The following is a 72,089-nucleotide window of genomic DNA, read 5'->3' on the forward strand; positions in this document are numbered from 1 at the left end:
CTAGAAAAAAATTATCAAAAACCTAAACTTCAAAACTACTGAAAACTCGATATACCTAGAACGAACACATTGGTCAATTGACCGGCAGAAAGGCAAATAACACAACGTTGTTTGTAAATTTTGCAAAACAAATTATTTGCTTGGGATGGAAAACCAAGCTAATACCAGAGTTCTAGTCAAATAAATTTGATAATTCGATATCTACAAGAATAATCTTATTTAACATTTCCATTTACCGGTCAATTGACTGGTGTGGTAGTTTTAGGTATATTTACGATTTTGTCACTGGTTTTTGGGTGCAAAGCAATTATTATCTTCATAAAAAACGTAGTTCATACCTAACTCGAGAATTAGCCGTAATATCAGCCAAATACACTATATATGCATTTGCAGAAAATATCGCCAAAACAAACTCCTTACCGGCCAATTGATCGGCATGGTAGTTCTAGGGTTAAAACGAAAACTGTCAACGTCAACATACAATCCATGAAGAGAGCTTCAATGTGGTGGATACAAGTTGACGTACAATAACGTCACTTGCGTAAGGCAAAAAATAATTTTACCTATAAACTCTGCAACGCAAATGACGCTACGCGTTGGTATTTTACACAATTTATTTTAAAATCATACGTTTGTATGTAAAATTAGATGGTAATTGAGCAAAAATGAAAGACTTGATTAGCTGAGTGACCAGTGCAGAAGTACAGCGTTGCTTTATTGATACGGAGATGAGTAATTTTCGATTTTAATTAATCAACGAAATTTTTACACAGGTTGCTGGTCCTGTTGCTTCATTTATATATAATGAAAACTATTTCTAAATTCAAACAAACTTTTGAGTCAAAACAAATTGTTGCTGGACTATTGAAGTTAAACTTTTGATAATATATCAAAAATTTTAACGTTGTTTTGTTTGTAGAAAGTATCTTCGTTTTCTTGGACTTTTTAAATGACTCAACCTACATTTTTCATGTTTCACTTCAGCATCCATTTTTGTTGCATAAGAAAATATACTTAGAGCTGCCAACTTTTGTGTAAGCTGCGTACTTTTAATTCGAGATCCAGTGCAGTTTAAACCAACTCTCAAAACTAAATAATTTATTAAGCAAGCCTCGTAATATCACTTTACGCTTTTACAACAATGGGCTAGACTTGGTGAAAATTAAACTAATGGTGGATTTTATATCGTTCCATATTAATTAAGTTTGATTTAGAAATAACATCGAGTTTTCTACCATCATTAACTGACACGAAATTTGCTATTATTACTCGATATTTTATACTCTCGCTGTCGGAGGCAAGAAAAAACACATTGGTAACATTTTAAGTTTTTTGAAATGATTTTATCTAAAATAAAACCAAGGTCTAATTCTACCAGAAGCTATACATCGAATGCTATCAGAAGCAATACATTGAATGCAAACAGACGCAACAAAGCATGTATTTCATGGTATGTTATATTGTCTGGACACTATAAAAGCAGTGGTTCTTAACCTCGGAGGTGATTTTTTGCCCTTTATTTTGTTGAAGAACTGGAAATCGCAGAAAGATCTTGATGCAGACGAAGTTTTTTTTTACCGTGTTACAGCTTTTCGAAACCGCGGGAGGGGGGAGACGTAGAGCATGTAATCATTGTTAAAGAAGAGTAAGCAGTAAGCACATATATTTTCTTTAAACATTTCTGGTCGTAAGTAAAGTTTATTCATAAAAGTATTGAATATATTGAAAAATGTGTCAAAATTTACTCAAAAAAATTGACATTTACCTTTGAAATCGAGTCGAATGCAAAACTATTCGGTCACTGATTTGGTTCAAAAGAGTGTGATACAATTCATTTTAATGCAACAGATAAACCATGCGTTGTGACAAAATTTTAATTTCTTTTAAGTCTGTTACTTGGTCAAAACATAATAGTTTTAACCAGAGATATCTAAACACGGAGATACGCAGACTTTTATCACATCTGACAATAGAAGGACTTCTGTTTATCATAAATAATTTTATTTATCGTAACATGACAATTGGCATCGATAATAATTTAATAACGCTTGTTATGATAACCTGCATTGCGCCACTAGCATCAGGCATGGATATTCACTGCATGCTCATCACAGTTAGCCTACCATACTTGTTAATTCAACTACCCGTATACAATCATGCTTTATGCATGGCATGCTGTAAAGGTTTTGTTAAATACAATACTTTTCTGGTAACTTTTCAACTGCATTTTTTAAACAAGTATTCTTTAAATATGCTCTTCATAATATTTGTTAACTGCCTTCTGTAACTGAATGTATCAGCTGCACTACAAAACTTTCTGCAATTTTAAAAAGAACAGCATGTTTAACGCGGTACAAATACTACCTTCTCGTGTCGTGAGAATAAGGCAATGGCTGCAAGCTTTTGTAACTCCTTCTTTAAATTTTCCTGATTTTAACCTGGTGAACTGTCCTGGAAAATTGTTAATAACGTTTAGCTAACCTCAGAAAATATAGAATTGATCATAAATTTTAAACTGATTTGTCATGTCACGTCATTTCCGTATGGTTGGTCGGACTTGCTTGAACAGAAAGTTTCATCAAGTTTTATGGCAAACTTAGCTTACGATCAATGCTGACTCAATAATTCTGTTTCGGAAATCAAAGAATGGGGACGCATGCAATATCAAGTTTTATGGCTACATGTCAAGTACAAAAACGCTTGTCATGTTGTCATGTTTTTTTCTCAAGCAATCGTGCTAGAGTTACTTCGATTGCGATTGCTAATTAGGCATTCATATAATGCAATGCAGTGTTGCGTATACAATAGGATTCTTCATGACTCATACGGCTCACCCTCTCCCCAGCTCTGCTGTTATTTAAGTTTCTTGTTGATTAATGACATTTACACTCGTTTTTTTACTTTCAAAATTTGGGCCCGATAATTTTAGATTTGAAGTTGAATTTAATTTTGCATGTTTGGTTGGTTTACAGCAACATTGTCTTGTGTTTTACCATGCTAGACAGGTAGTCACTACTTGATCTAGCCACTTGAAGAAGCCAGTCATGTCTGATTGACGAAACGTTATAAAAAAGCAGATTATCACCTTATACATCTTGCGATAGTTCAGCTTACTTTGCACCACAAAAACGCAATCATGTTATGTAACTTAACGCCTGGTGAACAAACTCAATTAATTTTAAAATTATACCAAGTTACTCTCATTCTCTCTCTCTGTAGATATCATAGTTGACACATCTCTCGATGCACAGTGCTGTTCCAGCTTGATCGATCTCGTGCCGACTAAGCAAAAAGTCCCACTTATGACGTACGATTGAGCTTGCATAATGTGCCTTGGCTTTGATGAGAAGTGACTGCATTTTTATTTTTCCCATTTTTTTAAATTTTGTCTGCTATCAATGATGAGTGATGACATAACTGGTGCAGTTTTATCATAAACGTAACTTCATCTAATTTCTTGCAAGACTAGATTCTCTTGAACATTTTGCATTGTACACTAAATAATCAGCATGGGCGTAACTCATTGTATCGTTTCATTTTACCAGCGTCTGTGAAAATTGCAATAAGTTTATATGCAAAGAGTTTGATCAGAATGATTTTATAATTATCGTTGCCAATTCATTTAGTGTAGAACTGTAGATTGAACTAAGTTCAATTGTTGAGCACTGACTGGCAGAAGATCTTTGGCTGTTTCAACATAAACATGGCTATTTGCAAGACGAAGATTGATCAAATAGAATTCAAAATAGCCAACAGTAATTCCACGCTGACATTGGGGGTACCAGAATTATTGATAAGTTTCAAACTAAACAAACATACTTCGAAAATACATCAGATAATGTTGCAAAAAACTACTGTATAAATAAACATCCTTTAACAAACAGTGCTACGTGCGCTTTGCATTAGCAAACAAAAATAACACACAAAACAGTAGATAGAGATAATAGTAACTTCAAAATTATATAAAACATGACGTCATCAATAACATGATTGGAATTTTCAAAGTGCAGTTTAGTAAAAATGTTCGGATTGGAAATGGTCTAAAAAAGCACCGCAATAAATTAAGGACGATATAATTTATGTAAAAAAGTATAAAAAAACGTGATTCATACAAAATTAATAATAGCATTTTTTGACAGAAATATATTTACAAAAATTGGATCGTTTTGGTGTCAACAAGGTATAAATCAAACAATATGCGCGAATTGCAATAAGTGAAACATCAACATTTTCTACTTGCCTACATTAAATCAATATATAAAAAAATAAAAATCAACCATTATAAGATATAATTTATTTTAACGCTTTGTCACAAAAAAGTTTTTAAAATTTTCTCATAGACCACTTAAATTTTTAGATAACACGGGGAACCACGCAAGTGCATCCAACCGTAACCACTTCCTTATCCAACTTGAGCGGTCCTCCATTATAGGATCTCAAGACATTGATTTTCACATTCAAAGGAACTGATTCGTAAGAAGAGTCTTCTATACCAATTTCTGGTGAGATGCAACCGCTGCAGAGGCATCGAGACTGGAAGATGTACTCTGGGATTCTAGAACAAAAAACAAATCTCAAACCATTGCAATTGGTACAAATCCAATGCAACACATCAACCACATAAAATTCATTTGACACTAAGTTTACATTCAACTGCAAGTTAAACAAAAGATTAAAAAAAATTACTAAAATATATTGACTAAACATAGTGCATCGCTTACTCAACGAGCTGTTCGCAACTGTGATAAAGCACGTTGGAATATTTAGTTGGCTGCTTACCAATTAATCATCAAGCATCACATGTATACTTATTTACTAGATATTTCAGAATTGAAATGGGCACACTGTGTTCTTACCGGAATCTGTCATGCTGAAGTTCTTGCACATATGGGGACAGACTACGAGATCCCTCTTGTGTATGGGTACGAAGGTATTCTGCATTCATCTCAGGACACGAGGTAAGAGATCGTTTTCTTCTGTAACTTGAAAATCGACCAGCAAGTTTTGCTTGTTTTATGTCTCGGAGGAGTGCTTGTTGGAGTTTTTGATAGGAACTTTGGAGCACAGGGCTGGACATAATCATTTCACACTCAGTCCTGTGAAAAAATTCACATTAGTGATGATTCGTTTGAAACATAAAGAAGCAATCTGGGTCATGTTCAGAAAATCTGACTTCATGAATGTTAACACTTTGCTCCTCAAGGGGAGGCCAGATTTGGCCCCCCCCTCATATTTCCTTTGATTATTTGAAGCACAGTAACGCCATGCACTTGGTTTTTCTTGACTTTTCCTAAAATTGCCAGGCGGATCTGATGATATTAAATTTGATGCTAAAAGTTGTGTAGTTTTCTTGTAAATTCAAGATTTTGGTGAATTTTTGCTATTTCTAGCTCACTTCCAGCAAAGCGTGAAATGGATTACATTGCGATAACAAGCCATAAGCTCATAATTGCTTCGTGCATCGATATGCGCGAGCAGAGAGAAACATCCTCTTGTTTTCCTTTGTTTGGTTTGACCTCAATAATACAAAGCGCGTTATTTCTTATGCCACAAAAGAAAAGCCAGTGATCACAAAGCAGTTAATTAGAAACAATAATAGCAAACGTTTTTTGCGTTATCAGCTCTACAAAGAAGAATAGCAATCCACGATCAAAATAGTAGGCTATGTAGGCCACCAACTATTCAAAACAGTTGTTTCAAGCAGATAATATTCATTGACGAATAAAAAACGTTACAATAAGAAATCTTCTCTTGGGTAAATGCACGAAAACCTGGTTTCGAAATAAACGTTCTATGGAAATGCTCTCATTGACAAAACTTGCAATTGAGGAAATGTATCACCGCAAATGCTTTTGGGAGAGGCCGAAGAAATGGCGTTTTTGCAAACACCAAACAGTAATTGTGAGATACACTCAAAATTATGAGATAGGCTCCATTTAGGCTACACGTAGCAGCTAACTCGATGGCTACATGTCCCTTCCCTGCTTTATGTTGCCTACTTGTTGTTATGTCCTGCATTTTTGTTTCACAGCGCACTGTGTGTTGTTCCAAAGAGCGCAAAATAAAGATGATAATGCCTCATCTACATTACTAAATATTTTGTAATGTAGAAGAGGCATAAAGCTAGGCGTCACATCAGACAAACAACAAATCAGCTTTTTTCATCATTGATTCAACATCTGAATACGTTGCGCCAATGTATAAGAGGTCGGCTATTGTGAAGACCCGCCATTTATAAACGATCCGATTATACCAAAAGTGGGACAAACTAGTGGATCAAAGAATGAATAAACAATGCTGCTGAGAAAACTAAATCTAGGTGACGAACAATACCGATGTCTTCATTTATCTTGGAAAAATGCTGCCTAAACTTATCAACAAAAATACAGTAGATAACGGCAAGGACCCGAAAGCAGAATTTTCTCGACTTTGTCATGAATGTGGTCAGACATCTACAGTAATAATTCCACACATACAATAACGGGCACTCAACGGCTGTAAGATACATAATAATCAACCTGGTTCTGGGCCGTTTGTGTAACAGCTTAGGGGAAGACACTACTAAAAATGATGCACCACACAAATTATTTTCAATGAAAACTGAGTCTAAAAACCGATGTGGATTGTGCTGCACAATGACTTCAAGTTTCGGACAGAAAAGGCACAAAAATATCACGATGAAAATAAAGACCTTGTGGGAAATTTTCGAGAATCATAACACGATGCAAATACCATAAACGCGTAGTTTGCATGCTGCTCTAAGCTGGCCGGCAACCACAAAGGTAGACAATACAGGCAGTTTATAATTCGAACAACGCAATAAACATTATAAATACGTAAACCGACAATTTTCTTTTACAAACGTTTTACGTCTAATGGTAAATTTTCCCCCAACAATTTTTTGTGAAGAGCTTGCAAACCACGGTTTTGTAAAATAATTCATCATTATTATTTTTTACTTCTCAAATATTGTAAAACGTCATCAGCAAAATTACAAAAAAAAATTTTATTACTTCAATGTAGTAGGCCTAAGAATTTTTTATAGATTGTAGCCACGTTGTTTCAACAAAGAAGCCATTTTTTGGCAATACAAAGTTATAGAAAATAATTTGCAATCCTGCAAATGTTTGGAAAGAATCTAGGAAGTCTTCTCACAATCTGGCACAAAATGATTATGTTTATTGTATCTCTGCAATATTTTTTACGACAAACTTTGAAGCTTCGTCATAATCATTTTTATCTTTGAAGTCAAAAGTTAATTTTTTTTTGGCCAGAAACATAATCGCTGCCTTGCTGATGTTGTCGCCTTTACGCGTATTTTTTGTGTTTCAAACAATGACGACCCAGTCAGCAATCCAGTCCTTTTACATTGATTCAACATTTGTAAACGTTAAATTTATGTAGCTTTGCTGACTGTGGGTATTTCACATTTCCTTTGTTTACGCATGTTGATCAATTCGCTGTTGCATTGTTTCGACGCTGGCGGACTAAAAATGTATTTTCAAATTGATTGACACAATCTTCAATAAAAAGTTTAGCTTCGAACTTAGCTTTGTTGATGTAAATGCTGTATTGTTTGTGGATGTAATTTATGAGTCATGTTTATAAACACTCGTAAGCGAAATGACTTATGATGTGGCCTGCATGATATTTGTGATGCGACTTGACACAAATCCACAATTTCAAAAGCACCTAATTTGAACTTAGAAATTTCAGATAATTTCAACAACATGTTCAATTGTCTTCTCTCTACTAAAAATATTCATACTACGAACTCAATTGTAGACCTAAAATACACAAACGAAGATGTAAACAGCTATTCAAGCAGGCTAAGCTGTTACTTATGAGAAGTTTGGTTCCCTAAAACTAGAAGCTGGCCATGAGTTTGGGAATGCATTAGTTTAGGACAAAAATGTAAGACAACAAACGCAGTTTTGTTTTTTTTCAAATTCGTGTAACAATATTACTCTGATTGTAACTATTTTAGAATCAGTGAGTAGCTTACAATAAGATTTGCTTGCAAGTCGTAAGTAAATCTTTATCAATGCAATGATTCGGCACACCGCACACACACTTCGTGCGTTCGATCGAGCTCTTTGTTATTTAGAACTTTGCATGAAATCGGATTAGCACGGTAATTAAATAGCGGCAAGATAAATCAAAATTGTCGTTTTTGGGTACCTTTGCAAAAATTGAAATATCAAGTTTAACATTTAAAATTTTAAAATAATGACTTTTCAAACTTATAGACAAATGATTTTTTTTCACACCAGTGCAACTTCTGTTGAAATAGCACCAGCGGATAACACGTAACAGCTGATTGAATTTTATCCAAAAACGGCCCCCCCTTGAGCAGTTAACTTCCAAAAAAACGTTGAAAAGCAAAGGGTTAACATTTCACTGCATATAAAATAATAATAAGATATCATAAAATTAGATTTACGGAAAACACAAAATAATGATTTTCTTTTTCAAAATTTTTCTTTTGTAAATGTAAAGTGCAATCGCAAAACGAGACACAAGTTTACCAAAGGATCATGCCACAAAATGTAAATTACTCATCACATGTTATAGGCTAATTTAAATCACTTATTCATTTTTATCCAGTCTGGCTACGTATTTAAAGTTCAATATAAAACAACTTTACATACCTGTTTGTTATTTTCAAGTCAGTACATTCATATTGACGCTCGATGTCTCTTCTGTAAAGATGAACTCTGCCTTCTGTGCACGAGTAAGCCAAAATCAACATAAATACAGAGAAAAATAAAAGACAGTTTTTGGCAAATTCCATTTAAGCAGGTCTTTTTAGGTTTGGTATAATAAGTTGTGAGCAGAGTTAATATTAACAAGATATGTATCTTTGCTTGTTTTGTTACTGTGAACTTGAGATGCGTATTTCGAATTATGGCAATAGCTGAACAGCTTTGCTTATATATCCTCAATGCAGATCCTAGATTCAGTGCGAAATTCGTCAGACAGAAAAAATGGCGAGAAATTCCGTTCGATCTCGTCCCAGGGGAAATACCACTCGTTTATGCCTCTGCATTGATTTCGGTTTCGCATTTGTTCTTATGCGCCATCACTGGCTGCTTCTGCGTGCTATAAATTGTTTAGCAGATAAATGCTTAGGCTACTGAATTTGAATTTGTTTCAATGTTCACAAATATTGTTTGGATTTATTTGATTTGACATAATTCTTGTCAAAAGTTACTTTTTAAAAGATATCAAGGACACCATGTCATTGCAATTAAATGTGTTTCATATAATGACAATAAAGATCGTCCTGTTTTTAGAAAGTGTTTACAAAAGAGCCGAAAGTCGTGAATGAATTATCTTTTTATAAACTATTGGAATTTTACATTTTCCTTGCACCAAGCCATTTTTAGCAAGTTATTTTTTTGTGTACCAGTATGTCATTATCATTGTTATATTATTTTAACATTTGGTTATAACGTTTATCACACTTCAAACTATATGAACACTTCAAACTATGCAAAGAACGCAATAAATAAATGTAATAAGATTGTAATCTCAATTTTGATTAATAAATTTAATCTTTCCTTGTAGTTGGTATGTGACCACACCATGATGTTGCTATGTTTTGATTCCCGAAACAGAATTATTGAGTCAACGTTGGTCGTAAGCAGAGGACGAACTTCAGTTGCTTGCGTTCACAATTTATCAAAAATTATTACAAAACGTTTGTCATGTTTTGATTTGCTCATCCAATTGCGTTAGCCTAGCTTCGATTGCGATTGCTAATTACGTATGCATAAAAACGTCAAATCTATTGCTCAGTGTCACCTAAGAAAAAATCCCAGCCGTGACGTCATACTAAGCCAGCATATTGTGCCTTTGAGGAGTCGTTACCGCTCGCATATTTTCCTTATTTTTAAGTTAGATATTCTAATGCGTAATGAAATACTTGATGTAGTTTTATTACAAACGCAACTTCACCTAATTTCGTGAAAGATTAGAATCCCGTATAGGGCGTAAGCATTTTCCAATGAGACTTTTAAATCAGCATAGGCGCTACTATAGTGATGCAAAGGCAGTTGCATATCTCATTGTATTGTCTCATTTTACCGGTGTCGATTGAGTAGCTAACTGTTTAAAAGCAAATAGCTAATCGCGTTATGTTAATTGCTGTAGCTGATATCTCCAACGTATATTGATTGCAACAATGTTTTTTTCAATCAACAAAGCACCTCATCATTCCAAATATATCTCAGCAGTCCAAATATATTTCATCAGTTCACGACCAAAATATGTTTCTAGTTGGAATAGTATCAATTGTAGACATAGGCTTGTGCTGTGTGGCAAAAATCTCAAATACGTGTCTCGTGAAATGTTTATTTATTTTGCCATTGTAGAAAACTAAGTAATGATTCTTTCAAGCGCATAAATTTTCTCATAAACTTGTGAAGACAATATTTACATAATACTTTTATGCTAATCGATATAAACGTATTCTTAACCCTAGATCCACCCACAATCGGTATACATAGAGCAAACATGCCGGTCAATTGATAGACAAATAAAGATAGCACAATTCGCAAATATTCATGAGACAAATTATTACGTTTGTAATTAGTAATAGAACAAATTATAGAGCTGATGTCAAATGATTTTGGGCTATTCAATACAGTAGTAATAGAAAAAAATTAACAAAAACCTAAAATCCAAAACTGCTTCTTCTTCTCTCGTGCTGTCGCTGTATGTCAGGGCATCCGTTGGTTAGCCACTGCCTGGTGTCGTCATTGATGGAAACTAGGCCTTCCATACCATGAGGTGGTCTGTATAGCCGGCAATCCTTGATAATGTGGGCTGCCGTCTGCATTTCACCACACTCACAAGCAGCACTCTCTGCCAAGCCCCAGCGCAACATGTCTGCACCATAGCGTCCAACACCAGTGAGCAAACGGTTACGCCTTGATAAGGCAAGTCTAGAGAGGCCATGGCCCAGCTGGTTCTCAGGCGGGGATCTGAATACTTGGCGAAGTGGGGATGTGCTGCTTGACCATTGCTCACACCACGCCGCGTGTGGCACCACTGTTTGCTAGGGCTTCCACCAGAGGCTGCCAGAATTAAGGTCTTGTGCAGCGCGTACAAATGGCTTTCTTGATTTTAGCCGCTGCTTTGGTGAATATCTCAGCGTGGTTGCGTGTAGCAGATGGCCGGAGTTTAGAGCTTTACGGCTCAGAGAAAGAACAGCACGTTGGCGCCGTAGTGCAGCTGGCTCAATGTTTGCAAGGACAGGCAAGCAGTCAGTTGGAGTTGGACGGAGGCAACCTGTCACAGTTCGCAGACAGTTGTTGATTGGCACATCGTCAAGGTCAGTATGGGCGCTTCTGCACCAAGTAGCAGCACAGTATTCAGCAGGGGCGTAGACTAAGGCTAAACCACTTGTTCTCAGCACTAAGGGGCTAGCACCCCACCTTGTACCAGCAAGACGTTTCAAGAGAGCAGAGCGAGCTGTCACTTTTCCGCGTAAGTGTTCTAGGTGTTTGCGGTATCCAAAACTACTGAAAACTCGATATACCTAGAACGAACACATCGGTCAATTGATCAGCAGAAAGGCAAATAACACAACGTTGTTTGTAAATTTTCCAAAACAAATTATTTGCTTGGGATGGAAAACCAAGCTAATGCCAGAGCTTAATAATTTTGATTACTCGATATCTACAAAAATAATTTTGTTTAATATCTCCACTTACCGGTCGATTGACTGGTGTGGTAGTAGTTTTAGTTATATTTACGATTTTGTCTGTGGTTTTTGGGTGCAAAGCGATTATCTTCATAGAGAACGTAGTTTATACCTAACTCAAGAATTAGCCGTAATATCAGCCGAATACACTTGTGCATTTGCAGAAAATATTGCAAAAAACAACCGAGACAACAAAACCCGTCATTTTTACATTGATTCAACGTCTGCAAACGTTAAATCATTGTAAAAATGACAAATTTTGCTGTCTGGGAAATGCCCTACCGGTCAATTGATCGGTATGGTAGTTCTAGGCTTAAAACGAAAGCTGCCAACGTCAACGTATCACAATTAATGAAAAAAGCTTCAATGTGGTGGATACAAGTTGACGTACAATAACGTCACTTGCGTAAGGCTTAAAATGATTTTACGTATAAACCTTGCTACGCAAGTGACGCTACGCGTTGGTATTTTACTCAAGTTTATTTTAAAATCATACGTTTATATGTAAAATTAGATGGTAATTAAGCAAAAATGAAAGACTTGATTAGCTGAGTGTATCAGTGCGGAAGTACAACGTTGCCTTGTGGATACGGAGATGAGTAATTTTCGGTTTTAGTTAATCAACGAAATTTTTACACAGGTTGCTGGTCCTGTTGCTTCATTTATAAATAGTGAAAACTACTTCTTACTTCAAACAAACTTTTGGGTCAAAACAAATTGTTGCTGGACTTTTGAAGTTAAACTTTTGATTGTATATCAAAAATTTCAACATTGTTTTGTTTGTCGAAAGTACTTCGTTTTCTTGTACTTTTTAGATGACTCAACCTATTTTTCATGTTTCACTTCAGCATCTATTTCTTGTTGCGTAGAAAATATACTGAGAGTTGCCAACTTTTGTTTAAGCTGCCTGCTTTTAAGTCGAGATCCAGTGCAGTTTAGACCAACTCTTAAAACTAAATAATTTATTAAGCAAGCCTCGTAATATCACTTTACAACAATAGGCTAGACTTGGTGAAAATTAAACTAATGGTGTATTTTATATCGTTCCATGTTAACTAAGTTTGAATTAGAAATAACATCGAGTTTTCTACCATCATTGACTGATAATGTACGAAATTTGCTATTATTACTCGATATATACTCCCGCTGTTGGACGCAAGAAAAAATACATTGGTAACATTTTTAAATTTTATGAAATGATTTTATCTAAAATGAAACCAAGGTTTAATTCTACCAGAAGCAATACATCGAATGCTGACAAAAGCAAAACATTGAATGCCATCAGACGCAGCAAACCATGTATTTCATGGTATAGCGTATGTCAGTAGCGTAGCCAGGAATTTTGAAAGGGGGGGTTTTAACGACCCAGCGTCGGGGGGTCTGGGGGCCTCCCCAAGAAAATTTTGAAAAATTACTTTGAATTTGGTGCATTCTGAGAGCATTTTCAACAAAAATGTGGTTACGAATACTCCTGTAAAATGGTGCTGTCAGGTGGCATAGCAAAAGGATAAGATCATGTTTTCTTCGGCATTTTTCGGAAATAAAGCTAAGTTTCTATGTTTTCTTGTTGCTAATTCCTGGCTGAAATGTTTGGTATTGGCAAAACTTGCTTTTTTAATGCAATCTTGTTTAAAATTAAGAAATTTTTTTGGACTGAAAGCATCATTCTCAATATCGTGACGTCACACCCGTGCCAAAGGGGGGGTTGTAACCCCCAACCCCCCCCCCCCCCCCCCTTTGCTACGCCACTGGCGTATGTTATATTGCCTGGACACTCTAAAACAGTGGTTCTTTACCGGGAGGTGATTTTTTGCCTTTTATTTTGTTAAAGAACTGGAAATCGCAGAAAGGGCTCTATGCAGACGAACTTTTTGTTGCCGTTTTACAGGTTTTTGAAACCCGAGGGGTGGGGGGGGGGGAGACGTAGAGCATGTAATCATTGCTAGAGAGAAGCGTGCCAAAATAAAGTTTCAAACTACTGCTCTAAAGTAGGCTAAGCACACATTTTTTCTTTAAACATGTCTGGTCGTAAGTAAAACTTGTTCGTAAAAGTCTCCAATATCTTGAAAAATGTGTCAAAATTTACTAAAAAAAGATTGACATTTACATTTAAAATCAAGTCGAATGCGAAACCATTCGGCCACTGAGTTGGTTCAAAATAGTCTGATGCGATTCATCTTGATGCAACAGATAACCATGTGTTGTGACAAAATTTTAATTTTTTTTTAGTTTGCTATTTTGGTCTAAAATATGATAGTTTTAACCAGAGATACATAAAAAAGGAGATACGCAGACTTTTGTTACGTCTGACAATAGAAGGGTTCTGTTTATCGTAAGTATCTTTATTTATCGTAACATGACAATTGGCATCGATAATAATTTAATAACGCTTGTTATGATAACCTGCATTGCGTCACTAGCATCAGGCATGAATATTCGCTGCATGCTCATCACAGTTAGCCTACCATACTTGTTGATTCAACTACCCGTATACAATCATGCTTTATACATGGCCTGCTGAAAAGGTGTTGTTAAAAACAATACTTTTCTGGTAACCTCTCAACTGTATTTTCCAAACAAGTATTCTTTAAATATGCTCTTCATAACATTTGTTAACTGCCTTCTGTAACTGACTGTATCAGCTGCACTACAAAACTTTCAGCAATTTTAAAAAGAACAGCATGTTTAACGCGGTAGGCTACCAACTACCGCCCTTCTAGTGTCGTGAGAATAAGGCAATCGCTGCAAGCTTTTGTAACCCTTTCTTTAAATTTTCCTGATTTTAACCTGGTGAACTGTCCTGGCAATTTGTTAATAACGTTTAGCAAACCTTAGAAAATGTAGAATTGATCATAAATTTTAAACTGACTTATCATGTCACGTCATTTCCGTATGGTTGGTCTGACTTGCTTAAACAGAAAGTTCAATCAAGTCTTATGGAAAACTTAGCTTAGCTTACGATCAATGCTGACTCAATAATTTTGTTTCGCAAATCAAAGCATGGGGACGCATTCAATATCAAGTTTTATGGCCACATGTCAAGTACAAAAACGCTTGTCATGTTTTAATTTGCTCAACCAATCGTGCTAGAGTTACTTCGATTGCGATTGCTAATTACGCATTCATATAATGCAATGCAGTGTTGCGTATACAATAGGATTCTTCATGACTCATACGGTTCACTCTCTCCTCAGCTCTGCTGTTATTTCTCTTTTTTTTACTTTCTAATTAACGCGCGATAATTTTAGTTTTAATGCTGAATTTCATTTTGCATGTTTGGTTGGTTTACAGCAACATTGTCTTGTGTTTTGCCATGCTAGACAGGTAGTCACTACTTGATCTAGCCACTTGAAAAAGCCAGTCATGTCTGATTGACGAAACGTTATAAAAAAGCAGATTATCACCTTATACATCTTGCGATAGTTCAGCTTAGTTTGCACCAGAAGAACGAAATCATGTTATGTAACTAAATGCCTGGTGAACAATCTCAATTAATTTTAATATTATACCAAGTTACTCTCATTCCCTCTCTGTCGATAGCCTATCATAGTTGACACAGCTCTCGATGCACAGTGCTGTTCCAGTTTGATAGATTTCGTGCCGACTAAGCAAAAAGTCCCACTTATGACGTACGATTGAGCTTGCATAATGTGCCTTGGCTTTGATGAGAAGTGACTGCATTTTTATTTTTACTATTTTTTTAAATTTTGTCTGCTATCAATGATGAGTGATGACATAACTGGTGCAGTTTTTATCATAAACGTAACTTGATCTAATTTCTTGCAAGACTAGATTCTCTTGAACATTTTGCATTGTACACTAAATAATCAGCGTGGGCGTAACTCATTGTATTGTTTCATTTTACAGGCGTCTGTGAAAATTGCAATAAGTTTATATGCAAAGAGTTTGATCAGAATGATTTTATAATTATCGTTACCAATTTATTTAGTGTAGATTGAACAAAGTTCAACTGTTGAGCACTGACTGGCAGAAGATCTTTAGCTGTTTTAACATAAACATGGCTATTTGCAAGACAAAGATTGATCAAATAGAATTCAAATTACAGTAATTCCACGCTGACATTGGGAGTACCAGATTTATTGATTAGTTTCAAACTAAACAAACATACGTCGAAAATACATCAGATAATGTTGCAAAAAACTACTGTATAAATAAACATCCTCAAACAGTGCTACGTGCGCTGTGCATTAGCAAACAAAAATAACACACAGAACAGTGGATGACGATAATAGTAACTTTAAAATTATATAAAACATGACGTCATCAATGACATGATTGGAATTTTCAAAGTGCAGTTTAGTAAAACTGTTCGGATTGGAAATGGTCTAAAAAAGCACCGGAATAAATTAAGGACGATATAATTTATGTAAAAAAGTATAAAAAATGTGATTCATACAAAATTAATAATAGCACTTTTTGACAGAAATATATTTACAAAAACTGGATCGTTTTGGTGTCAACAAGGTATAAATCAAACAATATGCGCGAATTGCAATAAGTGAAACATCAACATTTTCTACTTGCCTACATTAAATCAATATATAAAAAAATAAAAATCAACCATTATAAGATATAATTTAAATTTTAACGCTTTGTCACAAAAATTTTTTTAAATTTTTCTCATAGACCACTTAAAACTTTAGATAACACGAGGAACCACGCAAGTGCATCCAACCGTAACCACTTCCTTATCCAACTTGAGCGGTCCTCCATTATAGGATCTCAAGACATTGATTTTCACATTCAAAGGAACTGATTCGTAAGAAGAGTCTTCTATACCATCTTCCGGTGAAATGCAACCGCTGCAGAGGCATCGAGACTGGAAGATGTACTCTGGGATTCTAGAACAAAAAATAAACTTCAAACCATTGCAATTGGTACAAATCCAATGCAACACATCAACCACATAAAATTGATTTCACAGTAAGTTTACATTCAACTGTAAGTTGCATAAAAAATTAGAAAAAAGTTACGAAAATAGAGTGATTAAAAATAGTGCATGGCATCCTCAACGAGCTGTACGCAATTGTGATTAAGCACGTTTGAATATTTTGTTGGCTGCTTACCAATTAAACACCAAGCATCACACATGTATACTTATTTACTAGATATTTCAGAATTGAAATGGGCACACTGTGTTCTTACCGGAATCTGTCATGCTGAAGTTCTTGCACATATGGGGACAGACTACGAGATCCCTCTTGTGTATGGGTACGAAGGTATTCTGCATTCATCTCAGGACACGAGGTAAGAGATCGTTTTCTTCTGTAACTTGAAACTAGACCAGCAAGTTTTGCTTGTTTTATGTCTCGGAGGAGTGCTTGTTGGAGTTTTTGATATGATCTTTGGAGCACAGGGTTGGACATAATCATTTCACACTCAGTCCTGTGAAAAAATAAACTTTAGTGATGATTCGTTAAAATAGATATTAAATTTAAAGTGCAATCGCAAAACGAGACACAAGTTTACCAAAGGATCTTGTCACGAAATGTAAATTACTCATCACATGTAATAGGCTAATTTAAATCACTTATTCATTTTTAGCCAGTCTGGCTACGTATTTACAATTCAATATAAAACAACTTTACATACCTGTTTGTTATTTTCAAGTCAGTGCATTCATATTGACGCTCGATGTCTCTTCTGTAACGATGAACTCTGCCTTCTGTGCACGAGTAAGCCAAAATCAACATCAATACAGAGAAAAATAAAGGACAGCATTTGGCAAATTCCATTTAAGCAGGTCTTTTTAGGTTTGGTATAATAAGTTGTGAGCAGAGTTAATATTAACAAGATATATATCTTTGCTTGGTTTGTTACTGTGGACTTGAGATGCGTATTTCGAATTATGGCAAAAGCTGGACAGCTTTTCTTATATATCCTCAATGCAGATCCTAGATTTAGTGCGAAATTCGTCAGACAGAAAAAATGGCGAGAATTTCCGTTCGATCTCGTCCCAGGGGAAATATCTCTGGACATTCGTTTATGCCTCTGCATTGATTTCGGTTTCGCATTTGTTCTTGTGCGCCATCACTGGCTGCTTCTGCATGCTATAAATTGTTTAGCAGATAAATGCTTAGGCTGCTAAATTTGAATTTGTTTCAATGTTCACAAATATTGTTTGGATTTATTCGATTTGACATAATTCTTGTCAAAAGTTACTTTTTAAAAGATATCAAGAACTCCATGTCATTGCAATTAAATGTGTTTGATGTAATGACAATAAAGATCGTCCTGTTTTTAAAAAGTGTTTACAAAAAAGCCGGAAGTCACGAATGAAGTATTTTTTATAAACTATTGGAATTTTACATTTTCCTTGCACACAGCCATTTTTAGCAAGTTATTTTGTTGTGTACCAGTATGTCATTATCATTGTTATATTCTTTTCACATTTATCACACTTCAAACTATATGAACACTTCAAACTATGCAAAGAACGCAATAAATAAATGTAATAAGATTGTAATCTCAATTTTGATTAATAAATTTAATCTTTCCTTGTAGTTGGTATGTGACCACACCATGATGTTGCTATGTTTTGATTCCCGAAACAGAATTATTGAGTCAACGATGATCGTAAGCAGAGGACGAACTTCAGTTGCTTGCGTTCACGATTTATCAAAAATTATTACAAAACGTTTGTCAAGTTTTGATTTGCTCATGCAATTGCGTTAGCCTAGCTTCGATTGTGATTGCTAATTACGTATGCATAAAAACGTCAAATCTATTGCTCAGTGTCACCTAAGAAAAAATCCCAGCCGTGAAGTCATACTAAGCCAGCATATCGTGCCTTTGAAGCGTCGTTAACGCTCGCATATTTTCTTTATTTTTAAGTTAGATGTTCTATAAGTGATGCGTAATGACATACTCGATGTAGTTCGTTAAAAACGCAACTTCACCTAATTTCGTGACAGATTAGAATCCCGTATAGGGCGTAAGCATTTTTCAATGAGACTTTTAAACCAGCGTAGGCGCTACAATAGTAATGCGAAGGCAGTTGCATATCTCATGGTATTGTCTCATTTTATCAGTGTCGATTGAGTAGCTATGTGTTTAAAAGCAAATAGCTAATCGCGTTATGTTAATTGCTGTAGCTGATTTCTTCAACATATTGATTGCGACAATGTATTTTTTAATCGACAAAGCATCTCATCAGTCCAAATATATCGTATCCTCAGTTCATATCCAAATTATGTTTCTAGTTAGAATAATATCAATTGTAGGCATAGGCTTGTGCTGTGTGGCAAAAATCTCAAATACGTGTCTCGTGAAATGTATATTTTATTTTGCCATTGTGCAAACTAAATAATCATTCTTTCAAGCGCATATATTTTCTCATTAACTTATGACAACAATATCTGCATAATACTTTTATTTTAATCGATCTAAACGTATTCTTAACCTAGAACCACCCGACAATCGATATACATAGAACAACAGCACCGGTCAACTGATGGACAAATAAGTATGGCGCTATTTGCAAATGTTGACGAGACATATTATTACGTTTGTAATTGGTAATATAACTAATTATAGAGCTAACATCAAATGAATTTGATGATTCAATACAGTAGTATCAGAAACAAATTAACAAAAACCTAAACTCCACAACTACTGAAAACTCGATATACCTAGAACGAACACATCGGTCAATTGATCAGCAGAAAGGCAAATAACACAACGTTGTTTGTAAACTTTCCAAAACAAATTATTTGCTTGGGATGGAAAACCAAGCTAATGCCAGAGTTCTAGTCAAATAAATTTGATAATTCGATATCTACAAGAATAATCTTATTTAACATTTCTATTTACCGGTCAATTGACTGGTGTGGTAGTTTTAGGTATATTTACGATTTTGTTACTAGTTTTTGGGTGCAAAGCAATTATTATCTTCATAAAGAACGTAGTTTATACCTAACTCGAGAATTAGCCGTAATATCAGCCAAATACACTATATATGCATTTGCAGAAAATATCGCCAAAACAAACCTCTTTACCGGCCAATTGATTGGTATGGCAGTTCTAAGGTTAAAACGAAAGCTGTCAACGTCAACATACAATCCATGAAGAGAGCTTCAATGTGGTGGATACAAGTTGACGTACAATAACGTCACTTGCGTAAGGCAAAAAATAATTTAACGTATAAACTTTGCAACGCAAGTGACGCTACGCGTTGGTATTTTACTCAAGTTTATTTTAAAATTATACGTTTGTATGTAAATGTAGATGGCAATTGAGCAAAATTGAAAGACGTGATTAGCTGAGTGACCAGTGCGGAAGTACAACGTTGCTTTGTGGATACGGAGATGAGTAATTTTCGGTTTTAATTAATCAACGAAATTTTTACACAGGTTGCTGGTCCTGTTGCTTCATTTATAAATAGTGAAAACTATTTCTAAATTCAAACAAACTTTTGAGTCAAAATAAATTGTTGCTGGACTATTGAAGTTAAACTTTTGATAGTATATCAAAAATTTCAGCGTTGTTTTGTTTGTCGAAAGTATCTTTGTTTTCTTGGACTTTTTAAATAACTCAACCTACATTTTTCATGTTTCACTACAGCATCTATTTTTGTTGCATAAGAAAATATACTTAGAGCTGCCAACTTTTGTTTAAGCTGCGTACTTTCAATTCGAGATCCAGTGCAGTTTAAACCAATTCTCAAAACTATATAATTTATTAAGCAAGCCTCGTAATATCACTTTATGCTTTTACAACAATAGGCTAGACTTGGTGAAAATTAACCTAATAGTGTATTTTATATCGTTCCATATTAATTAAATTTAATTTAGAAATAACATTGAATTTTCTACCACCATTGACTGATACGAAATTTGCTATTATTACTCGATATTTTATACTCTCGCTGTCGGAGGCAAGAAAAACCACATTGGTAACATTTTAAGTTTTTTGAAATGATTTTATCTAAAATAAAACCAAGGTCTAATTCTACCAGAAGCTGTACATCGAATGCTATCAGAAGCAATAAATTGAATGCAAACAGACGCAGCAAAGCATGTATTTCATGGTATGTTATATTGCCTGGACACTATAAAAGCAGTGGTTCTTAACTCGGGAGGTGATTTTTTTCCCTTTATTTTGTTGAAGAACTGGAAATCGAAGAAAGAGCTTGATGCAGACGAAGTTTTTTTACCGTGTTACAGCTTTTCGAAACCGCGGGAGGGGGGAGACGTAGAGCATGTAATCATTGTTAAAGACGAGTAAGCACACATATTTTCTTTAAACATTTCTGGTCGTAAGTAAAGTTTATTCATAAAAGTATTAAATATATTGAAAAATGTGTCAAAATTTACTAAAAAAATTGACATTTACCTTTAAAATCGAATCGAATGCAAAACCATTCGGCCACTGAGTTGGTTCAAAATAGTCTGATACAATCCATCTTGATGCAACAGATAAACCATGCGTTGTGACAAAAGTTTAATTTTTTTTAAGTTTGCTATTTTGGTCAAAAACATAATAGTTTTAACCAGAGATATCTAAAAAAGGAAATACGAAGACTTTTTTACGTCTGACAATAGAAGGACTTCTGTCTATCATAAATATCTTTATTTATCGTAACATGACATTTGGCATCTATAGTAATTTAATAACGCTTGTTATGATAACCTGCATTGCGCTATTAGCATCAGGCATGAATTTTCACTGCATGGTCATCACAGTTAGCCTAACATACTTGTTAATTCAACTACGCGTATACAATCATGCTTTATACATGGCCTGCTGAAAAGGTTTTGTTTAAAACAATACTTTTCTGATAACCTCTCAACTGTATTTTCTAAACAAGTATTCTTTAAATATGCTCTTCATAACATTTGTTAACTGCCTTCTGTAACTGACTGTATCAGCTGCACTACAAAACTTTCTGCAATTTTAAAAAGAACAGCATGTTTAACGCGGTACCAACTACCACATTCTAGTGTCTTGAGAATAAGGCAATCGCTGCAAGCTTGTGTAACCCCTTCCTTTAATTTTCCTGATTTTAACCTGGTAAACTGTCCTGGCAAATTGTTAATATCGTTTAGCTAACCTTAGAAAATGTAGAATAGATCATAAATTTTAAACTGATTTGTCATGTCACGTCATTTCTGTATGGTTGGTCTGACTTGCTTGAACAGAAAGTTCAATCAAGCCTTAAGGCAAACTTAGCTTAGCTTACGATCAATGCTGACTCAATAATTTTTTTTCGCAAATCAAAGCATGGGGACGCATGCAATATCAAGTTTTATGGCCACATGTCAAGTACAAAAACGCTTGTCATGCTTTAATTTGCTCAAGCAATCGTGCTAGAGTTACATCGATTGCAATTGCAAATTAGGCATTCATATAATGCAGTGCAGTGTTGCGTAGGCTATACAATTAGATTCTTCATGACTCATACGGTTCACTCTTTCCCCAGCTCTGCCATTATATAAGTTTCTTGTTGATTAATGACATTTACACTCTCTTTTTTTTATTTTAAAAATTTGCGCCCGATAATTTTAGTTTGAAAGTTGAATTTCATTTTGCATGTTTGGTTGGTTTACAGCAACATTGTCTTGTGTTTTGCCATGCTAGACAGGTAGTCACTATACCTGATCTAGCCACCTGAAGAAGTCAATCATGTCTGATTGACGAAACGTTGGAAAAAAGCAGATTATCACCTTATACATCTTGTGATAGTTCATCTTAGTTTGCACCAAAAGAACGCAATCATGTTATGTAACTAAATGCCTGGTGAACAGCCTCAATTAATTTTAAAATTATACCAAGTTACTCTCTTTCCCTCTCTGTAGATATCATAGTTGACACAGCTCTCGATGTACAGTGCTGTTCTAGTTTGACCGATCTCGTGTCGACTAAGCAAACAGTCCCACTCATGACGTATGATTGAGCTTGCATAATGTGCCTTGGCTTTGATGAGAAGTGACTGGATTTTCATTTTTTCCATTTTTTTTTAATTTTGTCTGCTATCAATGATGAGTGATGACATAACTGGTGCAGTTTTTATCATAAACGTAACTTCATCTAATTTCTTGCAAGAATTGACTCTCTTGAACATTTTCCATTGTACACTAAATAATCAGCGCGTGGGTGTATCTCATTTACATTGGGGGTACCAGATTTATTGATAAGTTTCAAACTAAACAAACATACGTCGAAAATACATCAGATAATGTTGCAAAAAACTACTGTATAAATAAACATCCTTTAACAAACAGTGCTACGTGCGCTTTGCATTACCAAACAAAAATAACACACAGAACAGTGGATGAAGATAATAGTAACTTCAAAAGTATGTAAAACATGACGTCATCAATAACATGATTGGAATTTTCAAAGTGCAGTTTAGTAAAAATGTTCGGATTGGAAATGGTCTAAAAAAGCACCGCAATATATTAAGGACGATATAATTTATGTAAAAAGTATAAAAAATGTGATTCATACAAAATTAATAATAGCACATTTTGACAGAAATGTATTTACAAAAACTGGATCGTTTTGGTGTCAACAATGTATATATAAATCAAACAATATGCGCGAATTGCAATAAGTGAAACATCAACATTTTCTACTTGCCTACATTACTTTAATATATAAAAAAAATAAAAATCAACCATTATAAGATATAATTTAAATTTTAACGCTTTGTCACAAAAAAGTTTTTAAAATTTTCTCATAGACCACTTAAATATTTAGATAACACGAGGAACCACGCAAGTGCATCCAACCTCAACCACTTCCTTATCCAACTTGAGCGGTCCTCCATTATAGGATCTCAAGACATTGATTTTCACATTCAAAGGAACTGATTCGTAAGAAGAGTCTTCTATACCATCTTCTGGTGAGATGCAACCGCTGCAGAGGCATCGAGACTGGAAGATGTACTCTGGGATTCTACAACAAAAAACTAATCTCAAACCATTGCAATTGGTACAAATCCAATGCAACACATCAACCACATAAAACTGATTTCACAGTAAGTTTACATTGAACTGTAAGTTGCATAAAAAATTAGAAAAAAGTGCTAAAATAGAGTGACTAAAAATAGTGCATTACTTCCTCAACGAGCTGTACGCAATTGTGATTAAGCAAGTTGAAATATTTTGTTGGCTGCTTACCAACACCAAGCATCACATGTATACTTATTTACTAGATATTTCAGAATTGAAATGGGCACACTGTGTTCTTACCGGAATCTGTCATGCTGAAGTTCTTGCACATATGGGGACAGACTACGAGATCCCTCTTGTGTATGGGTACGAAGGTATTCTGCATTCATCTCAGGACACGAGGTAAGAGATCGCTTTCTTCTGTAACTTGAAACTAGACCAGCAAGTTTTGCCTCTTTTATGTCTCGGAGGAGTGCTTGTTGGAGTTTTTGATAAGATCTTTGGAGCACAGGGCTGGACATAATCATTTCACACTCAGTCCTGTGAAAAAAATCACATTAGTGATGATTCGTTTGAAACATAAATAAGCAATCTGTGTCATGTTTTGAAAATCTGACTTCATGAATGTTAACATTTCACTGCATATAAAATAATAATGAGATATCATAAAGTTAGATTTACGGAAAACACAAAATAATGATTTTCTTTTTCAAAATTTTTGTTTTGTAAATGTAAAGTGCAATCATAAAACGAGACACAAGTTTACCAAAGGATCTTGTCACGAAATGTAAATTACTCATCACATGTTATAGGCTAATTTAAATCACTTATTCATTTTTAGCCAGTCTGGCTACGTATTTAAAGTTCAATATAAAACAACTTTACATACCTGTTTGTTATTTTCAAGTCAGTACATTCATATTGACGCTCGATGTCTCTTCTGTAACGATGAACTCTGCCTTCTGTGCACGAGTAAGCCAAAATCAACATAAATACAGAGAAAAATAAAAGACAGTTTTTGGCAAATTCCATTTAAGCAGGTCTTCTTTCGGTTTGGTATAATAAGTTGTGAGCAGAGTTAATATTAACAAGATATGTCTCTGTGCTTGTTTTGTTACTGTTGACTTGAGATGCGTATTTCGAATTATGGCAATAGCTGAACAGCTTTGCTTATATATCCTCAATGCAGATCCTAGATTCAGTGCGAATTTCGTCAGACAGAAAAAATGGCGAGAATTTCCGTTCGATCTCGTCCCAGGGGAAATACCTCTGGACATTCGTTTGTGCCTCTGCATTGATTTCGGTTTCGCATTTGTTCTTGTGCGCCATCACTGGCTGCTTCTGCTTGCTATAAATTGTTTAGCAGATAAATGCTTAGGCTACTGAATTTGAATTTGTTTCAATGTTCACAAATATTGTTTGGATTTATTCGATTTGACATAATTCTTGCCAAAAGTTACTTTTTAAAATATATCAAGGACACCATGTCATTGCAATTAAATGTGTTTCATATAATGACAATAAAGATCGTCCTGTTTTTAAAAAGTGTTTACAAAAGAGCCAGAAGTCACGAATGAAGTATTTTTTTATAAACTATTGGAATTTTACATTTTCCTTGCACCAAGCCATTTTAGCAAGTTATTTTGTTGTGTACCAGTATGTCATTATCATTATTACATTATTTTAACATTTGGTTATAAAGTTTATCACACTTCAAACTATATGCACACTTCAAACTATGCAAAGAACGCAATAAATAAATGTAATAAGATTGTAATCTCAATTTTGATTAATAAATTTAATCTTTTCTTGTATTTGGTATGTGACCACAGTATGATGTTGCTATGTTTTGATTCCTTAAACAGAATTATTGAGTCAACGTTGATCGTAAGCAGAGGACGAACTTCAGTTGCTTGCGTTTACGATTTATCAAAAATTATTACAAAACGTTTGTCATGTTTTGATTTGCTCATCCAATTGCGTTAGCCTAGCTTCGATTGCGATTGCTAATTACGTATTCATAAAAACGTCAAATCTATTGCTCAGTGTCATCTAAGAAAAAATCCCAGCCGTGACGTCATACTAAGCCAGCATATCGTGCCTTTGGAGCGTGGTTACTGCTCGCATATTTTCCTTGGTTTTAAGTTAGATATTCTATTAATGATGCGTGATGAAATATTTGATTTAGTTTCATTACAAATATAACTTCACCTAATTTCTTGAAAGATTAGCATCCCGTATAGGGCCTAAGCATTTTCTACTGGGATAAACCAGCGTAGGCGCTAAATTAGCTAATCGCGTTATGTTTATTGCTGTGGCTGATTTCTTCAGCATATATTGATTGCAACAATCTTTTTTTTAATCGACAAAGCATCTCATCAGTCCAAATATATCATATCATCAGTTCATATCTAAAATATGTTTCTACTTTGAATAATATCAATTGTAGGCATAGGCTTGTGCTGTACTGCAAAGGTCTCAAATACGCGTCTCGTAAAATGTATATTTTATTTTGCCATTGTGGTGCAAAATACATAATCATTCTTGTAAGAGCATATTTTTTCACAAACTTATGAAGACAATATTTACATAATGGTTTTATGCTAAACAATATAAACGTATTCTTAACCCGAGAACTACCGACAACCGGTAGCTTATACATAGAACGACAGCACAGGTCATTCGGTCAAGATCATTCGACCCGAGAACTACAGGCAATCGCCTATACCTAGAACGACCGCACCGGTCAATTGATGAAAAAATAAAGATAACGCAATTCGAAAATGTTCCCGAGACAAATTATTACGTTTGTAATGGGTAACAGAAGTAATTATAGAGCTGATATCAAATGAGTTTGGGTTATTCAATATCAGAAAAAGTTAACCAAAACGTCTACTTCACAACTACTGAAAACTCGATATACCTAGAACGAACACATCGGTCAAGTGACAAGTAGATAGTCAGATATAATTACGTTGTTTGTAAATATTTTCAAGACAAATTATTTGTTTGGGATGGAAAACCCAGATGCCAGGGTTTTGTCAAATAAAGTTGATGAAGTTATTCGATATCTACGAGAAAAATTTTACCTGATATTTCCACTTGCAGGTGAATCGACAGGACGGTGTAGTAGTTTTAGGTGTATTTAGCCTACGATATTTTCGGTGGTTTTTGGTGCAAAGCGATTATCTTCATAGAGCACGTAGTTTATACCTAACTCTAAAATTAGCTGTAATATCAGCCAAATATATGTACAGTTGCGGAAAATATCGCAAAAAAACAAATGCTTTACCGTTCAATGTGGTGGATACAAGTTGACGTACAATAACGTCACTTGCGTAAGGCAAAAATATTTTTACGTATAAACATTGCGACGCAAGTGACGCTACGCGTTGGTATTTTACTGCTGAGTGTACCAGCAGTGCGGAAGTACAACGTTGCTTTGTGGATACGGAGATGAGTAATTTTCGGTTTTAGTTAATCAACGAAATTTTTACAACGGTTATCGGTCCTGTTGCTTCATATATAAATAGTGAAAACTATTTCTAACTTCAAGCAAAGTTTTGAGCCACAACAAATTTGGACTTTGGGAATGAAACTTTTGGTTATATAATAAAAACTTAAACGTTGTTTTGTTTGTCGAAAGTATCCTCGTTTTCTTGGAATGTTGAAATGACACAACTTATTTTACATGTTTCATTTTAGCATCCATTTCTTGTTGTCAACTTTTGTTTAAGCTGCCTACATTTAATCCGAGATCCAGTGCACTTCAAACTAACTCTTAAAACTAAATAGTTTATCAAGCAAGCCTCATAATATCACTTAACCTTAATAGGCTACACTTGGTGAAAATTAACATAATAATTTCTTTTATACCGTTTCACATTAACTAATTTGATTTAGAAATAACGTCTAGTTTTCCACCATCATTGACTGATGATATACGAAATTTGGTTTCATTATTCGATATATACCCCGCTGTTGGACGCAAGAAGAAACACATTGATAGCGGTTAAAGTTTTTTTTAAACGATTTGATCAAAAATAATGCCAACGTCTAGTTCTACCAGAAGCAATATATCGAATGTTAACAGAAGCAGCAAAGCTGGTAGTTCATGATATGTTATATTGCCTTAATATACTCTAAAGCAATGGTTCAGACGGAGCTTTTGTTGCCGTGTTACAGTTCTTCGAAACCGGGAGGTGCAAGCCTGTATTGAGTGACGCAGCGGTCAGTGGATTGGTGCCTCACTCCACCGGCTCGTGCTCAATACTCGGTGCTGTCACGGAAGCCTCACTTAACTCTTAATCATTGTTAAAGGGAGGCGTGCCAAAAAAAACAAAAGGTTAAAACCCACTGCTCTAAAGAAGCACACATAATTTCTTTACACATTTCCGCTCGTAAGAAAAAGTTGTTCGTTAAAGTATCTAATATATTGAAAAGTACATCAAAATTTACTCAAAAAAAAGTTTACAATCACCTAGCTCCAGCGGTTCACATAATCTCCGTTAAATGTTATTCCACAACATCCGGTCACGGATGCTAAGTGTAAACATGAAAATATCTAATTTTGTGAAATCATTATTATTTTTAGAAGAAAAGGATCAGTAGCCTATCCATTGGTGCTACTGACATTACTGTGTGATTTTGCGTCAACACGTCCTTTCCGGTTTTAACAAGGGATATTAAAAGGAGTTACGAAGACTTTTATTACGTTTGACAATAGAAGGACTTCTGTTTATCGCAATTATCTTTAGTTACCTTAACGTGATAATTAGCACCGGTTGTAATTTATTAAAGCTTGTTATGATTGCGCTATTAGCATCAGGCATGGATATTCACTGCATGCTCACCACAGTTAACCTACCATACTTGTTAATTCAACTACTCGTATACTTGCTTTATATCTAGCCTACTGAAAAGGTTTTGTAAAAATCAACACCTTACTGGTAACCTGTCAACTGTATTTTCTAAGCAAGTATTCTTCAAATTTGCTCTTCATAACATTTGTTAACTGCCTTCTGTAACTGACTGCATCAGCTGCACTACAAAACTTTCTCCAATTCTAAAAAGAACAGCATGTTTAACGCGGTACCAACTACCACATTCTAGTGTCGTGAGAATAAGGCAATCGCTGCAAGCTTTTGTAACCCCTTATTTAGATTTTTTTGGTTTTAACCTGGTAAACTGTCCTGGCAAATTGTTAATAACGTTTAGCTAACCTCAGAATATGTAGAATTGATCATAAATATTAAACTGACTTATCATGTCACGTCATTTCCGTATGGTTGGTCGGACTTGCTTGAACAGAAAGTTTCAACAATTCTTATGGCAAACTTACTCAGCTTACGATCAATGCTGACTCAATAATTCTTTTTCGGTAATCAAAGAATGGGGACGCATGCAATATCAAGTTTTATGGCTACATGTCAAGTACAAAAACGCTTGTCATGCTTTAATTTGCTCAACCAATCGTGCTAGTGTTACTTCGATTGCGATTGCTAATTACGCATTCATATAATGCAATGCAGCGTTGCATATACAATTAGATTCTTCGTGACTCATAGTCGTACGGTTCACCCCCTCCCCAGATCTGCCGTTATTTCAGTTTCTTGTTGATTAATGACATTTACATTCTCTTTTTTTTTTACTTTCAAAATTTGCGCGCGATAATTTCAGTTTTAAAGTTGAATTTGATAATTTTAGTTTTAAAGTTGGTTTACAGCAACATTTTTTGTGTTTTGCCATGCTAGATCAGGTAGTCACTACCTGATCTAGCCCCTTGAAGAAGTCAGTCTTGTCTGATTGACCAAACGTCGAAATGAAAGCAGATAATCACCTTATACATCTTGTGATAGTTCAGCTTAGTTTGCACCACAAGAACGCAATCACGTTATGTAACTAAATGCCTGGTGTACAACCTCAATTAATTTTAAAATTATACCAAGTTACTCTCATTCCCTCTCTGTAGATAGCCTATCATAGTTGACACAGCTCTTGATGCACAGTGCTGTTCCAGTTTGATAGATTTCGTGCCGACTAAGCAAAAAGTCCCACTTATGACGTATGATTGAGCTTGCATAATGTGCCTTGGCTTTGATGAGAAGTGACTGCATTTTTATTTTTACTATTTTTTTAAATTTTGTCTGCTATCAATGATGAGTGATGACATAACTGGTGCAGTTTTTATCATAAACGTAACTTCATCTAATTTCTTACAAGACTAGATTCTCTTGAACATTTTGCATTGTACACTAAATAATCAGCGTGGGTGTATCTCATTGTATTGCTTCATTTTACTGGCGTCTGTGAAAATTACAATAAGTTTATATGCAAAGAGTTTGATCAGAATGATTTCATAATTATCGTTGCCAATTTATTCAGTGTAGATTGAACAAAGTTCAACTGTTGAGCACTGACTGGCAGAAGATCTTTGGCTGTTTTAACATAAACATGGCTATTTGCAAGACAAAGATTGATCAAATAGAATTTAAATTACAGTAATTCCACGCTGACATTGAGAGTACCAGATTTATTGATAAGTTTCAAACTAAACAAACATACGTCGAAAATACATCAGATAATGTTGCAAAAAACTACTGTATAAATAAACATCCTTTAACAAACAGTGCTACGTGCGCTGTGCATTAGCAAACAAAAATACACACAGAACAGTGGATGACGATAATAGTAACTTCAAAATTATATAAAACATGACGTCATCAATAACATGATTGGAATTTTCAAAGTGTAGTTTAGTAAAACTGTTCGGATTGAAAATGGTCTAAAAAAGCACCGGAATAAATTAAAGACGATATAATTTATGTAAAAAAGTATAAAAAATGTGATTCATACAAAATTAATAATAGCACTTTTTGACAGAAATATATTTACAAAAACTGGATCGTTTTGGTGTCAACAAGGTATAAATCAATCAATATGCGCGAATTGCAATAAGTGAAGCATCAACATTTTCTACTTGCCTACATTACTTCAATATATAAAAAAATAAAAATCAACCATTATAAGATAGGGGAAACTTGGGAGAGTTGAGCCACAGGGAGAGTTGAGCCACCCCGACTTATTCAAAATATACTTGTTATAGAAATGAATTACCGCCACCTATTGGAAGAACTTGTAGTTAAGTTTCTTCTGACCTAAAATGTTTAGCAGGTTTAGGCTCGTTGTATAACTGTTTTTACGAAAAAGCATTTTTACATCAAAAAAGTAAAAGTTGGACTTGAAGGTAAGAGTTTTTATATTATTGAAGTATGTTTGCCAGTTTGATTTCAATACATTTTGTCATGTAGCCAGTGCGCTACTCTTTCATTATGGTTGCTAAAGAAAACCATGTGGCTAGCTTTACAGCAACAAAGTTGCAAAAAGTTAAGATGGCTGGATATGGGGAGACTTGGGACACCAATGGTTGGGAGAGTTGAGCCGTGTCCCAACTCTCCCTCTATTAAAGCGATGGCAAAAATAGCCTAGTTTTGACTTATTTATTGGAGGCCTACTGACTATTGTAACTAATTAAAACACTTTTAGTACAGGTATTTATAAGTTCTTTGCTTTTGAGTTTATATTAAATGTTTTTTAGGCTAATTACATCAGGCCAGACATAAAAAGGTTAAATTTTACTTCAACTTGCCTTTGTGCTGAATAAATATTGCACATTCATTGGATGTTTTACAGATGCCCCGGAAATACGTCCGAAAGACTAATCGTGGAGCTACAGAGGAAGATTTAAGCAGAGCTAGAGATCGCGTCAGAGAAGGAATTAGTATCCGCAGTGCTGCTGATGAATTTAACATAGCTCGAATGACATTAAAAAGATATATAGAGAAACGTAGTGAACTAAACGATCAGCAAAACAAAACCTTTGGGTACAAAAATTGTATGACAAAAAATATGATATTTTCGTTGGAGATGGAGACAGAACTTTCGACCCACATAAAAATATTAGCAGAGCAGTTTCACGGACTCACGCGAAATAAATGCCGTGAGTTGATAGTGGAATATGCATCAAGAAACCATGTGACTGTTCCTGATTCTTGGCAACAAAATAGAATGACTGGTGAACACTTTTGGATATCTTTTAAAGAAAGAAATCGCCTATCAATTCGAACACCAGAAGCTACATCACTTGCAAGAGCAAGTGCTTTTAATCGCTATACTGCTGGCAAGTTTTTCAACAACTTAAGTAGTGTTTTGGACCTGCATAAGTTTGAATGCCAAGACATATATAATGCAGATGAAACGGGTTGCACCACTGTGCAACAACCTGAAAACATCGTTGCCGCACAGGGGGTGAAACAAGTCGGATCAATAACATCTGGGGAGAGAGGTAAGCTTGTCACTGTTGTGTACGCAGTTAATGCAGCAGGAAGTGTTGTTCCGCCACTGCTAATATTTCCAAGAAAAAACTATAAAGATTTTTTTATCAAAGGAGGACCGCCAGGTTGTATTGGAGGAGCCAATCCTAGTGGATGGATTAGCGAAGATCTGTTTGTGACTTATTTGCAACATTTTATAACCTACACCAGGTGCAGCAAAGAGAAGAAAGTGCTGTTAATATTTGACAACCATGAAACGCATATGTCTCTTGCAGCGATCGATTTAGCCAAGGAAAACGGTGTTATACTTTTAACAATACCACCTCATACAAGTCACAAACTGCAACCGCTGGATGTAAGCTGCTACAAGCCATTCAAGACAGCGTATAGTCGAGCGATTGACAACTGGATGCGATCCCACCCTGGAAAGTTTGTCACAATATATGACATTCCGGAATTTGTCTCTCATGCTCAGTTACTTGGTCTTACTGCTCAGAACATTGCGTCTGGGTTTCAACGAACGGGAATTTATCCGTTTAACCAGGATGTGTTCTGTGAAACAGAATTTGCTCCTGCAGCAGTAACAGATCGAGTTCTTCAAATATCAACTTCAACCGAAACTGGTGCTACAGATGGTGAACCAAAGGAAATTTTTTCCGACATGCAAGAACCACCGAATCCATCAACTTTCGCTGGCGCTGTTGCTCCTGTTGCTGACCTCAGTGGAGTTTCTAACGTTATGCAGGAAGCATCAACTTCCCATGTAAACGCTGCTTCAGATATTGATATGAGCGGAGTTTATACATCCCCTGCAGATATCATTCCATTACCGAAAGCTGGTCAAAGAAAGGTTTCCAAGAGAGGAAGGAAGAGAGGTGATACAAGAATTCTGACAAATACTCCGATTCGAAATACTATTGCGGAAAAATTTACTGCCAAAAAGAATAGGCCTAACGACAAAAAAGTGAAACGCAAAGCCAAACAAGCATTATTTCAAGCTCGAGCAAGAAAAGAAAAAATACCTAGTTCATCAGAGGAAAGTGATATTGCTATGGTATTTGCAGAAAGTGGTGACAGTGATGTCAACGAAGAAGAAGAAGAATTTATAGAAGGTGATTTCGTTGTTGTGAAACTGGTGTCAGCCAAATCGAGGATAGCCCATTACATAGCACGAATTGATGTGGTTGATGAGAACGAGTATGAAGGTGTGTTTCTCAAACGTGAAAACAGTCTTGTTCAAAGCGCATCCCTTTTTGTCATCAATGAAAATGACAAAGCGTCATTTTCTAAACAAGACATTGTTATAAAGCTTCCTGCTCCTTGTCAAGTCGGTGGTACAGCTCGAAGGGCAGAAAAATTTACATTTTCATGTGATTTTTCAAGATGGAATTTTTTCTCATCATTTTATTAAGCATTCGGATTTGAAACTTTTTGATGACAATGACAATTTTTTTGGCTCTTTGCAGCCCTCGCATCGAACTTACAAATTTGAGTTTGCCAGTCCAAAGTGCTAACGACCACGCCACATTTCGACTTCCTAGTGTGATTTTCTCCTGAATGATATGGGTATGTCAGTAAGAAACCCGGTAGTTTTTAGTCATCTTCGTGTAGCCTATAATTTAAATTTTAACGCTTTGTCACAAAAAAGTTTTTAAATTTTTCTCATAGACCACTTAAAACTTTAGATAACACGGGGAACCACGCAAGTGCATCCAACCGTAACCACTTCCTTATCCAACTTGAGCGGTCCTCCATTATAGGATCTCAAAACATTGATTTTCACATTCAAAGAAACTGATTCGTAAGAAGAGTCTTCTATGCCATCTTCTGGTGAGATGCAACCGCTGCAGAGGCATCGAGACTGGAAGATGTAGCCTACTCTGGGATTCTAGAACAAAAAACAAACGTCAAACCATTGCAATTGGTACAAATCCAATGCAACACATCAACCACATAAAACTGATTTCACAGTAAGTTTACATTCAACTGTAAGTTGCATAAAAAATTAGAAAAAATTACGAAAATAGATTGATTAAAAATAGTGCATGGCTTCCTCAACGAGCTGTACGCAATTGTGATAAAGCACGTTGAAATATTTTGTTGGCTGCTTACCAATTAAACACCAAGCATCACATGTATACTTATTTACTAGATATTTCAGAATTGAAATGGGCACACTGTGTTCTTACCGGAATCTGTCATGCTGAAGTTCTTGCACATATGGAGACAGACTACGAGATCCCTCTTGTGTATGGGTACGAAGGTATTCTTCATTCATCTCAGGACACGAGTTAGAGATCGCTTTCTTCTGTAACTTGAAACTAGACCAGCAAGTTTTGCTTCTTTTATGTCTCGGAGGAGTGCTTGTTGGAGTTTTTGATATGATCTTTGGAGCACAGGGTTGGACATAATCATTTCACACTCAGTCCTGTGAAAAAATAAAGTTTAGTGATGATTCGTTAAAATAGATATTAAATGTAAAGTGCAATCGCAAAACGAGACACAAGTTTACCAAAGGATCTTGTCACGAAATGTAAATTACTCATCACATGTAATAGGCTAATTTAAATCACTTATTCATTTTTAGCCAGTCTGGCTACGTATTTACAATTCAAGATAAAACAACTTTACATACCTGTTTGTTATTTTCAAGTCAGTACATTCATATTGACGCTCGATGTCTCTTCTGTAACGATGAACTCCGCCTTCTGTGCACGAGTAAGCCAAAATCAACATAAATACAGAGAAAAATAAAAGACAGCATTTGGCAAATTCCATTTAAGCAGGTCTTTTTAGGTTTGGTATAACAAGTTGTGAGCAGAGTTAATATTAACAAGATATGTATCTTTGCTTGTTTTGTTACTGTGGACTTGAGATGCGTATTTCGAATTATGGCAAAAGCTGGACAGCTTTGCTTATATATCCTCAATGCAGATCCTAGATTTAGTGCGAAATTCGTCAGACAGAAAAAATGGCGAGAATTTCCGTTCGATCTCGTCCCAGGGGAAATACCTCTGGACATTCGTTTATGCCTCTGCATTGATTTCGGTTTCGCATTTGTTCTTATGCGCCATCACTGGCTGCTTCTGCTTGCTATAAATTGTTTAGCAGATAAATGCTTAGGCTACTAAATTTGAATTTGTTTCAATGTTCACAAATATTGTTTGGATTTATTCGATTTGACATAATTCTTGTCAAAAGTTACTTCTTAAAAGATATCAAGAACTCCATGTCATTGCAATTAAATGTGTTTGATGTAATGACAATAAAGATCGTCCTGTTTTTAAAAAGTGTTTACAAAAAAGCCGGAAGTCACGAATGAAGTATTTTTTTATAAACTATTGGAATTTTACGTTTTCCTTGCACCAAGCCATTTTTAGCAAGTTATTTTGTTGTGTACCAGTATGTCATTATCATTGTTATATTATTTTCACATTTGGTTATAACGTTTATCACACTTCAAACTATATGAACACTTCAAACTATGCAAAGAACGCAATAAATAAATGTAATAAGATAGTAATCTCAATTTTGATTAATAAATTTAATCTTTCCTTGTAGTTGGTATGTGACCACACCATGATGTTGCTATGTTTTGATTCCCGAAACAGAATTATTGACTCAACGTTGATCGTAAGCAGAGGACGAACTTCAGTTGCTTGCGTTCACGATTTATCAAAAATTATTACAAAACGTTTGTCATGTTTTGATTTGCTCATCCAATTGCATTAGCCTAGCTTCGATTGCGATTGCTAATTACGTATTCATAAAAACGTCAAATCTATTGCTCAGTGTCATCTAAGAAAAAATCCCAGTCGTGACGTCATACTAAGCCAGCATATCGTGCCTTTGAAGCGTCGTTACCGCTCGCATATTTTCCTTATTTTTAAGTTAGATGTTCTATAAGTGATGCGTAATGACATACTCGATGTAGTTCGTTAAAAACGCAACTTCACCTAATTTCGTGACAGATTAGAATCCGGTATAGGGCGTAAGCATTTTTCAATGAGACTTTTAAACCAGCGTAGGCGCTACTATAGTAATGCGAAGGCAGTTGCATATCTCATGGTATTGTCTCATTTTATCAGTGTCGATTGAGTAGCTATGTGTTTAAAAGCAAATAGCTAATCGCGTTATGTTAATTGCTGTAGCTGATTTCTTCAACATATTGATTGCGACAATGTATTTTTTAATCGACAAAGCATCTCATCAGTCCAAATATATCGTATCCTCAGTTCATATCCAAATTATGTTTCTAGTTAGAATAATATCAATTGTAGGCATAGGCTTGTGCTGTGTGGCAAAAATCTCAAATACGTGTCTCGTGAAATGTATATTTTATTTTGCCATTGTGCAAACTAAATAATCATTCGTTCAAGCGCATATATTTTCTCATAAACTTATGACAACAATATCTGCATAATACTTTTATTTTAATCGATATAAACGTATTCTTAACCCTAGAACCACCCGACAATCGATATACATAGAACGACAGCACCGGTCAAAGACAAATAAGTATGGCGCTATTCGCAAATGTTGACGAGACAAATTATTACGTTTGTAATTGGTAATATAACTAATTATAGAGCTAATATCAAACGAATTTGATGATTCAATACAGTAGTATCAGAAACAAAATAACAAAAACCTAAACTCCAAAACTACTGAGAACTCGATATACCTAGAACGAACACATCGGTCAATTGATCAGCAGAAAGTCAAATAACACAACGTTGTTTGTAAACTTTCCAAAATAAATTATTTGCTTGGGATGGAAAACCAAGCTAATGCCAGAGTTCTAGTCAAATAAATTTGATAATTCGATATCTACAAGAATAATCTTATTTAACATTTCTCTTTACCGGTCAATTGACTGGTGTGGTAGTTTTAGGTATATTTACGATTTTGTCTGTGGTTTTTGGGTGCAAAGCGATTATCTTCATAAAGAACATAGTTCATACCTAACTCGAGAATTAGCCGTAATATCAGCCAAATACACTATATGTGCATTTGCAGAAAATATCGCCAAAACAAATTCTTTACCGGCCAATTGATCGGTATGGCAGTTCTAGGGTTAAAACGAAAGCTGTCAACGTCAACATACAATCCATGAAGAGAACTTCCATGTGGTGGATACAAGTTGACGTACAATAACGTCACTTGCGTAAGGCAAAAAATAATTTTACGTATAAACTTTGCAACGCAAGTGACGCTACGCGTTGGTATTTTACACAAATTTATTTTCAAATCATACGTTTGTATGTAAATGTAGATGGTAATTGAGCAAAAATGAAAGACTTGATTAGCTGAGTGACCAGTGCAGAAGTACAGCGTTGCTTTATGGATGCGGAGATGAGTAATTTTCGGTTTTAATTAATCAACGAAATTTTTACACAGGTTGCTGGTCCTGTTGCTTCATTTATAAATAGTGAAAACTATTTCTAAATTCAAACAAACTTTTGAGTCAAAACAAATTATTGCTTGACTATTGAAGTTAAACTTTTGATAGTATATCAAAAATTTCAGCGATGTTTTGTTTGTCGAAAGTATCTTTGTTTTCTTGGACTTTTTAAATGACTCAACCTAAATTTTTCATGATTCACTACAGCATCCATTTTTGTTGCATAAGAAAATATACTTAGAGTTGCCAACTTTTGTGTAAGCTGCGTACTTTTAATTCGAGATCCAGTGCAGTTCAAAACAACTCTCAAAACTAAATAATTTATTAAGCAAGCCTCGTAATATCACTTTACGCTTTTACAACAATGGGCTAGATTTGGTGAAAATTAAACTAATGGTGGATTTTATATCGTTCCATATTAATTAAGTTTGATTTAGAAATAACATCGAATTTTCTACCACCATTGACTGATACGAAATTAGCTATTATTACTCGATATTTTATACTCTCGCTGTCGGACGCAAGAAAAAACACATTGGTAACATTTTAAGTTTTTTGAAATGATTTTATCTAAAATAAAACCAAGGTCTAATTCTACCAGAAGCAATACATCGAATGCTATCAGAAGCAATACATTGAATGCAAACAGACGCAACAAAGCATGTATTTCATGGTATGTTATATTGCCTGGACACTATAAAAGCAGTGGTTCTTAACCTCGGAGGTGATTTTTTGCCCTTTATTTTGTTGAAGAACTGGAAATCGCAGAAAGATCTTGATGCAGACGAAGTTTTTTTTTACCGTGTTACAGCTTTTCGAAACGGGGGGGAGACGTAGAGCATGTAATCATTGTTAAAGAAGAGTAAGCACACATATTTTTTTTAAACATTTCTGGTCGTAAGTAAAGTTTATTCATAAAAGGTATGAATATATTGAAAAATGTGTCAAAATTTACTCAAAAAAATTGACATTTACCTTTGAAATCGAGTCGAATGCAAAACTATTCGGTCACTGATTTGGTTCAAAAGAGTGTGATACAATTCATTTTAATGCAACAGATAAACCATGCGTTGTGACAAGATTTTAATTTCTTTTAAGTCTGTTACTTGGTCAAAACATAATAGTTTTAACCAGAGATATCTAAACACGGAGATACGCAGACTTTTATCACATCTGACAATAGAAGGACTTCTGTTTATCATAAATAATTTTTTTTATCGTAACATGACAATTGGCATCGATAATAACTTAATAACGCTTGTTATGATAACCTGCATTGCGCCACTAGCATCAGGCATGGATATTCACTGCATGCTCATCACAGTTAGCCTACCATACTTGTTAATTCAACTACCCGTATACAATCATGCTTTATGCATGGCATGCTGTAAAGGTTTTGTTAAAAACAATACTTTTCTGTTAACTTTTCAACTGCATTTTTTAAACAAGTATTCTTTAAATATGCTCTTCATAATATTTGTTAACTGCCTTCTGTAACTGAATGTATCAGCTGCACTACAAAACTTTCTGCAATTTTAAAAAGAACCGCATGTTTAACGCGGTACAAATACCACCTTCTCGTGTCGTGAGAGTAAGGCAATGGCTGCAAGCTTTTGTAACCCCTTATTTAAATTTTCCTGATTTTAACCTGGTGAACTGTCCTGGAAAATTGTTAATAACGTTTAGCTAACCTCAGAAAATATAGAATTGATCATAAATTTTAAACTGATTTGTCATGTCACGTCATTTCCGTATGGTTGGTCTGACTTGCTTGAACAGAAAGTTTCATCAAGTTTTATGGCAAACTTAGCTTACGATCAATACTGACTCAAAAATTCTGTTTCGGAAATCAAAGAATGGGGACGCATGCAATATCAAGTTTTATGGCTACATGTCAAGTACAAAAACGCTTGTCATGTTGTCATGTTTTTTTCTCAAGCAATCGTGCTAGAGTTACTTCGATTGCGATTGCTAATTAGGCATTCATAATAATGCAATGCAGTGTTGCGTATACAATAGGATTCTTCGTAACTCATACGGCTCACCCTCTTCCCAGCTCTGCTGTTATTTAAGTTTCTTGTTGATTAATGACATTTGCACTCTTTTTTTACTTTCAAAATTTGGGCCCGATAATTTTAGTTTTGAAGTTGAATTTAATTTTGCATGTTTGGTTGGTTTACAGCAACATTGTCTTGTGTTTTGCCATGCTAGACAGGTAGTCACTACTTGATCTAGCCACTTGAAGAAGCCAGTCATGTCTGATTGACGAAACGTTATAAAAAAGCAGATTATCACCTTATACATCTTGCGATAGTTCAGCTTACTTTGCACCAGAAGAACGAAATCATGTTATGTAACTTAACGCCTGGTGAACAAACTCAATTAATTTTAAAATTATACCAAGTTACTCTCATTCTCTCTCTCTGTAGATATCATAGTTGACACATGTCTCGATGCACAGTGCTGTTCCAGCTTGATAGATTTCGTGCCGACCAGTGGCTCCGAGAGGGGGGGGAAGTCGGGCCAGTTTCCCCTCTAGCAAAACATTGTAAAGGAAAAACGAGTAGTTTTTTGTTTTTGCACTTTTGAGGGGGGCCCATTTTTAGTACTAAAGTAAAAATGTACCAACTAAATAATCAACAAATTCTTAAATGAAGTGCGTAGTTCCAAGTATTTCTCATTCATTGTAAATGTCACTCTCGATGCTTCTCATCAAAAACAAATCATTTTCGTGTTAAGGTAGGCGATGTTGAACAGCTTCAAAACGTAAAATCTGAAGCTAAAATGATTTCTGTATCACTGAACGGTTTCGATTGTATTGATAGTTTCAACTTGAAAATTGGCGCTGTTTTAGCTAAGCGGGAACTATTTTTGCTTGACAACTGAACCTTAACTTCAAAATCTGCGTTGGCCAGGCATAGGATGTTGTATCCAACATAAGTTATCTGGGAAAGTTAAAGGTATCATTCCAAGCACGATTAAAGAAAGTAAATCCTGTATATTTTTTGTTTATGGATCATCATCAGTCATTATCTCCGCCTGCAGCAGATTGCGCATCAACATGAGTTATTTGCTTCCAAGAGTGGCGATTTTAAGCCAGCTCGCCCAGTGTCGCCAAGTTGAGTCCGGTCCATGATTGGATGCTGTCTTGCCATCGTTTTGGTTGTCTGCCCCGTTTTCTTTTTCCTTCTACTTTGCCTTCTGTGCAAACTTTGCTGATTCCGAATTGTGATCTTTTAGTGTGGCCAAACAGTTTTAAAACTTTTGATTTTATTAACTTATTGCTGCAATTGGATGTAATTTTGTCATAGTTAAAAGATCTTCTGTTTTCGTGTGGTCAAGTAGCCTTTTGTTGGTCATGCTTCTCATGATGTGATTTTGGAAGGTAGTGAGTTTTTTTCTTTATTTGAGTTTTTTGTTTATGGATGTTGTTGCTTGAATCTAGTTGGAATTCATAGCCTAATGTTGCCTACAGACAGCGTTGTTCAAATGTCTTATCATTTTTGGTGTAATTGATTATATGTATGCTTGGGGCATCTTTAAAGTTATAGCCCAGTCAGAGGAAAAATTTTAAAAAATCTAAAGAAAGCTGTCCTATCATCTTGCAAAGAAAATTGACTTCGAGAGGGTAATCAAGGCGTGGTGCAGTCAAACCCAATGCTTTACATCACCCTTCTGCAATTGAAGCTCTAAAGACGTTTCTTAAATGCATCAAGTTGGAACCAACAAGAGCTTGATCGGAAGCTGAGTCAATGCTAAAGTAGCCTCCAACTAGCAGTTTTAAATTTGTGACTGCTTTGTATTATGTGGATTACGGTCCTAAACAAGATTCACTGATGAATTTAATGCAATTAAAGGAAGATGTAATCTAAGTAAGAGAAAGCTGAGAAGAGTAGGCTACTACTCGCAAGCTAAAGTTGCAGTGACAATTGTAAATTTAAAAAAAAATGACTTTGTTTTCCTGAGGATAGAACGCTTTTATAACTCCACTTAACTAGCTGAATCATTCGAAGGAAATGTATTCTATCGTACATTGCAAAGGATTCGATAGTTGTTGGAATTGACAAATGTATGAACAAACTTAAACATATCGACGATGAGTTTGAAGTTCCATGAAAATTTCATCGTATGTCTGTTGTGCAGGTGCGGGGATGTGGGACAAATTTAAACCATTTGTAGGCTACAACAATGACATTTTTCAAGACATTTTGGATGAGTTGGTACTTTTGACAGAAAGTCACACAGCAAACTTCAGCTGAAAACTAGAACGAACCACCCCATAATCTCTACACAAGGAATCATTGATTGCAACTTTCGAAAGATTTTTCCAAATAGTTTTGTTATGATTTTGTTTTGTATTCCGGTAGCTACCTCCAACGGCTGTGCTTTGAGAACGTGGTTTTAGCAATTACTGAAATTTGTAAAGAATTGTTTGCGTTCCAGTTGGCCTATGACTCAAAACCGATTGAAAAGCCTAACTATACATGTTGTGCATCTTATTCAGACGTCGCAAAATTTTATCATTTGATGCTATGATCCGTAACTTTGCATTGCAAAAAGTCCAGAAAAGGTTGAATTAAATCAGGGATGTCCAAAGTAAGTTTGAATTAAATCAGGGATGTCCAAAGTCCGGCGCGCGGGCCAACTCCGACCCACGAGACGTTTTGTATGGCCCGTACCTGTTGTTGTACGATGTGTTATTTTTGGCCTGCAGACACACAAAAATCATGTAAATTCAACATGCAGTTTTCAGAAAAATCATTGTGGCTGTTGGCCCGCGAACACTTATTATCAAATCTGCATCGCGTGGGAAAAGTTTGGACACTCCTGAATTAAATGCTTGGTTGAACTATTTTCGTTGCCTGTCGGCCTATTGTGTGTTCACAAAGCTTTCTAGACAAAATAGTTTGCCTCAATGGCATTTTTGCTGCAAATGTAACCCAGTGATTATATATTGATGATTTTTACATTGAACGAAGTTCTTTTCATGCTGAGGAAAGTATGCTAATTTCAGCTTAACACGAACATGCAATGCAATATTTGCTAAAAAATATTATGGGGCCCAATTTTCGTGTTGTTTCCCGACCAGTGCTGATTTCTCTCGGAGGCCCTGGTGCCGACTAAGCAAAAAGTCCCACTTATGACGTATGATTGAGCTTGCACAATGTGCCTTGGCTTTGATGAGAAGTGACTGCATTTTTATTTGCCCATTTTTTTAAATTTTGTCTGCTATCAATGATGAGTGATGACATAACTGGTGCAGTTTTTATCATAAACGTAATTTCATCTAATTTCTTGCAAGACAAGATTCTCTTGAACATTTTCCATTGTAGGCCTACACTAAATAATCAGCTTGGGCGTATCTCATTGCATTGTTTCATTTTACTGGCATCTGTGAAAATTGCAATAAGTTTATATGCAAAGAGTTTGATCAGAATGATTTTATAATTATCGTTGCCAATTTATTTAGAGTAGATCGAACAAAGTTCAACTGTTGAGCACTGACTGGCAGAAGATCTTTGGCTGTTTTAACATAAACATGGCTATTTGCAATACGAAGATTGATCAAATAGAATTCAAATTACAGTAATTCCACGCTGACATTGAGAGTACCAGATTTATTGATAAGTTTCAAACTAAACAAACATACGTCGAAAATACATCAGATAATGTTGCAAAAAACTACTGTATAAATAAACATCCTTTAACAAACAGTGGTACGTGCGCTTTGCATTACCAAACAAAAGTAACACACAGAACAGTGGATGACGATAATAGTAACTTCAAAATTATGTAAAACATGACGTCATCAATAACATGATTGGAATTGCAGTTTAGTAAAAATGTTCGGATTGAAAATGGTCTAAAAAAGCACCGGAATAAATTAAGGACGATATAATTTATGTAAAAAAGTATAAAAAATGTGATTCATACAAAATTAGTAATAGCACTTTTTGACAGAAATATATTTATAAAAACTGGATCGTTTTGGTGTCAACAAGGTATAAATCAAACAATATGCGCGAATTGCAATAAGTGAAACATCAACATTTTCTACTTGCCTACATTAAATCAATATATAAAAAAATAAAAATCAACCATTATAAGATATAATTTATTTTAACGCTTTGTCACAAAAAAGTTTTTAAAATTTTCTCATAGACCACTTAAATTTTTAGATAACACGGGGAACCACGCAAGTGCATCCAACCGTAACCACTTCCTTATCCAACTTGAGCGGTCCTCCATTATAGGATCTCAAGACATTGATTTTCACATTCAAAGGAACTGATTCGTAAGAAGAGTCTTCTATACCATCTTCTGGTGAGATGCAACCGCTGCAGAGGCATCGAGACTGGAAGATGTACTCTGGGATTCTACAACAAAAAACTAATCTCAAACCATTGCAATTGGTACAAATCCAATGCAACACATCAACCACATAAAATTCATTTGACACTAAGTTTACATTCAACTGCAAGTTGCACAAAAGATTAAAAAAATATACTAAAATATATTGACTAAACATAGTGCATCGCTTACTCAACGAGCTGTTCGCAATTGTGATAAAGCACGTTGGAATATTTAGTTGGCTGCTTACCAATTAATCATCAAGCATCACATGTATACTTATTTACTAGATATTTCAGAATTGAAATGTGCACACTGTGTTCTTACCGGAATCTGTCATGCTGAAGTTCTTGCACATATGGAGACAGACTACGAGATCCCTCTTGTGTATGGGTACGAAGGTATTCTGCATTCATCTCAGGACACGAGGTAAGAGATCGCTTTCTTCTGTAACTTGAAAATCGACCAGCAAGTTTTGCTTCTTTTATGTCTCGGAGGAGTGCTTGTTGGAGTTTTTGATAGGAACTTTGGAGCACAGGGCTGGACATAATCATTTCACACTCAGTCCTGTGAAAAAATTCACATTAGTGATGATTCGTTTGAAACATAAAGAAGCAATCTGGGTCATGTTTTGAAAATCTGACTTCATGAATGTTAACATTTTACTGCATATAAAATAATAATAAGATATCATAAAATTAGATTTACGGAAAACACAAAATAATGATTTTCTTTTTCAAAATTTTTGTTTTGTAAATGTAAAGTGCAATCATAAAACGAGACACAAGTTTACCAAAGGATCTTGTCACAAAATGTTAATTACTCATCACATGTTATAGGCTAATTTAAATCACTTGTTCATTTTTATCCAGTCTGGCTACGTATTTAAAGTTCAATATAAAACAACTTTACATACCTGTTTGTTATTTTCAAGTCAGTACATTCATATTGACGCTCGATGTCTCTTCTGTAACGATGAACTCTGCCTTCTGTGCACGAGTAAGCCAAAATCAACATAAATACAGAGAAAAATAAAAGACAGTTTTTGGCAAATTCCATTTAAGCAGGTCTTCTTTCGGTTTGGTATAATAAGTTGTGAGCAGAGTTAATATTAACAAGATATGTATCTTTGCTTGTTTTGTTACTGTTGACTTGAGATGCGTATTTCGAATTATGGCAAAAGCTGAACAGCTTTGCTTATATATCCTCAATGCAGATCCTAGATTCAGTGCGAATTTCGTCAGACAGAAAAAATGGCGAGAATTTCCGTTTGATCTCGTCCCAGGGGAAATACCTCTGGACATTCGTTTGTGCCTCTGCATTGATTTCGGTTTCGCATTTGTTCTTGGACGCCATCACTGGCTGCTTCTGCTTGCTATAAATTGTTTAGCAAATAAAAGCTTAGGCTACTGAATTTGAATTTGTTTCAATGTTCACAAATATTGTTTGGATTTATTCGATTTGACATAATTCTTGCCAAAAGTTACTTTTTAAAAGACATCAAGGACACCATGTCATTGCAATTAAATGTGTTTCATATAATGACAATAAAGATCGTTCTGTTTTTAAAAAGTGTTTACAAAAGGGCCAGAAGTCACGAATGAAGTATTTTTTTATAAACTATTGGAATTTTACATTTTCTTTGCACACAGCCATTTTAGCAAGTTATTTTGTTGTGTACCAGTATGGCATTATCATTATTACATTATTTTAACATTTGGTTATAAAGTTTATCACACTTCAAACTATATGCACACTTCAAACTATGCAAAGATTGCAATAAGTAAATGTAATAAGATTGTAATCTCAATTTTGATTAATAAATTTAATCTTTCCTTGTAGTTGGTATGTGACCACACCATGATGTTGCTATGTTTTGATTCCCGAAACAGAATTATCGAGTCAACGTTGATCGTAAGCAGAGGACGAACTTCAGTTGCTTGCGTTCACGATTTATCAAAAATTATTACAAAACGTTTGTCATGTTTTGATTTGCTCATCCAATTGCGTTAGCCTAGCTTCGATTGCGATTGGTAATTACGTATGCATAAAAACGTCAAATCTATTGCTCAGTATCACCTAAGAAAAAATCCCAGCCGTGACGTCATACTAAGCCAGCATATCGTGCCTTTGAAGCGTCGTTACCGCTCGCATATTTTTAAGTTAGATATTCTATGAGTGATGCGTAATGACATACTCGATGTAGTTCGGTAAAAACGCAACTTCACCTAATTTCATGACAGATTAGAATCCCGTATAGGGCGTAAGCATTTTCCAATGAGACTTTTAAACCAGCGTAGGCGCTACTATAGTAATGCGAAGGCAGTTGCATATCTCATGGTATTGTCTCATTTTATCAGTGTCGATTGAGTTGTTAAGTGTTTAAAAGCAAATAGCTAATCGCGTTATGTTAATTGCTGTGGCTGATTTCTTCAACATATTGATTGTGACAATGTATTTTTTAATCGACAAAGCATCTCATCAGTCCAAATATATCGTATCCTCAGTTCATATCCAAATTATGTTTCTAGTTAGAATAATATCAATTGTAGGCATAGGCTTGTGCTGTGTGGCAAAAATCTCAAATACGTGTCTCGTGAAATGTATATTTTATTTTGCCATTGTGCAAACTAAATAATCATTCGTTCAAGCGCATATATTTTCTCATAAACTTATGACAACAATATCTGCATAATACTTTTATTTTAATCGATATAAACATATTCTTAACCCTAGAACCACCCGACAATCGATATACATAGAACGACAGCACCGGTCAAAGACAAATAAGTATGGCGCTATTCGCAAATGTTGACGAGACAAATTATTACGTTTGTAATTGGTAATATAACTAATTATAGAGCTGATATCAAATGAATTTGATGATTCAATACAGTAATATCAGAAACAAATTAACAAAAACCTAAACTCCAAAACTACTGAAAACTCGATATACCTAGAACGAACACATCGGTCAATTGATCGGCAGAAAGTCAAATAAAACAACGTTGTTTGTAAACTTTCTAAAATAAATTATTTGCTTGGGTTGGAAAACCAAGCTAATGCCAGAGCTCTAGTCAAATAAATTTGATAATTCGATATCTACAAGAATAATATATATTTACGATTTTGTCACTGGTTTTTGGGTGCAAAGCGATTATCTTCATAAAGAACATAGTTCATACCTAACTCGAGAATTAGCCGTAATATCAGCCAAATACACTATATGTGCATTTGCAGAAAATATCGCCAAAACAAATTCTTTACCGGCCAATTGATCGGTATGGCAGTTCTAGGGTTAAAACGAAAGCTTTTTGAAAAGAGAGCTTGCATAATGTGCCTTGGCTTTGATGAGAAGTGACTGCATTTTTATTTTTACTATTTTTTTTAATTTTGTCTGCTATCAATGATGAGTGATGACATGACTGGTGCAGTTTTATCATAAACGTAACTTCATCTAATTTCTTGCAAGACTAGATTATCTTGAACATTTTGCATTGTACGCTAAATAATCAGCGTGGGCGTAACTCATTGTATCGTTTCATTTTACAGGCGTCTGTGAAAATTACAATAAGTTTATATGCAAAGAGTTTGATCAGAATGATTTTATAATTATCGTTGCCAATTTATTTAGTGTTGATTGAACAAAGTTCAACTGTTGAGCACTGACTGGCAGAAGATCTTTGGCTGTTTTAACATAAACATAGCTATTTGCAAGACGAAGATTGATCAAATAAAATTCAAATTGCAGTAATTCCACGCTGACATTGGGGGTACCAGATTTATTAATAAGTTTCAAACTAAACAAACATACGTCGAAAATACATCAGATAATGTTGCAAAAAACTACTGTATAAATAAACATCCTTTAACAAACAGTGCTACGTGCGCTTTGCGTTAGCAAACAAAAATAACACACAGAACAGTGGATGAAGATAATAGCAACTTCAAAATTATGTAAAACATGACGTCATCAATAACATGATTGGAATTTTCAAAGTGCAGTTTAGTAAAAATGTTCGGATTGGAAATGGTCTAAAAAAGCACCGCAATAAATTAAGGACGATATAATTTATGTAAAAAATATAAAAAATGTGATTCATACAAAATTAATAATAGCACATTTTGACAGAAATATATTTACAAAAACTGGATCGTTTTGGTGTCAACAAGGTATAAATCAAACAATATGCGCGAATTGCAATAAGTGAAACATCAACATTTTCTACTTGCCTACATTACTTTAATATATAAAAAAATAAAAATCAACCATTATAAGATATAATTTAAATTTTAACGCTTTGTCACAAAAAAGTTTTTAAAATTTTCTCATAGACCACTTAAATTTTTAGATAACACGAGGAACCACGCAAGTGCATCCAACCGCAACCACTTCCTTATCCAACTTGAGCGGTCCTCCATTATAGGATCTCAAGACATTGATTTTCACATTCAAAGGAACTGATTCGTAAGAAGAGTCTTCTATACCATCTTCTGGTGAGATGCAACCGCTGCAGAGGCATCGAGACTGGAAGATGTACTCTGGGATTCTAGAACAAAAAACTAATCTCAAACCATTGCAATTGGTACAAATCCAATGCAACACATCAACCACATAAGACTGATTTCACAGTAAGTTTACATTCAACTGTAAGTTGCATAAAAAATTAGAATAAATTACTAAAATAGAGTGACTAAAAATAGTGCATTGCTTCCTCAACGAGCTGTACGCAATTGTGATTAAGCACGTTGAAATGTTTTGTTGGCTGCTTACCAACACCAAGCATCACATGTATACTTATTTACTAGATATTTCAGAATTGAAATGGGCACACTGTGTTCTTACCGAAATCTGTCATGCTGAAGTTCTTGCACATATGGGGACAGACTACGAGATCCCTCTTGTGTATGGGTACGAAGGTATTCTGCATTCATCTCAGGACACGAGGTAAGAGATCGCTTTCTTCTGTAACTTGAAAATCGACCAGCAAGTTTTGCTTCTTTTATGTCTCGGAGGAGTGCTTGTTGGAGTTTTTGATAGGATCTTTGGAGCACAGGGCTGGACATAATCATTTCACACTCAGTCCTGTGAAAAAAATCACATTAGTGATGATTCGTTTGAAACATGAAGAAGCAATCTGGGTCATGTTTTGAAAATCTGACTTCATGAATGTTAACATTTCACTGCATATAAAATAATAATAAGATATCATAAAATTAGATTTACGGAAAACACAAAATAATGATTTTCTTTTTCAAAATTTTTGTTTTGTAAATGTAAAGTGCAATCATAAAACGAGACACAAGTTTACCAAAGGATCATGCCACAAAATAAAAATTACTCATCACATGTTATAGGCTAATTTAAATCACTTATTCATTTTTAGCCAGTCTGGCTACGTATTTAAAGTTCAATGTAAAACAACTTTACATACCTGTTTGTTATTTTCAAGTCAGTACATTCATATTGACGCTCGATGTCTCTTCTGTAACGATGAACTCTGCCTTCTGTGCACGAGTAAGCCAGAATCAACATAAATACAGAGAAAAAGAAAAGACAGCATTTGGCAAATTCCATTTAAGCAGGTCTTTTTAGGTTTGGTATAATAAGTTGTGAGCAGAGTTAATATTAACAAGATATGTATCTTTGCTTGTTTTGTTACTGTTGACTTGAGATGCGTATTTCGAATTATGGCAATAGCTGAACAGCTTTGCTTATATATCCTCAATGCAGATCCTAGATTCAGTGCGAATTTCGTCAGACAGAAAAAATGGCGAGAATTTCCGTTCGATCTCGTCCCAGGGGAAATACCTCTGGACATTCGTTTGTGCCTCTGCATTGATTTCGGTTTCGCATTTGTTCTTGTGCGCCATCACTGGCTGCTTCTGCTTGCTATAAATTGTTTAGCAGATAAATGCTTAGGCTACTAAATTTGAATTTGTTTCAATGTTCACAAATATTGTTTGGATTTATTCGATTTGACATAATTCTTGTCAAAAGTTATTTTTTAAAATATATCAAGGACACCATGTCATTGCAATTAAATGTGTTTCATATAATGACAATAAAGATCGTCCTGTTTTTAGAAAGTGTTTACAAAAGGGCCAGAAGTCACGAATGAAGTATTTTTTTATAAACTATTGGAATTTTACATTTTCTTTCCACGCAGCCATTTTAGCAAGTTATTTTGTTGTGTACCAGTATGGCATTATCATTATTATAATATTTTAACATTTGGTTATAAAGTTTATCACACTTCAAACTATGCAAAGAACGCAATAAATAAATGCAATAAGATTGTAATCTCAATTTTGATTAATAAATTTAATCTTTCCTTGTAGTTGGTATGTGACCACACCATGATGTTGCTATGTTTTGATTCCCGAAACAGAATTATCGAGTCAACGTTGATCGTAAGCAGAGGACGAACTTCAGTTGCTTGCGTTCACGATTTATCAAAAATTATTACAAAACGTTTGTCATGTTTTGATTTGCTCATCCAATTGCGTTAGCCTAGCTTCGATTGCGATTGGTAATTACGTATGCATAAAAACGTCAAATCTATTGCTCAGTGTCACCTAAGAAAAAATCCCAGCCGTGACGTATTGTGCCTTTGAACCGTGACATATTGTGCCTTTGAAGCGTCGTTACCGCTCGCATATTTTTAAGTTAGACATTTTATGAGTGATGCGTAATGACATACTCGATGTAGTTCGTTAAAAACGCAACTTCACCTAATTTCATGACAGATTAGAATCCCGTATAGGGCGTAAGCATTTTCCAATGAGACTTTTAAACCAGCGTAGGCGCTACAATAGTAATGCGAAGGCAGTTGCATATCTCATGGTATTGTCTGATTTTATCAGTGTCGATTGAGTTGTTAAGTGTTTCAAAGCAAATAGCTAATCGCGTTATGTTAATTGCTGTGGCTGATTTCTTCAACATATTGATTGCAACAATGTATTTTTCAATTGACAAAGCATCTCATCAGTCCAAATATATCTTATCATCAGTTCATATCCAAATTATGTTTCTAGTTAGACTAATATCAATTGTAGGCATAGGCTTGTGCTGTGGGGCAAAACTCACAAATACGTGTCTCGTGAAATGTATATTTTATTTTGCCATTGTGCAAACTAAATAATCATTCTTTCAAGCGCATATATTTTCTCATTAACTTATGACAACAATATCTGCATAATACTTTTATTTTAATCGATATCAACGTATTCTTAACCTAGAACCACCCGACAATCGATATACATAGAACGACTGCACCGGTCAACTGATAGACAAATAAGTATGGCGCTATTTGCAAATGTTGACGAGACAAATTATTACGTTTGTAATTGGTAATATAACTAATTATAGAGCTGATATCAAATGAATTTGATGATTCAATACAGTAGTATCAGAAACAAATTAACAAAAACCTAAACTCCAAAACTACTGAAAACTCGATATACCTAGAACGAACACATCGGTCAATTGATCGGCAGAAAGGCAAATAAAACAACGTTGTTTGTAAACTTTCCAAAACAAATTATTTGCTTGGGTTGGAAAACCAAGCTAATGCCAGAGTTCTAGTCAAATAAATTTGATAATTCGATATCTACAAGAATAATCTTATTTAACATTTCCATTTACCGGTCAATTGACTGGTGTGGTAGTTTTAGGTATATTTACGATTTTGTCTGTGGTTTTGGGTGGAAAGCGATTATCTTCATAAAGAACGTAGTTTATACCTAACTCAAGAATTAGCCGTAATATCAGCCAAATACACTATATGTGCATTTGCAGAAAATATCGCCAAAACAAATTCTTTACCGGCCAATTGATCGGTATGGCAGTTCTAGGGTTAAAACGAAAGCTGTCAACGTCAACATACAATCCATGAAGAGAGCTTCAATGTGGTGGATACAAGTTGACGTACAATAACGTCACTTGCGTTAGGCAAAAAATAATTTTACGTACAAACTTTGCAACGCAAGTGACGCTACGCGTTGGTATTTTACACAAATTTATTTTCAAATCATACGTTTGTATGTAAATGTAGATGGTAATTGAGCAAAAATGAAAGACTTGATTAGCTGAGTGACCAGTGCAGAAGTACAGCGTTGCTTTATTGATACGGAGATGAGTAATTTTCGGTTTTAATTAATCAACGAAATTTTTACACAGGTTGCTGGTCCTTTTGCTTCATTTATAAATAGTGAAAACTATTTCTAAATTCAAACAAACTTTTGACTCAAAACAAATTGTTGCTGGACTATTGAAGTTAAACTTTTGATAGTATATCAAAAATTTCAGCGATGTTTTGTTTGTAGAAAGTATCTTCGTTTTCTTGGACTTTTTAAATGACTCAACCTATTTTTCATGTTTCACTTTAGCATCCATTTTGTTGCATAAGAAAATATACTAAGAGCTGCCAACTTTTGTGTAAGCTGCGTACTTTTGATTCGAGATCCAGTGCAGTTTAAACCAACTCTCAAAACTAAATAATTTATTAAGCAAGCCTCGTAATATCACTTTACGCTTTTACAACAATGGGCTAGACTTGGTGAAAATTAAACTAATAGTGTATTTTATATCGTTCCATATTAATTAAGTTTGATTTAGAAATAACATCGAATTTTCTACCACCATTAACTGATACGAAATTTGCTATTATTACACGATATTTTATACTCTCGCTGTCGGACGCAAGAAAAAACACATTGGTAACATTTTAAGTTTTTTGAAATGATTTTATCTAAAATAAAACCAAGGTCTAATTCTACCAGAAGCAATAAATTGAATGCAAACAGACGCAACAACTAAAGCATGTATTTCATGGTATTATGTTATATTGCCTGGACACTATAAAAGCAGTGGTTCTTAACTCGGAGGTGAATTTTTGCCCTTTATTTTGTTTAAGAACTGGAAATCGCAGAAAGATCTTGATGCAGACGAAGTTTTTGTTGCCGTGTTACAGTTTTTCGAAACCGGGGGGGGGGGGGGGGGGGGGGAGACGTAAAGCATGTTATCATTGTTAAAGGGGAGTAAGCACACATATTTTCTTTAAACATTTCTGGTCGTAAGTAAAGTTTATTCATAAAAGTATTGAATATATTGAAAAATGTGTCAAGTATTACTAAAAAAAATTGACATTTACCTTTAAAATAGCTTCGATTTCGATTTCTAATTACGTATTCATAAAAACGTCAAATCTATTGCTCAGTGTCATGTAAGAAAATATCCCAGTCGTGACGTCATACTAAGCCAGCATATCGTGCCTTTGAAGCGTCGTTACCGCTCGCATAATTTCCTTGTTTTTAAGTTAAATATTCTATTAATGATGCGTGATGACATACTTGATGTAGTTTTATTATAAATGTAACTTCTCTTAATTTTTTGAAAGATTAGAATCCCGTATAGGGCCTAAGCATTTTCTACTGGGATAAACCAGCGTAGGCGTTAAATTAGCTAATCGCGTTATGTTTATTGCTGTAGCTGATTTCTTCAGCATATATTGATTGCAACAATGTTTTTTTCAATCGACAAAGCATCTCATCAGTCCAAATATATCATATCATCAGTTCATTTCCAAAATATGTATCTAGTTTGAATAATATCAATTGTAGGCATAGGCTTGTGCTGTTTTGCAAAGGTCTCAAATACGCGTCTCGTGAAATGTATATTTTATTTTGCCATTGTGGTGCAAAATACATAATCATTCCTTTTTGAACATATTTTCTCACAAACTTATGAAGACAATATTTACATAATGGTTTTATGCTAATCAATATAAACGCATTCTTAACCCGAGAACTACCGACAGTCGGTAGCTTATACATAGAACGACCGCACCGGTCAATTGATGGACAGAATAATAAAGATAACGCAATTCGAAAATGTTTCTGAGACAAATTATTACGTTTGTAGTTGGTAACAGAAGTAATTATAGAGCTGATATCAAATGAGTTTGGGTTATTCAATATCAGAAAAAGTTAACCAAAATGTCTACTTCACAACTATCGAAAACTCGATATACCTAGAACGAACACATCGGTCAAGTAACAAGTAGATAGTCAGATATAAGTACGTTGTTTGTAAATATTTTCAAGACAAATTATTTGTTTGGGATGGAAAACCCAGACGCCAGGGTTTTGTCAAATAAAGTTGATGAAGTTATTCGATATCTACGAGAAAAATTTTACTTGATATTTCCACTTGCAGGTGAATCGACAGGACGGTGTAGTAGTTTTAGGTGTATTTAGCCTAAGACTTTTTCGGTGGTTTTTGGTGCAAAGCGATTATCTTCATAGAGCACGTAGTTTATACCTAACTCTAAAATTAGCTGTAATATCAGCCAAATATATGTACAGTTGCGGAAAATATCGCAAAAAAACAAATGCTCTACCGTTCGATGTGGTTGATACAAGTTGACGTACAATAACGTCACTTGCGTAAGGCAAATATAATTTTTCGTATAATCCTTGCTACGCAAGTGACGCCACGCGTTGGTATTTTACTGCTGAGTGTACCAGCAGTGCGGAAGTACAACGTTGCTTTGTGGATACGGAGATGAGTAATTTTCGGTTTTAGTTAATCAACGAAATTTTTACAAAGGTTGCCGGTCCTATTGCTTCATATATAAATAGTGAAAACTATTTCTAACTTCAAGCAAAGTTTTGAGCCACAACAAATTGGACTTTGGGAATGAAACTTTTGGTTATATAATAAAAATTTTAACGTTATTTTGTTTGTCGAAAGTATCCTCGTTTTCTTGGAATTTTTAAATGACACAACTTATTTTTCATGTTTCACTTTAGCATCCATTTCTTGTTGCCAACTTTTGTTTAAGCTGCCTGCATTTAATCTGAGATTCAGTGCACTTCAAACTAACTCTTAAAACTAAATAGTTTATCAAGCAAGCCTCATAATATCACTTAACCTCAATAGGCTATACTTGGTGAAAATTAACATAATAATTTCTTTTATACGGTTTCACATTAGCCTAACTAAGTTTGATTTAAAAATAACGTCTAGTTTTCCACCATCATTGACTGATGATACACGAAATTTGCTATTATTACTCGACATATACTCCGCTGTTGGACGCAAGAAAAAACACATTGATAGCAGTTAAAGTTTTTTTTGAATGATTTGATCAGAAATAATGCCAACGTCTAGTTCTACCAGAAGCAATATATCGAATGCTAACAGAAGCAGCAAAGCTGGTAGTTCATGATATGTTATATTGCCTTAATATACTCTAAAGCAATGGTTCAGACGGAGCTTTTGTTGCCGTGTTACAGTTCTTCGAAACCGGGAGGTGCAAGCCTGTATTGAGTGACGCAGCGGTCAGTGGAGTGGTGCCTCACTCCACCGGCCCGTGCTCAATACTCGGTGCTGCCACGGGAAGCCTCACTTAACTCTTAATCATTGTTAAAGGGAGGCGTGCCAAAAAAACAAAAGGTTAAAACCCACTGCTCTAAAGTAAGCACACATAATTTCTTTACACATTTCCACTCGTAAGAAAAAGTTTTTCGTGAAAGTATCTAATATATTGAAAAGTGTATCAAAATTTACTCAAAAAAAAGTTTACAATCACCTAGCTCCAGCGCTTCACATAATCTCCGTTAAATGTTATTCCACAACATCCGGTCACGGATGCTAAGTGTAAACATAAAAATATCTAATTTTGTGAAAACATTATTATTTTTAGAAGAATAGGATCAGTAGCCTATCCATTGGTGCTACTGATTTTACTGTGTGATTTTGCGTCAACACGTCCCTTTCGGTTTTAACAAGGGATATTAAAAGGAGTTACAAAGACTTTTATTACGTTTGACAATAGAAGGACTTCTGTTTATCGCACTTATCTTTAGTTACCTTAACGTGATAATTAGCACCGGTTGTAATTTATTAAAGCTTGTTATGATAACCTGTATTGCTCTATTAGCATCAGGCATGGATATTCACTGCATGCTCATCACAGTTTGCCTACTTGTTAATTCAACTACTCGTATACTTGCTTTATACCTAGAAATCAACACCTTACTGGTAACCTGTCAACTGTATTTTCCATACAAGTATTCTTCAAATTTGCTCTTCATAGCATTTGTTAACTGTCATCTGTAACTGACTATATCAGCTGCACTACAAAACTTTCTGCAATTTTAAAAAGAACACCATGTTTAAATCAGTACCAACTACCACCTTCTAGTGTCATGAGAATAAGACAATTGCTGCAAGCTTTTGTAACCCCTTATTTAGATTTTCCTGGTTTTAACCTGGTAAACTGTCCTGGCAAATTGTTAATAACGTTTAGCTAACCTCAGAAAATGTAGATTTGATCATAAATTTTAAACTGACTTATCATGTCACGTCATTTCCGTATGGTTGGTCGGACTTGCTTGAACAGAAAGTTCAATCAAGTCTTATGGCAAACTTACTCAGCTTACGATCAATGCTGACTCAATAATTTTTTTTCGGAAATCAAAGAATGGGGACGCATGCAATATCAAGTTTTATGGCTACATGTCAAGTACAGAATCGTTTGTCATGCTTTAATTTGCTCAACCAATCGTGCCAGTGTTACTTCGATTGCGATTGCTAATTACGCATTCATATAATGCAGTGCAGCGTTGCGTATACAATTAGACTCTTCGTGACTCATACGGTTCACCCTCTCCCCAGATCTGCCGTTATTTAAATTTCTTGTTGATTAATGACATTTACATTCTTTTTTTTTTTACTTTCAAAATTTGCGCGCGATAATTTCAGTTTTAAAGTTGAATTTGATAATTTTAGTTTTAAAGTTGGTTTACAGCAACATTTTCTTGTGTTTTGCCATGCTAGATCAGGTAGTCACTACCTGATCTAGCCCCTTGAAGAAGTCAGTCTTGTCTGATTGACCAAACGTCGAAATAAGAGCAGATAATCACCTTATACATCTTGTGATAGTTCAGCTTAGTTTGCACCAGAAGAACGCAATCATGTTATGTAACTAAATGCCTGGTGAACAACCTCAATTAATTTTAAAATTATATCAAGTTACTCTCATTCCCTCTGTGTAAATAGCCTATCATAGTTGACACAGCTCTCGATGCACAGTGCTGTTCCAGTTTGATGGATTTTGTGCCGACTAAGCAAAAAGTCCCACTTATGACGTATGATTGAGCTTGCATAATGTGCCTTGGCTTTGATGAGAAGTGACTGCATTTTTATTTTTACTATTTTTTTAAATTTTGTCTGCTATCAATGATGAGTGATGACATAACTGGTGCAGTTTTTATCATAAACGTAACTTGGTCTAATTTCTTGCAAGACTAGATTCTCTTGAACATTTTCCATTGTACACTAAATAATCAGCTTGGGCGTATCTCATTGCATTGTTTCATTTTACAGGCATCCGTGAAAATTGCAATAAGTTTATATGCAAAGAGTTTGATCAGAATGATTTTATAATTATCGTTGCCAATTTATTTAGTGTAGATCGAACAAAGTTCAACTGTTGAGCACTGACTGGCAGAATATCTTTGGCTGTTTTAACATGAACATAGCTGTTGGCAGGACATAGATTGATCAAATAGAATTCAAATTACAGTAATTCCACGCTGACATTGGGAGTACCAGATTTATTGATAAGTTTCAAACTAAACAAACATACGTCAAAAATACATCAGATAATGTTGCAAAAAACTACTGTATAAATAAACATCCTTTAACAAACAGTGCTACGTGCGCTTTGCATTAGCAAACAAAAATAACACACAAAACAGTGGATAGAAATAATAGTAACTTCAAAATTATGTAAAACATGACGTCATCAATAACATGATTGGAATTTTCAAAGTGCAGTTTAGTAAAAATGTTCGGATTGGAAATGGTCTAAAAAAGCACCGGAATAAATTAAGGACGATATAATTTATGTAAAAAAGTATAAAAAATGTGATTCATACAAAATTAATAATAGCACTTTTTGACAGAAATATATTTACAAAAACTGGATCGTTTTGGTGTCAACAAGGTATAAATCAAACAATATGCGCGAATTGCAATAAGTGAAACATTAACATTTTCTACTTGCCTACATTAAATCAATATATAAAAAAATAAAAATCAACCATTATAAGATATAATTTATTTTAACGCTTTGTCACAAAAAAGTTTTTAAAATTTTCTCATAGACCACTTAAATTTTTAGATAACACGAGGAACCACGCAAGTGCATCCAACCGCAACCACTTCCTTATCCAACTTGAGCGGTCCTCCATTATAGGATCTCAAGACATTGATTTTCACATTCAAAGGAACTGATTCGTAAGAAGAGTCTTCTATACCATCTTCCGGTGAGATGCAACCTCTGCAGAGGCATCGAGACTGGAAGATGTACTCTGGGATTCTACAACAAAAAACTAATCTCAAACCATTGCAATTGGTACAAATCCAATGCAACACATCAACCACATAAAACTGATTTCACAGTAAGTTTACATTCAACTGTAAGTTGCATAAAAAATTAGAAAAAATTACTAAAATAGAGTGACTAAAAATAGTGCATTGCTTCCTCAACGAGCTGTACGCAATTGTGATTAAGCACGTTGAAATATTTTGTTGGCTGCTTACCAACACCAAGCATCACATGTATACTTATTTACTAGATATTTCAGAATTGAAATGGGCACACTGTGTTCTTACCGGAATCTGTCATGCTGAAGTTCTTGCACATATGGAGACAGACTACGAGATCCCTCTTGTGTATGGGTACGAAGGTATTCTGCATTCATCTCAGGACACGAGGTAAGAGATCGTTTTCTTCTGTAACTTGAAAATCGACCAGCAAGTTTTGCTTCTTTTATGTCTCGGAGGAGTGCTTGTTGGAGTTTTTGATATGAACTTTGGAGCACAGGGCTGGACATAATCATTTCACACTCAGTCCTGTGAAAAAATTCACATTAGTGATGATTCGTTTGAAACATAAAGAAGCAATCTGGGTCATGTTCAGAAAATCTGACTTCATGAATGTTAACATTTCACTACATATAAAATAATAATGAGATATCATAAAATTAGATTTACGGAAAACACAAAATAATGATTTTCTTTTTCAAAATTTTTGTTTTGTAAATGTAAAGTGCAATCATAAAACGAGACACAAGTTTACCAAAGGATCATGCCACAAAATAAAAATTACTCATCACATGTTATAGGCTAATTTAAATCACTTATTCATTTTTAGCCAGTCTGGCTACGTATTTAAAGTTCAATGTAAAACAACTTTACATACCTGTTTGTTATTTTCAAGTCAGTACATTCATATTGACGCTCGATGTCTCTTCTGTAACGATGAACTCTGCCTTCTGTGCACGAGTAAGCCAGAATCAACATAAATACAGAGAAAAAGAAAAGACAGCATTTGGCAAATTCCATTTAAGCAGGTCTTTTTAGGTTTGGTATAATAAGTTGTGAGCAGAGTTAATATTAACAAGATATGTATCTTTGCTTGTTTTGTTACTGTTGACTTGAGATGCGTATTTCGAATTATGGCAATAGCTGAACAGCTTTGCTTATATATCCTCAATGCAGATCCTAGATTCAGTGCGAATTTCGTCAGACAGAAAAAATGGCGAGAATTTCCGTTCGATCTCGTCCCAGGGGAAATACCTCTGGACATTCGTTTGTGCCTCTGCATTGATTTCGGTTTCGCATTTGTTCTTGTGCGCCATCACTGGCTGCTTCTGCTTGCTATAAATTGTTTAGCAGATAAATGCTTAGGCTACTAAATTTGAATTTGTTTCAATGTTCACAAATATTGTTTGGATTTATTCGATTTGACATAATTCTTGTCAAAAGTTATTTTTTAAAATATATCAAGGACACCATGTCATTGCAATTAAATGTGTTTCATATAATGACAATAAAGATCGTCCTGTTTTTAGAAAGTGTTTACAAAAGGGCCAGAAGTCACGAATGAAGTATTTTTTTATAAACTATTGGAATTTTACATTTTCTTTCCACGCAGCCATTTTAGCAAGTTATTTTGTTGTGTACCAGTATGGCATTATCATTATTATAATATTTTAACATTTGGTTATAAAGTTTATCACACTTCAAACTATGCAAAGAACGCAATAAATAAATGCAATAAGATTGTAATCTCAATTTTGATTAATAAATTTAATCTTTCCTTGTAGTTGGTATGTGACCACACCATGATGTTGCTATGTTTTGATTCCCGAAACAGAATTATCGAGTCAACGTTGATCGTAAGCAGAGGACGAACTTCAGTTGCTTGCGTTCACGATTTATCAAAAATTATTACAAAACGTTTGTCATGTTTTGATTTGCTCATCCAATTGCGTTAGCCTAGCTTCGATTGCGATTGGTAATTACGTATGCATAAAAACGTCAAATCTATTGCTCAGTGTCACCTAAGAAAAAATCCCAGCCGTGACGTATTGTGCCTTTGAACCGTGACATATTGTGCCTTTGAAGCGTCGTTACCGCTCGCATATTTTTAAGTTAGACATTTTATGAGTGATGCGTAATGACATACTCGATGTAGTTCGTTAAAAACGCAACTTCACCTAATTTCATGACAGATTAGAATCCCGTATAGGGCGTAAGCATTTTCCAATGAGACTTTTAAACCAGCGTAGGCGCTACAATAGTAATGCGAAGGCAGTTGCATATCTCATGGTATTGTCTGATTTTATCAGTGTCGATTGAGTTGTTAAGTGTTTCAAAGCAAATAGCTAATCGCGTTATGTTAATTGCTGTGGCTGATTTCTTCAACATATTGATTGCAACAATGTATTTTTCAATTGACAAAGCATCTCATCAGTCCAAATATATCTTATCATCAGTTCATATCCAAATTATGTTTCTAGTTAGACTAATATCAATTGTAGGCATAGGCTTGTGCTGTGGGGCAAAACTCACAAATACGTGTCTCGTGAAATGTATATTTTATTTTGCCATTGTGCAAACTAAATAATCATTCTTTCAAGCGCATATATTTTCTCATTAACTTATGACAACAATATCTGCATAATACTTTTATTTTAATCGATATCAACGTATTCTTAACCTAGAACCACCCGACAATCGATATACATAGAACGACTGCACCGGTCAACTGATAGACAAATAAGTATGGCGCTATTTGCAAATGTTGACGAGACAAATTATTACGTTTGTAATTGGTAATATAACTAATTATAGAGCTGATATCAAATGAATTTGATGATTCAATACAGTAGTATCAGAAACAAATTAACAAAAACCTAAACTCCAAAACTACTGAAAACTCGATATACCTAGAACGAACACATCGGTCAATTGATCGGCAGAAAGGCAAATAAAACAACGTTGTTTGTAAACTTTCCAAAACAAATTATTTGCTTGGGTTGGAAAACCAAGCTAATGCCAGAGTTCTAGTCAAATAAATTTGATAATTCGATATCTACAAGAATAATCTTATTTAACATTTCCATTTACCGGTCAATTGACTGGTGTGGTAGTTTTAGGTATATTTACGATTTTGTCTGTGGTTTTGGGTGGAAAGCGATTATCTTCATAAAGAACGTAGTTTATACCTAACTCAAGAATTAGCCGTAATATCAGCCAAATACACTATATGTGCATTTGCAGAAAATATCGCCAAAACAAATTCTTTACCGGCCAATTGATCGGTATGGCAGTTCTAGGGTTAAAACGAAAGCTGTCAACGTCAACATACAATCCATGAAGAGAGCTTCAATGTGGTGGATACAAGTTGACGTACAATAACGTCACTTGCGTTAGGCAAAAAATAATTTTACGTACAAACTTTGCAACGCAAGTGACGCTACGCGTTGGTATTTTACACAAATTTATTTTCAAATCATACGTTTGTATGTAAATGTAGATGGTAATTGAGCAAAAATGAAAGACTTGATTAGCTGAGTGACCAGTGCAGAAGTACAGCGTTGCTTTATTGATACGGAGATGAGTAATTTTCGGTTTTAATTAATCAACGAAATTTTTACACAGGTTGCTGGTCCTTTTGCTTCATTTATAAATAGTGAAAACTATTTCTAAATTCAAACAAACTTTTGACTCAAAACAAATTGTTGCTGGACTATTGAAGTTAAACTTTTGATAGTATATCAAAAATTTCAGCGATGTTTTGTTTGTAGAAAGTATCTTCGTTTTCTTGGACTTTTTAAATGACTCAACCTATTTTTCATGTTTCACTTTAGCATCCATTTTGTTGCATAAGAAAATATACTAAGAGCTGCCAACTTTTGTGTAAGCTGCGTACTTTTGATTCGAGATCCAGTGCAGTTTAAACCAACTCTCAAAACTAAATAATTTATTAAGCAAGCCTCGTAATATCACTTTACGCTTTTACAACAATGGGCTAGACTTGGTGAAAATTAAACTAATAGTGTATTTTATATCGTTCCATATTAATTAAGTTTGATTTAGAAATAACATCGAATTTTCTACCACCATTAACTGATACGAAATTTGCTATTATTACACGATATTTTATACTCTCGCTGTCGGACGCAAGAAAAAACACATTGGTAACATTTTAAGTTTTTTGAAATGATTTTATCTAAAATAAAACCAAGGTCTAATTCTACCAGAAGCAATAAATTGAATGCAAACAGACGCAACAACTAAAGCATGTATTTCATGGTATTATGTTATATTGCCTGGACACTATAAAAGCAGTGGTTCTTAACTCGGAGGTGAATTTTTGCCCTTTATTTTGTTTAAGAACTGGAAATCGCAGAAAGATCTTGATGCAGACGAAGTTTTTGTTGCCGTGTTACAGTTTTTCGAAACCGGGGGGGGGGGGGGGGGGGGAGACGTAAAGCATGTTATCATTGTTAAAGGGGAGTAAGCACACATATTTTCTTTAAACATTTCTGGTCGTAAGTAAAGTTTATTCATAAAAGTATTGAATATATTGAAAAATGTGTCAAGTATTACTAAAAAAAATTGACATTTACCTTTAAAATAGCTTCGATTTCGATTTCTAATTACGTATTCATAAAAACGTCAAATCTATTGCTCAGTGTCATGTAAGAAAATATCCCAGTCGTGACGTCATACTAAGCCAGCATATCGTGCCTTTGAAGCGTCGTTACCGCTCGCATAATTTCCTTGTTTTTAAGTTAAATATTCTATTAATGATGCGTGATGACATACTTGATGTAGTTTTATTATAAATGTAACTTCTCTTAATTTTTTGAAAGATTAGAATCCCGTATAGGGCCTAAGCATTTTCTACTGGGATAAACCAGCGTAGGCGTTAAATTAGCTAATCGCGTTATGTTTATTGCTGTAGCTGATTTCTTCAGCATATATTGATTGCAACAATGTTTTTTTCAATCGACAAAGCATCTCATCAGTCCAAATATATCATATCATCAGTTCATTTCCAAAATATGTATCTAGTTTGAATAATATCAATTGTAGGCATAGGCTTGTGCTGTTTTGCAAAGGTCTCAAATACGCGTCTCGTGAAATGTATATTTTATTTTGCCATTGTGGTGCAAAATACATAATCATTCCTTTTTGAACATATTTTCTCACAAACTTATGAAGACAATATTTACATAATGGTTTTATGCTAATCAATATAAACGCATTCTTAACCCGAGAACTACCGACAGTCGGTAGCTTATACATAGAACGACCGCACCGGTCAATTGATGGACAGAATAATAAAGATAACGCAATTCGAAAATGTTTCTGAGACAAATTATTACGTTTGTAGTTGGTAACAGAAGTAATTATAGAGCTGATATCAAATGAGTTTGGGTTATTCAATATCAGAAAAAGTTAACCAAAATGTCTACTTCACAACTATCGAAAACTCGATATACCTAGAACGAACACATCGGTCAAGTAACAAGTAGATAGTCAGATATAAGTACGTTGTTTGTAAATATTTTCAAGACAAATTATTTGTTTGGGATGGAAAACCCAGACGCCAGGGTTTTGTCAAATAAAGTTGATGAAGTTATTCGATATCTACGAGAAAAATTTTACTTGATATTTCCACTTGCAGGTGAATCGACAGGACGGTGTAGTAGTTTTAGGTGTATTTAGCCTAAGACTTTTTCGGTGGTTTTTGGTGCAAAGCGATTATCTTCATAGAGCACGTAGTTTATACCTAACTCTAAAATTAGCTGTAATATCAGCCAAATATATGTACAGTTGCGGAAAATATCGCAAAAAAACAAATGCTCTACCGTTCGATGTGGTTGATACAAGTTGACGTACAATAACGTCACTTGCGTAAGGCAAATATAATTTTTCGTATAATCCTTGCTACGCAAGTGACGCCACGCGTTGGTATTTTACTGCTGAGTGTACCAGCAGTGCGGAAGTACAACGTTGCTTTGTGGATACGGAGATGAGTAATTTTCGGTTTTAGTTAATCAACGAAATTTTTACAAAGGTTGCCGGTCCTATTGCTTCATATATAAATAGTGAAAACTATTTCTAACTTCAAGCAAAGTTTTGAGCCACAACAAATTGGACTTTGGGAATGAAACTTTTGGTTATATAATAAAAATTTTAACGTTATTTTGTTTGTCGAAAGTATCCTCGTTTTCTTGGAATTTTTAAATGACACAACTTATTTTTCATGTTTCACTTTAGCATCCATTTCTTGTTGCCAACTTTTGTTTAAGCTGCCTGCATTTAATCTGAGATTCAGTGCACTTCAAACTAACTCTTAAAACTAAATAGTTTATCAAGCAAGCCTCATAATATCACTTAACCTCAATAGGCTATACTTGGTGAAAATTAACATAATAATTTCTTTTATACGGTTTCACATTAGCCTAACTAAGTTTGATTTAAAAATAACGTCTAGTTTTCCACCATCATTGACTGATGATACACGAAATTTGCTATTATTACTCGACATATACTCCGCTGTTGGACGCAAGAAAAAACACATTGATAGCAGTTAAAGTTTTTTTTGAATGATTTGATCAGAAATAATGCCAACGTCTAGTTCTACCAGAAGCAATATATCGAATGCTAACAGAAGCAGCAAAGCTGGTAGTTCATGATATGTTATATTGCCTTAATATACTCTAAAGCAATGGTTCAGACGGAGCTTTTGTTGCCGTGTTACAGTTCTTCGAAACCGGGAGGTGCAAGCCTGTATTGAGTGACGCAGCGGTCAGTGGAGTGGTGCCTCACTCCACCGGCCCGTGCTCAATACTCGGTGCTGCCACGGGAAGCCTCACTTAACTCTTAATCATTGTTAAAGGGAGGCGTGCCAAAAAAACAAAAGGTTAAAACCCACTGCTCTAAAGTAAGCACACATAATTTCTTTACACATTTCCACTCGTAAGAAAAAGTTTTTCGTGAAAGTATCTAATATATTGAAAAGTGTATCAAAATTTACTCAAAAAAAAGTTTACAATCACCTAGCTCCAGCGCTTCACATAATCTCCGTTAAATGTTATTCCACAACATCCGGTCACGGATGCTAAGTGTAAACATAAAAATATCTAATTTTGTGAAAACATTATTATTTTTAGAAGAATAGGATCAGTAGCCTATCCATTGGTGCTACTGATTTTACTGTGTGATTTTGCGTCAACACGTCCCTTTCGGTTTTAACAAGGGATATCAAAAGGAGTTACAAAGACTTTTATTACGTTTGACAATAGAAGGACTTCTGTTTATCGCACTTATCTTTAGTTACCTTAACGTGATAATTAGCACCGGTTGTAATTTATTAAAGCTTGTTATGATAACCTGTATTGCTCTATTAGCATCAGGCATGGATATTCACTGCATGCTCATCACAGTTTGCCTACTTGTTAATTCAACTACTCGTATACTTGCTTTATACCTAGAAATCAACACCTTACTGGTAACCTGTCAACTGTATTTTCCATACAAGTATTCTTCAAATTTGCTCTTCATAGCATTTGTTAACTGTCATCTGTAACTGACTATATCAGCTGCACTACAAAACTTTCTGCAATTTTAAAAAGAACACCATGTTTAAATCAGTACCAACTACCACCTTCTAGTGTCATGAGAATAAGACAATTGCTGCAAGCTTTTGTAACCCCTTATTTAGATTTTCCTGGTTTTAACCTGGTAAACTGTCCTGGCAAATTGTTAATAACGTTTAGCTAACCTCAGAAAATGTAGATTTGATCATAAATTTTAAACTGACTTATCATGTCACGTCATTTCCGTATGGTTGGTCGGACTTGCTTGAACAGAAAGTTCAATCAAGTCTTATGGCAAACTTACTCAGCTTACGATCAATGCTGACTCAATAATTTTTTTTCGGAAATCAAAGAATGGGGACGCATGCAATATCAAGTTTTATGGCTACATGTCAAGTACAGAATCGTTTGTCATGCTTTAATTTGCTCAACCAATCGTGCCAGTGTTACTTCGATTGCGATTGCTAATTACGCATTCATATAATGCAGTGCAGCGTTGCGTATACAATTAGACTCTTCGTGACTCATACGGTTCACCCTCTCCCCAGATCTGCCGTTATTTAAATTTCTTGTTGATTAATGACATTTACATTCTTTTTTTTTTTACTTTCAAAATTTGCGCGCGATAATTTCAGTTTTAAAGTTGAATTTGATAATTTTAGTTTTAAAGTTGGTTTACAGCAACATTTTCTTGTGTTTTGCCATGCTAGATCAGGTAGTCACTACCTGATCTAGCCCCTTGAAGAAGTCAGTCTTGTCTGATTGACCAAACGTCGAAATAAGAGCAGATAATCACCTTATACATCTTGTGATAGTTCAGCTTAGTTTGCACCAGAAGAACGCAATCATGTTATGTAACTAAATGCCTGGTGAACAACCTCAATTAATTTTAAAATTATATCAAGTTACTCTCATTCCCTCTGTGTAAATAGCCTATCATAGTTGACACAGCTCTCGATGCACAGTGCTGTTCCAGTTTGATGGATTTTGTGCCGACTAAGCAAAAAGTCCCACTTATGACGTATGATTGAGCTTGCATAATGTGCCTTGGCTTTGATGAGAAGTGACTGCATTTTTATTTTTACTATTTTTTTAAATTTTGTCTGCTATCAATGATGAGTGATGACATAACTGGTGCAGTTTTTATCATAAACGTAACTTGGTCTAATTTCTTGCAAGACTAGATTCTCTTGAACATTTTCCATTGTACACTAAATAATCAGCTTGGGCGTATCTCATTGCATTGTTTCATTTTACAGGCATCCGTGAAAATTGCAATAAGTTTATATGCAAAGAGTTTGATCAGAATGATTTTATAATTATCGTTGCCAATTTATTTAGTGTAGATCGAACAAAGTTCAACTGTTGAGCACTGACTGGCAGAATATCTTTGGCTGTTTTAACATGAACATAGCTGTTGGCAGGACATAGATTGATCAAATAGAATTCAAATTACAGTAATTCCACGCTGACATTGGGAGTACCAGATTTATTGATAAGTTTCAAACTAAACAAACATACGTCAAAAATACATCAGATAATGTTGCAAAAAACTACTGTATAAATAAACATCCTTTAACAAACAGTGCTACGTGCGCTTTGCATTAGCAAACAAAAATAACACACAAAACAGTGGATAGAAATAATAGTAACTTCAAAATTATGTAAAACATGACGTCATCAATAACATGATTGGAATTTTCAAAGTGCAGTTTAGTAAAAATGTTCGGATTGGAAATGGTCTAAAAAAGCACCGGAATAAATTAAGGACGATATAATTTATGTAAAAAAGTATAAAAAATGTGATTCATACAAAATTAATAATAGCACTTTTTGACAGAAATATATTTACAAAAACTGGATCGTTTTGGTGTCAACAAGGTATAAATCAAACAATATGCGCGAATTGCAATAAGTGAAACATTAACATTTTCTACTTGCCTACATTAAATCAATATATAAAAAAATAAAAATCAACCATTATAAGATATAATTTATTTTAACGCTTTGTCACAAAAAAGTTTTTAAAATTTTCTCATAGACCACTTAAATTTTTAGATAACACGAGGAACCACGCAAGTGCATCCAACCGCAACCACTTCCTTATCCAACTTGAGCGGTCCTCCATTATAGGATCTCAAGACATTGATTTTCACATTCAAAGGAACTGATTCGTAAGAAGAGTCTTCTATACCATCTTCCGGTGAGATGCAACCTCTGCAGAGGCATCGAGACTGGAAGATGTACTCTGGGATTCTACAACAAAAAACTAATCTCAAACCATTGCAATTGGTACAAATCCAATGCAACACATCAACCACATAAAACTGATTTCACAGTAAGTTTACATTCAACTGTAAGTTGCATAAAAAATTAGAAAAAATTACTAAAATAGAGTGACTAAAAATAGTGCATTGCTTACTCAACGAGCTGTACGCAATTGTGATTAAGCACGTTGAAATATTTTGTTGGCTGCTTACCAACACCAAGCATCACATGTATACTTATTTACTAGATATTTCAGAATTGAAATGGGCACACTGTGTTCTTACCGGAATCTGTCATGCTGAAGTTCTTGCACATATGGAGACAGACTACGAGATCCCTCTTGTGTATGGGTACGAAGGTATTCTGCATTCATCTCAGGACACGAGGTAAGAGATCGTTTTCTTCTGTAACTTGAAAATCGACCAGCAAGTTTTGCTTCTTTTATGTCTCGGAGGAGTGCTTGTTGGAGTTTTTGATATGAACTTTGGAGCACAGGGCTGGACATAATCATTTCACACTCAGTCCTGTGAAAAAATTCACATTAGTGATGATTCGTTTGAAACATAAAGAAGCAATCTGGGTCATGTTCAGAAAATCTGACTTCATGAATGTTAACATTTCACTACATATAAAATAATAATGAGATATCATAAAATTAGATTTACGGAAAACACAAAATAATGATTTTCTTTTTCAAAATTTTTGTTTTGTAAATGTAAAGTGCAATCATAAAACGAGACACAAGTTTACCAAAGGATCATGCCACAAAATAAAAATTACTCATCACATGTTATAGGCTAATTTAAATCACTTATTCATTTTTAGCCAGTCTGGCTACGTATTTAAAGTTCAATGTAAAACAACTTTACATACCTGTTTGTTATTTTCAAGTCAGTACATTCATATTGACGCTCGATGTCTCTTCTGTAACGATGAACTCTGCCTTCTGTGCACGAGTAAGCCAGAATCAACATAAATACAGAGAAAAAGAAAAGACAGCATTTGGCAAATTCCATTTAAGCAGGTCTTTTTAGGTTTGGTATAATAAGTTGTGAGCAGAGTTAATATTAACAAGATATGTATCTTTGCTTGTTTTGTTACTGTTGACTTGAGATGCGTATTTCGAATTATGGCAATAGCTGAACAGCTTTGCTTATATATCCTCAATGCAGATCCTAGATTCAGTGCGAATTTCGTCAGACAGAAAAAATGGCGAGAATTTCCGTTCGATCTCGTCCCAGGGGAAATACCTCTGGACATTCGTTTGTGCCTCTGCATTGATTTCGGTTTCGCATTTGTTCTTGTGCGCCATCACTGGCTGCTTCTGCTTGCTATAAATTGTTTAGCAGATAAATGCTTAGGCTACTAAATTTGAATTTGTTTCAATGTTCACAAATATTGTTTGGATTTATTCGATTTGACATAATTCTTGTCAAAAGTTATTTTTTAAAATATATCAAGGACACCATGTCATTGCAATTAAATGTGTTTCATATAATGACAATAAAGATCGTCCTGTTTTTAGAAAGTGTTTACAAAAGGGCCAGAAGTCACGAATGAAGTATTTTTTTATAAACTATTGGAATTTTACATTTTCTTTCCACGCAGCCATTTTAGCAAGTTATTTTGTTGTGTACCAGTATGGCATTATCATTATTATAATATTTTAACATTTGGTTATAAAGTTTATCACACTTCAAACTATGCAAAGAACGCAATAAATAAATGCAATAAGATTGTAATCTCAATTTTGATTAATAAATTTAATCTTTCCTTGTAGTTGGTATGTGACCACACCATGATGTTGCTATGTTTTGATTCCCGAAACAGAATTATCGAGTCAACGTTGATCGTAAGCAGAGGACGAACTTCAGTTGCTTGCGTTCACGATTTATCAAAAATTATTACAAAACGTTTGTCATGTTTTGATTTGCTCATCCAATTGCGTTAGCCTAGCTTCGATTGCGATTGGTAATTACGTATGCATAAAAACGTCAAATCTATTGCTCAGTGTCACCTAAGAAAAAATCCCAGCCGTGACGTATTGTGCCTTTGAACCGTGACATATTGTGCCTTTGAAGCGTCGTTACCGCTCGCATATTTTTAAGTTAGACATTTTATGAGTGATGCGTAATGACATACTCGATGTAGTTCGTTAAAAACGCAACTTCACCTAATTTCATGACAGATTAGAATCCCGTATAGGGCGTAAGCATTTTCCAATGAGACTTTTAAACCAGCGTAGGCGCTACAATAGTAATGCGAAGGCAGTTGCATATCTCATGGTATTGTCTGATTTTATCAGTGTCGATTGAGTTGTTAAGTGTTTCAAAGCAAATAGCTAATCGCGTTATGTTAATTGCTGTGGCTGATTTCTTCAACATATTGATTGCAACAATGTATTTTTCAATTGACAAAGCATCTCATCAGTCCAAATATATCTTATCATCAGTTCATATCCAAATTATGTTTCTAGTTAGACTAATATCAATTGTAGGCATAGGCTTGTGCTGTGGGGCAAAACTCACAAATACGTGTCTCGTGAAATGTATATTTTATTTTGCCATTGTGCAAACTAAATAATCATTCTTTCAAGCGCATATATTTTCTCATTAACTTATGACAACAATATCTGCATAATACTTTTATTTTAATCGATATCAACGTATTCTTAACCTAGAACCACCCGACAATCGATATACATAGAACGACTGCACCGGTCAACTGATAGACAAATAAGTATGGCGCTATTTGCAAATGTTGACGAGACAAATTATTACGTTTGTAATTGGTAATATAACTAATTATAGAGCTGATATCAAATGAATTTGATGATTCAATACAGTAGTATCAGAAACAAATTAACAAAAACCTAAACTCCAAAACTACTGAAAACTCGATATACCTAGAACGAACACATCGGTCAATTGATCGGCAGAAAGGCAAATAAAACAACGTTGTTTGTAAACTTTCCAAAACAAATTATTTGCTTGGGTTGGAAAACCAAGCTAATGCCAGAGTTCTAGTCAAATAAATTTGATAATTCGATATCTACAAGAATAATCTTATTTAACATTTCCATTTACCGGTCAATTGACTGGTGTGGTAGTTTTAGGTATATTTACGATTTTGTCTGTGGTTTTGGGTGGAAAGCGATTATCTTCATAAAGAACGTAGTTTATACCTAACTCAAGAATTAGCCGTAATATCAGCCAAATACACTATATGTGCATTTGCAGAAAATATCGCCAAAACAAATTCTTTACCGGCCAATTGATCGGTATGGCAGTTCTAGGGTTAAAACGAAAGCTGTCAACGTCAACATACAATCCATGAAGAGAGCTTCAATGTGGTGGATACAAGTTGACGTACAATAACGTCACTTGCGTTAGGCAAAAAATAATTTTACGTACAAACTTTGCAACGCAAGTGACGCTACGCGTTGGTATTTTACACAAATTTATTTTCAAATCATACGTTTGTATGTAAATGTAGATGGTAATTGAGCAAAAATGAAAGACTTGATTAGCTGAGTGACCAGTGCAGAAGTACAGCGTTGCTTTATTGATACGGAGATGAGTAATTTTCGGTTTTAATTAATCAACGAAATTTTTACACAGGTTGCTGGTCCTTTTGCTTCATTTATAAATAGTGAAAACTATTTCTAAATTCAAACAAACTTTTGACTCAAAACAAATTGTTGCTGGACTATTGAAGTTAAACTTTTGATAGTATATCAAAAATTTCAGCGATGTTTTGTTTGTAGAAAGTATCTTCGTTTTCTTGGACTTTTTAAATGACTCAACCTATTTTTCATGTTTCACTTTAGCATCCATTTTGTTGCATAAGAAAATATACTAAGAGCTGCCAACTTTTGTGTAAGCTGCGTACTTTTGATTCGAGATCCAGTGCAGTTTAAACCAACTCTCAAAACTAAATAATTTATTAAGCAAGCCTCGTAATATCACTTTACGCTTTTACAACAATGGGCTAGACTTGGTGAAAATTAAACTAATAGTGTATTTTATATCGTTCCATATTAATTAAGTTTGATTTAGAAATAACATCGAATTTTCTACCACCATTAACTGATACGAAATTTGCTATTATTACACGATATTTTATACTCT

General features: G+C 34.6%; 5 protein-coding genes across 5 annotated transcripts; all 5 read right to left on the bottom strand.

The window, feature by feature from the left end:
• Positions 1-23,427: 23,427 nt before the first annotated feature.
• LOC145766735 (interleukin-17A-like) lies at positions 23,428-24,615 on the bottom strand. Its single transcript, XM_082578441.1, has 3 exons — positions 24,515-24,615; positions 23,926-24,165; positions 23,428-23,629 (listed from the first exon to the last, which is right to left on the bottom strand). Exons 1-3 carry the CDS (start codon positions 24,613-24,615, stop codon positions 23,428-23,430), a joined length of 543 nt encoding a protein of 180 aa, XP_082434567.1.
• An 18,922-nt stretch (positions 24,616-43,537) lies between these two features.
• Positions 43,538-44,730, bottom strand: LOC145766736 (interleukin-17C-like). Its single transcript, XM_082578442.1, has 3 exons — positions 44,630-44,730; positions 44,041-44,280; positions 43,538-43,739 (listed from the first exon to the last, which is right to left on the bottom strand). The coding sequence occupies exons 1-3, from the start codon at positions 44,728-44,730 to the stop codon at positions 43,538-43,540; spliced, it is 543 nt and encodes a 180-aa protein (XP_082434568.1).
• A 3,331-nt stretch (positions 44,731-48,061) lies between these two features.
• LOC145766738 (interleukin-17C-like) lies at positions 48,062-49,249 on the bottom strand. The gene is made up of 3 exons (XM_082578443.1): positions 49,149-49,249; positions 48,560-48,799; positions 48,062-48,263 (listed from the first exon to the last, which is right to left on the bottom strand). Exons 1-3 carry the CDS (start codon positions 49,247-49,249, stop codon positions 48,062-48,064), a joined length of 543 nt encoding a protein of 180 aa, XP_082434569.1.
• An 8,655-nt stretch (positions 49,250-57,904) lies between these two features.
• Positions 57,905-59,092, bottom strand: LOC145766739 (interleukin-17C-like). The gene is made up of 3 exons (XM_082578444.1): positions 58,992-59,092; positions 58,403-58,642; positions 57,905-58,106 (listed from the first exon to the last, which is right to left on the bottom strand). Exons 1-3 carry the CDS (start codon positions 59,090-59,092, stop codon positions 57,905-57,907), a joined length of 543 nt encoding a protein of 180 aa, XP_082434570.1.
• An 8,653-nt stretch (positions 59,093-67,745) lies between these two features.
• LOC145766740 (interleukin-17C-like) lies at positions 67,746-68,933 on the bottom strand. Its single transcript, XM_082578445.1, has 3 exons — positions 68,833-68,933; positions 68,244-68,483; positions 67,746-67,947 (listed from the first exon to the last, which is right to left on the bottom strand). The coding sequence occupies exons 1-3, from the start codon at positions 68,931-68,933 to the stop codon at positions 67,746-67,748; spliced, it is 543 nt and encodes a 180-aa protein (XP_082434571.1).
• Positions 68,934-72,089: the final 3,156 nt, after the last annotated feature.

The sequence above is a fragment of the Aplidium turbinatum genome, chromosome 3, assembly GCF_918807975.1.
Source record: "Aplidium turbinatum chromosome 3, kaAplTurb1.1, whole genome shotgun sequence".
NCBI classification, from domain to species: Eukaryota; Metazoa; Chordata; class Ascidiacea; order Aplousobranchia; family Polyclinidae; genus Aplidium; species Aplidium turbinatum.

Excerpts from the sequence above, each read along its gene's own strand:
- LOC145766739 (XM_082578444.1), bottom strand. The coding sequence starts at position 59,092 with ATGTTGATTCTGGCTTACTCGTGCACAGAAGGCAGAGTTCATCGTTAC. Across the intron at positions 58,643-58,991 it reads GACTTGAAAATAACAAACAG|GACTGAGTGTGAAATGATTA; the intron begins GTATGTAAAGTT and ends ATTTTTTCACAG. Across the intron at positions 58,107-58,402 it reads CTTCAGCATGACAGATTCCG|AATCCCAGAGTACATCTTCC; the intron begins GTAAGAACACAG and ends TTTTTGTTGTAG.
- LOC145766740 (XM_082578445.1), bottom strand. The coding sequence starts at position 68,933 with ATGTTGATTCTGGCTTACTCGTGCACAGAAGGCAGAGTTCATCGTTAC. Across the intron at positions 68,484-68,832 it reads GACTTGAAAATAACAAACAG|GACTGAGTGTGAAATGATTA; the intron begins GTATGTAAAGTT and ends ATTTTTTCACAG. Across the intron at positions 67,948-68,243 it reads CTTCAGCATGACAGATTCCG|AATCCCAGAGTACATCTTCC; the intron begins GTAAGAACACAG and ends TTTTTGTTGTAG.
- LOC145766735 (XM_082578441.1), bottom strand. The coding sequence starts at position 24,615 with ATGTTGATTTTGGCTTACTCGTGCACAGAAGGCAGAGTTCATCGTTAC. Across the intron at positions 24,166-24,514 it reads GACTTGAAAATAACAAACAG|GACTGAGTGTGAAATGATTA; the intron begins GTATGTAAAGTT and ends TTTTTTTCACAG. Across the intron at positions 23,630-23,925 it reads CTTCAGCATGACAGATTCCG|AATCCCAGAGTACATCTTCC; the intron begins GTAAGAACACAG and ends TTTTTGTTGTAG.
- LOC145766738 (XM_082578443.1), bottom strand. The coding sequence starts at position 49,249 with ATGTTGATTCTGGCTTACTCGTGCACAGAAGGCAGAGTTCATCGTTAC. Across the intron at positions 48,800-49,148 it reads GACTTGAAAATAACAAACAG|GACTGAGTGTGAAATGATTA; the intron begins GTATGTAAAGTT and ends TTTTTTTCACAG. Across the intron at positions 48,264-48,559 it reads CTTCAGCATGACAGATTTCG|AATCCCAGAGTACATCTTCC; the intron begins GTAAGAACACAG and ends TTTTTGTTCTAG.
- LOC145766736 (XM_082578442.1), bottom strand. The coding sequence starts at position 44,730 with ATGTTGATTTTGGCTTACTCGTGCACAGAAGGCAGAGTTCATCGTTAC. Across the intron at positions 44,281-44,629 it reads GACTTGAAAATAACAAACAG|GACTGAGTGTGAAATGATTA; the intron begins GTATGTAAAGTT and ends ATTTTTTCACAG. Across the intron at positions 43,740-44,040 it reads CTTCAGCATGACAGATTCCG|AATCCCAGAGTACATCTTCC; the intron begins GTAAGAACACAG and ends TTTTTGTTGTAG.